Source organism: Sinohyriopsis cumingii, chromosome 4, assembly GCF_028554795.1.
Source record: "Sinohyriopsis cumingii isolate HCF-2022 chromosome 4, ASM2855479v2, whole genome shotgun sequence".
Lineage (NCBI taxonomy): Eukaryota > Metazoa > Mollusca > Bivalvia > Unionida > Unionidae > Sinohyriopsis > Sinohyriopsis cumingii.
In genome coordinates this window covers 9,964,691-10,036,779 of record NC_142964.1, presented here as the reverse complement: position 1 = coordinate 10,036,779, position 72,089 = coordinate 9,964,691, and the positions used below count along the sequence as shown (strand labels likewise).

General features: G+C 34.8%; 1 protein-coding gene across 2 annotated transcripts; it reads left to right on the top strand.

Moving 5' to 3' along the window:
- Window positions 1-25,526: 25,526 nt before the first annotated feature.
- LOC149800606 (NADH dehydrogenase [ubiquinone] iron-sulfur protein 4, mitochondrial-like) lies at window positions 25,527-55,003 on the top strand. Of its 2 annotated transcripts, XM_089954596.1 has the most exons (6): window positions 26,437-26,517; window positions 28,610-28,665; window positions 39,598-39,691; window positions 46,920-47,095; window positions 49,460-49,533; window positions 54,516-55,003. In XM_089954596.1, exons 1-6 carry the CDS (start codon window positions 26,452-26,454, stop codon window positions 54,617-54,619), a joined length of 570 nt encoding a protein of 189 aa, XP_089810722.1. In that variant the 5' UTR covers window positions 26,437-26,451; the 3' UTR covers window positions 54,620-55,003. The 2 variants fall into 2 exon arrangements, with proteins under 2 accessions (XP_089810724.1, XP_089810722.1); XM_089954598.1 differs by lacking the exons at window positions 26,437-26,517; window positions 28,610-28,665 and adding an exon at window positions 25,527-25,654.
- Window positions 55,004-72,089: the final 17,086 nt, after the last annotated feature.

Genomic DNA, 72,089 nt, shown 5'->3' with positions numbered 1-72,089 from the left:
AAATTACAAAACTCGTATCAAAACTGTTGTTTCACTTTGGATTATATTTTGCACAATTTGCTGATAGTAACGAAGATTATAACATAACAATACATGTCCTATTTTAAATATAAAAAACAAGAAACAACAGAGTCATGCAAATGATACAAAAGACAACAAGAACAAATTGCATCATTCACAGATAGTGATGTCTCAAAATACATTTCGTTAGGATTAACAGAAACATACCTTTTTCTCATTTTCAATACCAACTGGTTTTGGCGAGCAGAACCAAGAATTTTGTCTGACCATAAGCAATTGTTTTTCCCAACACAAACAAGTTTCTGATTTTCCGAATGCTGTAAGTAGTCCGGATTTATTTCCTCCAAAGGTAGCAGCATTAGACATCATGCTTGATTATGATGCTTATTATTTCTCCAAACAAATTTAAGCCTTTAATGGACATAGACTATATGATACAATAGTTTTGCTCTCAGTTCACTAATAATGGTCATCTTCCAGATCAAAGCAAATAATATCAGACAAAAGCAGATTATTTATGTAGTTATATACACAGTGATTATCTAATGCTCGCATAACATCATTTTGTTGAGTAATAATGACTTGGTCTTTTTTTCTCCAAATGAATAAAATTCTGTCCTGCAACTATGATTAACTTTCAGTAACTAGACCTACTGATCCTGAATTTTAAGTTCCAAGACTGCTAGTCCTAGATCATACTATCTTACACATGATCTTTCATTAATCGGTCTTTAGTGCAAGCTTGTTGTCTATACACTTCCAAAACTACTGTGATGATTGTCAACGCAAAACTAAAAAGAGACGTTCATCCAAAGTTATCGGCGGTTCTGAACGAAAATGTCTTGCACATGCAACATTGCGGCCAGTTTGAAAAAATTTATCACTACTAACCTTAAGATGACATATTGACACGGAGTTTTCACCACAGGGGCTTGTAACTTTGCTTATACACTGTACCTGTCATACAGTTACTATTATCGATATGGTATATGTATGACAGGTACGGTGTACAAACAACGATACAAGGCCATGTTGTTTTCACTAAAAGATTCCTGATGTTATCTAGTTGTTGTAAACAAAAAGGCACTTATATAAGGGCCAGACTATTTGGGTGGGATGGGGGCCAGGACTTTTTTGAAAAAAAAATAATTCAGGCTTTTGCACTTGGACCTAAATGAAAATGATGACAATCTGACATACAATATTGCTGGTCAGTATGAAAATCTTTTGATCACCGCTTGGGAGAAACTGATGGTTGTATTGATATGATGTCTTTCACTCCAAGGCTTCCTATAATGTCTGGTTGGTTATAAATGAAAAGGACAATAATCAAATATATATATGAGAGATGATTGCAACACTTAGCAGTTGAGTTATCTTGATGGGTCTAAAATCCTTGTGACCAGTAGAGCATCAGCTCCTGTTTAGGACATAAAAGGTAAATGCGATTTGTTCCAATAAATGTTGTTAGAAATCATAGTACCATAGGCTTATTTCTCACAGATTTATAGCAATTCCCAAACTAAGTGTAAGGATGTATTGATACATGTCATTCTCTTGTTGTATGTTTACATGTAAAGCATTTTAATTTCGCATCATTTTTTAGATTATCTGAATACTGTAAATTGTGCATGTTAATTAATAGTTATTTTAGCAAATGGGTATTTTGAGACTATATTCAGTACAATGTTTTACCAAAGAATCTTTGGTAAGTTTTATTCCATGCTGTGTTTGATGTCAGACATGTATTTATAATGTCTTCCTTGTTTGTTTTGGAGGAAATTTGTGTACTGAGGGAAATCTAGTTTTCACAATTCAGTATGTGTAAGTGTATTTGAACATTAATGAGTGTTTAATGCAGACACAATTTTTCTTAATGATACAATAATCTACTTACCATCTCTGACAAAAATAAAATACCCGCATTGTGTATCATGTTCACATGAAATTATATAGGAAATGTTGTACTCATAATGGTTATTAACTTAAAACAACCATATTTGAAAATGTACATTACTGCAATATAAGTATTTAGTAAAGTAGAAACATCGCACATGATAATTCTTTGAATTTGTTGTTATGTGATCACTATTATTTAATACAAGTTGTTGAAATTGTTTGTTATTATGGCATGTCATGAAAGAGAGAGATGTTGTTGTTGTTGTTATAGGGCTTAATGCCATTTTTCAGCATAGGCTATACATGGCAGCCAATAATAAATGGTGGCGGAAGAACTGGGGAAAACCCAGGAAGGAACCACTGACCCACAGGAGGCTACTAGCAATCTTTCTCACATACCCACATTGGCCGAGCCCGAGACTTGAACCCATGCAGACAGGTGAGATGGCAGTGATCCGTAATGGTGAGCGCTTTAGACCACTCGGCCACAGGGGAATAAGACATGTAAATTAAAAGTTGGTTTCAAAACAGAGAAATAATACATCAACAAGTCAGGTAATTTAAAATAATACATAACCATGTGTTTATGTTATATACAAAACACAAATATGTTTGACAATTTATTGTGAACAGCATAAAATCAAACCCGCCTTGCCTATTTCAATTATTAAACAGAAAATTTATTCCATGCAATATGGCCAAGATAGTTTTGCATCAGATATGTAACAAGAATGTAGAAAGCTCAAAGTAAATCAAGTCCATGAAGGGTGAACATTTTTCATATGCCTATGTGTGTATGTTTCATTTATTACAGTAACACTCACAGACATCGCTTAAAGCAAAGTTGATGTGTGCGTTTTACCATTATTCCCAAGATCAAAGGTGTTTTCTACTAATTCAAGGTAGTCAAGCATACAAGTTTTATTTGCAGTTTCAGTGACCACCTGTCCTCCAAATTGGTTACATTTCATTAACTGTATAATCAAAACAAAGCAACACAATTTTTATACTGCACTAATTATACAGAAAAGGGGACTGAAGTGATTAGATACATGTACATGAAATGCATGGTTGCCAACACAAATGCCAAATATGAAACAATCCTTCAATGGAATCAGGGTAAATGATCATATGTAAAACTTTTACATCGAGGTAAACTATTGATGCAGTAACCAATTTTATTATATGCTCATTTTTTTTCCCGTTTACTTTACATTGTCAGACTAAGTTCTAATTTATCTGGGCGGAGTTATGTGCGCAGTAATAATATTGTTGTTGTGTAATGATGAATCTGCACTTGTGTATTTAGTTTGGAATATGGCATACATTCAGTTACTTTGTTTCTTGTAGTGTATTTTATTAATATAATTAAGCATTAGGTAGAATAAAAAATGAGCATAGAATAAAAAGGTTACTGCATTTGTATGGGAAATATGAACTCATTTTGTTGGATGGATATACTGCACTCCCAAAGTCATGCAGTATTTCCATTTGAAAAACTCGTTCATATTTTCCTATACAAATGCAGTAACCTATAAATATATGCTAACATCTGTGTCTCTGAATCAGTCAGGACCAAGAAATATAACAAAACAGTTATCTTCAAATTTATTGTTCATACCATGTCAATATATATTATACAAACACAAATAAATTGTACAACTATATTAAATTATCGTCAAGGAATCTTTTGCCCTGCTAACAAATGAGTACGCAACAGTGACAAGAATATTACATAATAAGTGGTTACAATTTAGTCTTCATCTTTTTCTAAAGCTTCAGCTTCATCTTCTAATTCATCCTCATCAGCTTCTTCTAGTTTTATTTCATCAGATGCCAAATAAAGAATAATTTCATCAAATTGTCTCCTCCCAAATAAGGCTCAATCAGTTGAACAATTGTGTGGAAGTTTAGGGGAATATGTTCAATGTCAATTTTTCTTTGAACATTTCTCTCAGTTATATCCGTTTCTGTCTCAGTATTAACACCCTCAGACAAAAGAACTTACTAATCTACTCTTTTCACAGAATTGTGAAATACTTTAAACACTGACTCATGCTGCTTCTGGTAATATTTAATTGTGCAAGTCATCTCTGTTTTATCATATCAATCTCTTCCTCACACCTATCAATTGTTTCAAGTAAATCAATCAAAACTCTTTTAACTTCATCAGCAACTTCTGGACCTGTTGTGCTAAGTTTTAAAATATCAAAATCTAATCTCTCTGGGTTGGGTGAATTTGGTCTCTCAGCCACTCTCTGGGTTTTGTGACTTTGGTCTCTCCGCCAAGTTGTACTCTGTAAGCATTCACTTCATTGTGGCATTAACTTTCAACAGTTTTCCTACACTGATTGCCACAATTTGTCCATCTAAAAGAAAATAAAATAAGAGCTGAATCACATTTCTTTATGAAAAATCCAACTTGTTTATTATCAATAAGATATAACTGGATAATTAATAAGATATAACTGGATAATTAATAAGATGTAATTGAAAGTCTCTCTGCATCTAGAAGATCCATCCACTGATTTTTCTAAAACAAATATATAAAGACATAAAGAAACTGAAATGATCTTAGTATAAGTAGTGGCAAAGAGATAACAGTGAGTTGTATACTTTTTCCATAGGAATAATGCACTTTTAGAGATGCATCTGAAACAGGTTCAATAGTGTATATAAACTTAATGATGTACAATAGTGTATATAAACTTAATGATGCACAATAGTGTATATAAATTTAATGATGCACAATAGTGTATATAAACTTAATGATGCAGATTTCATTCCCACAATCAGATCAAATCAACAGTGTATATAAATTTAATGATGCGGATTTGATTCCCACAATCAGATCAAATCAATAGTGTATATAAACTTAATGATGCGGATTTCATTCCCACAATCAGATCAAATCAATAGTGTATATAAATTTAATGATGCGGATTTCATTCCCACAATCAGATCAAATCAATAGTGTATGTAAACTTAATGATGCGGATTTCATTCCCACAATCAGATCAAATCAATAGTGTATATAAATTTAATGATGTGGATTTCATTCCCACAATCAGATCAAATCAATAGATCAAATCAATAGTGTATATAAACTTAATGATGCAGACTTCATTCCCACAATCAGATCAAATCAATAGTGTATATAAACTTAATGATGCGGATTTCATTCCCACAATCAGATCAAATCAATAGTGTATATAAACTTAATGATGCGGATTTCATTCCCACAATCAGATCAAATCAATAGTGTATATAAACTTAATGATGCGGATTTCATTCCCACAATCAGATCAAATCAATAGTGTATATAAATTTAATGATGCGGATTTCATTCCCACAATCAGATCAAATCAATAGTGTATATAAATTTAATGATGCGGATTTCATTCCCACAATCAGATCAAATCAATAGTGTATATAAATTTAATGATGCGGATTTCATTCCCACAATCAGATCAAATCAATAGTGTATATAAATTTAATGATGCGGATTTCATTCCCACAATCAGATCAAATCAATAGTGTATATAAATTTAATGATGCAGATTTCACTCCCACAATCAGATCAAATCAATAGTGTATATAAATTTAATGATGCGGATTTCATTCCCACAATCAGATCAAATCAATAGTGTATATAAACTTAATGATGCGGATTTCATTCCCACAATCAGATCAAATCAATAGTGTATATAAATTTAATGATGCAGATTTCATTCCCACAATCAGATCAAATCAATAGTGTATATAAATTTAATGATGCGGATTTCATTCCCACAATCAGATCAAATAGATCATCTAACTTGCAGTATCCTTTGTCCAGGTACTCTACCTTCTGCATGATATCACCTTCAAGTGTTTCTGTGCAGTAAAATACAAAATCCATATAAATAAAAAAACTGAAGCATCTACATAAGTATGCATGATATTAAACAAGATTTAATATTTCTAAAATAAATAAAGATACTGCAAAACTTGTGCATTATTTCTCTGGAGTATCTAAATATATAGATATGAAACATGACGATTCTTTGAAGATATGCCTTAAAATGACTTCAGTTTATGCAATGTTTGAATGTTTTGAAAAGCCAATGAAATTAAAGCCAATATCATCAATTTAATTAAGGGTTTATTGTTAGCAAATTTCAGGATTCAAGAAAATAGTTACCCCGTTAATGACATACATCTTGCATAAGCTTAAATTCAATTTTGCAATCATAACATGAACAATATACATTATGTTTTTTTAAGTATTGACTCTCATAAATGAGGAAATGTGTTATTTGTTTTAAATCCATAAAACAGCAAAGTTATACAGAAGACATTTTCTAATGAAACAAGATGGTCAATACTTTCAGGTGGTTTTTCAACATGCAAGCTATATCATACATGACATGTATATCAACATTCTCATTTTCCGCTATTACCTATTCCAAAATTAAAACAGTATCCAGTTCTGTAAGTAAATGAATATAGTTAAACTGGGATGCTAAAATCTCCGGGTTATTCATTTTCAAAAGTATGAGGTATGGTTTTAAGATGGGCCAAAATTAGGTAACTGAGTTCATATGCATACAGTACTCCTGTGTCATGAATATTAACACAAAATCATTTAGGGTGGGTGGAATACTCTCAAGTGCTCTCCATTTGTCTAGAAGAAAAATGTTCAAAGAGGACATAAAAGTGCAGAAAATTTATTGATATTTAGTTTAATGATCCCTTATTGTGATATAAGATTTAACTTGTCAGCAGAATTACAAATTTGTCCCAACTCCTACATATGTTTCCTTGAAAGACAGTGATTTAAAATATTACATGTAACAAAAAGAATGTTGGGAAAGAGGGTACAAATAAAGGGAAATGAATTTTTTTTAAATTATCCATGTTGATAAATGGACAGTGATTTTCATATAGTATCAGATGAAATTCCTGTTTAATTCTGTACAAAATAATTAATAATTTTCAACTTTAGCATACAGTCAATGATTCCATTATTATTATTGGCAAGAAACAATGGTATGAAAGCAACAATGTATCCATCTCTATGATTTTCATGTGATATTCATCTATGCTTTTCTAACAAACAAAATCTTTATTGACCAGTCAAACTAATATGCAAATTCAGTCATTAAAAGTTGTTACAGTAACTTCAGTGCTCAATTAGCACCTTTCTTATTTTCTGAGTGATTCAAATGCTGTATCAAGTTACTGTCAACCTTACTCTATGAAAATAAAACTCATGACATCCCAGAATGCACATTTTTTATATTCCATATGAGGAAATCCCAAAAAGACACATTTGATGCCAAGCATTAAATTTGCAAGCATTACCTTTCACCATGTTTTAAGGTTGAAGAAAAGGTGCAGGAACTCGTGGCAGCATGCTGATCCAAAGACTGCTTTAACATCAAGTTTTTTGTTCTTGACTTTGGATCTAAGTGCATTTCCTGCTTGAGATTTATTACAGTCCTGCAATACAGTAAGGACTTGAAGTCCTGCAATACAGTAATGACTTGAAGTCATGCAATACAGTAAGGACTTGCATTTATAAGATCAATGAATGCGTGTAAGAATTCATACCAAGGCCTTCCACACATCGTAATCAAATTAAAATGGAAAAAGCACATCAATATGTTCTACTTTGATTGTTAGCAACTTGTAAGCAACTTTGTATCAAAATAAACTGGAGTAATTTCCTCAAGCAAATTATCCAAAATCTCTGTATGACAAATTGTAGATTTTTCTCCATTTTTTCTTCTTCTGTTTATTACAAACTTGAGAAGAAACCGATTTTTGGGGTTTTTTCAAACAAAGCAAATATATTGCTTAAATGATACCTACTACTTCATTTTTGGTTAGGCCACTTGAATAATTTTCAATGAATTTATCCACTTTCTGGTCCAAAAAGAAATTTCCTTCATGCTTGGTCTTGGAAATGGTATATCCTGATGAAAGCTTCCTCATCAGCTGGAAATCGGCATCAAATGACACTATCTTCCTAGGATTCTAAAATATTGCCCAAAATAATATCGATATGTTTTAAAAATTAAACATGTGTACATTTATTATCTTGTGAAAATGAGAAACTCTAGTATTTTTAACATTAGTGATCATGATCTTCAATGTGATGATTTAAAAATACAACACAGTGTTTCAAAAGTGCAAACATATATTTAGTTGCAATGACAACATCCACTGAGTGGAATTAACAGTGACCTTAATCTTGGCTCTCATTGACATTAAGACTGTTTGGTGCCTTTCTTATTCTAAATGTATATACAATTTGGTTGACAGAATATAACTTTCACTATTGCATCGAGAAGAAAACTTGTAAGGAACAGTCCATTTAGAATGCATGACAAAAAACAGCCAATTTCTACCCACTCCCCATATTTAATGGTGTACTTTTTCCTACCCCCATTCCTGTGAGTACACTTTGGCTTATACATGATCACACCTATTTAATATGCAAGTGCAATGCACTGAATGGAATCCTACCCTCTTAGAATAAAACATGATGTACTGCACATATTTATAACTTATTACCTTGATACTTTTCATTTTTAAAATCGGTAGCGGGGTGTCAACAAATTGGAAGGTGTGCCAATACTATAGACCATTTGTTGTTGGCAAAGGCAAATAGATTTTACTCATTGCTATAATATAGTTTATGTCATTAGGCCCATATGTACTAAATGGTCTTACCCCCACCCCAATGCACACATATGCAAAGGACTATATTGAATAAGGGCCATTTTCTACCCCCTCTCCAAATGTCCTTATATGATGTATACTGTACACATGAGGTGGTTAACATTTATCTCTTAATCAGTTTTGTCTTCACGTGTCCGTTGCCATGGTTACAGAGTGTCAAAACACTGTAGAAAAAGGCATGAAAAGTAGTCATCTTTTCCATTTACTTATCATAGATACTGCTTTACTATGAGCTATTCGCTCAGTTTCAAATTTGCAATATGCATTTTTATTAATTTTAGGGGTTATAATGCAATATAAATAAAGTTCAGTTTCTAAAACTGTTCCCAAATCGGTCCTTGTAGACAAAGATAAAATACATCAACTGCACGCTGTTTCTAAAATATTTGACAAAAAAGTACTTGAACCATAAAATACAAAAACTGGTCCTCAATAAAATATTGTTTAATATTATTGAATGATGTTTATTATTACTGAAATATTTAAATGATTGTTTGATATTATTGAATATGGTTGTAAAGGAGGCATTAACTGGGGCCTGTACATTCACTTCTTCGCCAAATGTTTTTTTTTTACCTTCAGTGGAAATGACAAGTGTTCTTTATGTATTTATGTACTTTTATCCTTATATTTTCATGGCTATATAACACACTCACTACTGTATTTCTATCTTTAGAAGAAAAGAAAAAATTGTCTTCCACCCCCCTTGAGGTAGTCTATAGTCAAACGATAATCTATTTATAAACTATATATATTCGTCCATAAAGATATAAAGATATAATATGGGCATTAATAAGAAAGAAAACACTATTGGTTCAGCAATTTTAATGAACTTCTGAAAAATTTGAAATATGTTTTTGAAGTAATGGCGAATACAGGAAAGAAACAGACTACACTGGACAACAAATTTTTACAAAAGTCATGTTACTGAAATAAAATTAGTCAATTCTTATCAATTTTTATGTGCTGAACACGAATATGACAGTCAAATTGCAAAATTGGCTCTAGTTTTTTTGTAATCTGCAAGAAATTAATGTTTACATAACGAAATGCATTCCAATAGTAAAAGGTCAACTGTAATAGCCTACCTATAAAAAATCAAGTCATTGACTACATCTTAGATTTCTTCGCCTGTCTCTTGTACAGCTGTTCGGGAGCATCTCTGAGGAGTGTCCAGCAGTAGTCAGCCAGCATTGTAGTGGACCATTTTCCCTGGTATCTTTGTTCCATTGTTGCGATATCTTGATGAAAACGTTCGCCGTGTTCATCACTAACAATACCACAGTTGCTAGGAAAGAAATCCAAATGGGAATGAAGGAAGTGAATCTTTAGAGACATATTGCAGCCAAGTTTCTTATACTTCATCAACATGTCTTCTACTAGTTCCTTATAGTTTTCTGCCCTAACATTTCCGAGGAAGTTTGTAGAAACTAGGCGAAAAGCATTCCATGCTTGTTTCGCGTCACCTTCCAGCAAGTTGTTGAACCGGTCATCTTTGAAAAGCTCTCGAATCTGAGGACCCACAAAAACTCCCTCTTTAATCTTTGCTTCGCTGAGTCGAGGGAATTTTTCATGCAGGTATCGGAATGCTGGCAAAGTCCGGTCAATGGCTTTCACGAAGTTCTTCATCAAACCTAGTTTGATGTGAAGGGGTGGTAGCAAGATTTTCTGAGCCTCAACCAGAGCTGGGTGTTGGATATTCTTCTCTCCAATGGCTACATTCTGCCTGTGAGTCCATTCCTTCCTCATGTAGTGCATTTCCCTTGCTCGGCTATCCCACTCGCATAAGAAACACATGTATTTTGTATATCCTTGCTGCAGTCCCATTAAAAGGGCAACTACCTTCAAATCACCACAGAGGTGCCAGCTGTACTTGTTATACTCAATGGAATTCAGTAGCTGCCTTAAGTTATCGTATGTCTCTTTCATGTGGACAGCATACGCTACTGGAATAGATGGAAGAATGTTTCCATTGTGCAAAAGCACAGACTTGAGACTCAGTTTCGAAGAGTCCACAAATAGTCTCCATTCTTGTGGGTCATGAGTGATTTTTAAAGCATTCATGAGGCCCTCAATATCGGAACAGAATATCAGATTACTTTCCTTTCTGAAGAAAGGCTCCAATTGCTGGTGGCGCTTTCGATATGCAGTAATTGTGACATCTTCTTCTAGAAGATTCCATTGTTGGAGTCTTGATCCTAGCAATTCTGCCTTGTTCTTTGATAAGTCCAAATCACGAATCAGGTCATTTAGTTCTTCCTGTGTTATTCTGTGTGGGGTTGATGATGCACCACAGTGAAAATCTGGATCACTGCATGCTGATGGACCAGGAGAAGAACAGGTCGACTCACCTTTGTCTTCGTCAGATGAATCAAGAGAATATTCTGCTGGAGGTTCTGGAATAGGAAGTCCCTCACCATGTGGAACTGGTCTCAATGCAGACGGAATGTTTGGGTAGACTATTCTCGACTTCTTTCGCTTCGTTATTCCGCCGGAAAGAGGAGGAACCAAGCAGAAGTAACAGTCATTTAGGTGGTTGCTTGGCTCTCTCCACACCATTGGGACTGCAAACGGCATTGATGACCTTTTGCAATTCAACCACTGTGAAAGCTGTGTTGTACATGTAGCACAGCATATATGCGGAGCCCAAGGCTTGTCTTGGTCACCAACCTTGCATCCGAAGTAAAGATGATATGCCTTCTTCACTTGAGAATTGATACTTTTCTTCTGGTTGGCAAATGTCACTTCCCCACAAATATAGCAAAAATTGTCCGCGGTATTAACACACTTTCGAGGCATTACTGTTCTTTATTGTACGTAAATGGATAAAATAATAAGTTTTATGTAACAGTAGCTTGAACTGTCTCGCACAACGTCTAAAATATTTTAAATGCTGAACCTATCTGATTGGGCTTTATATAGTACACTGCTTACGTCAGCTTCAGCAGCCGCCTGGCATTAGTATAATAGGCCTACATATGTATAGTACACTGCTGACGTCAACTTACTTCAGCAGCCGCATGGCATTAGTATTGCATTGCATCAGAAAATGATGCAATCAACTGTGGATGATGTGAGCATGATGGTATTATGCAATGTTACATCATTATTCCGGATGTTGCTGTAGTCCTACTGGAGAAATTTACACAGTGAAACATAGAAAATGAGGTATATGAATATCTTCAAAACGAGAGCCAATACAAATTTTTCACGGTTATATTCGTGTTCGGCACACCAAAATACTACAGATTAGGGCCTTTTCAAGTCAGTAATGATTTCACTGTTGACATTGGTATTGCACTCTCTAGACCTTTTGTGTCCATTTTTAAACCAGCGTGGGAATGCTGCATCACACTGACTTCATTCAGTTGTCTGTGAAATGAGAGGATGTACATGTAGGCCAACATGCTTGTCCGTATTCCTACACAAAAATCATGCGAATATCTCAACATTAGGCTTTCTGTATAACTGGAGGTTCAGAGAAGTGTTAAAATTAAAATCTATGCAAGCAAGAGATGACAAAGCATATGATACAATATGACCCAGGGGTGATACACTCCTGCCATCTGTACAGTTAAGATGAGTAACTTGTTACTGTAATTGCCATTTTTTGTGTGTATTTGACCTTGGACCCCTCTTAGATTCACTGGGAGGTGACCAGACAGAACTTGCAATGACTGCACAGTCATCAACAAAAAGCATTAAAAATAGACTATTCAGGCAAACATGGACATAAAATGTCAAATTATTAATGAGTATGTCTTAAAAATATACTTTTTTGTATTCATTTGAATGTGATATGTACATAGCCACATTACCCATTAAGCACACTAAGCACATGCTAAGGGCACCAGCCCAACAGGGGCACCAGAAATTTTTTTATAATTGTTTGCTAATGATAAAATTTAGTAAATTATATATGAACATTTTGATCTGCATGAACAAGTATTTTGATTTGGAATGGTGGCAACACTGGTATTTTCCAGCCTTTTTTAGCTTCTGATATTTTTTTTTTTAAATTTCACATTTAGTAGTGTGAGTGGGGTACTGTAATAATTTCAAAGATGAGAGCCCTGGAAGGCCTTAATCTGGCAATTGTTATATATTATCATTCTCTCTTCCTCAATATCACACAAATAAGATGCCATAACAATTGAAACATCATGATATGGATGACAAATCTAATTATACAAAATGATCATTTGTCATATAAACATAAAAGGAGCCAGATGACTACTGATAAAAGTAGTGATCACTGTAGAACAACAACTCATTTGATTCCCTGTTGTCATATTCACATTCTGGAATAGATGATGCATCCTTAAGATGACTAGTTAGTGATGCTTTCTTTGTCAACTCATCATTTACCCATTTTTTGCAGATAAGAAATCATAGGAAACTAGATACATGGGCACAACACCAAACAACCCGAGCACCAACCTTGCTGGTACAATACCATCCTTTAATAGAGTCCATGAAATAGTTCAGCTTGTATTGGATCCACAGTGAATGGATTTTGTTTTTGTAGTGGAAGAATGGATTTTTAAATGTAACAGACCTGGAAAATCCATGCATGCCATAACCTCGTAGTGCCCTTCTCTGTGAGATGTTTATTTGTATAATTTGGAGCCTGTTTCACTTGATAAATGCCGGTAGTGATGTCATACAGGTAATCAACTGATATCCTGGGGAATTCATTCATTTTCCAAGTGGATGCATCCATCTTGAAGTACAGTTTGTGCATATTCATCAAGTTGTTCTCTTGAATCAGGATTTGAACCTTATTTGGTTACAGGAATTGATTTTCAAGCCCAAAAAGGTGGAAATAGTCATCATTGGATAAGGAAGAAAGAACATCAAAGTTATGATATGACTTTGTTTTAATTAGCTCATGCACATTTTGTAAAAGTGATTTAATATCAGTTCTTGAAAAGTTTACTAACTCTTTTGTTGCAGTGATGGATCGAATGGATTCATTAGTGAAGTAGGAGATTTCCAAATGGAATTTGCAACATCTACTATTTAACTTTATAAAAATACTACGCTCTTCAAAAGGCTGGGTTATGGCATATATTGAGACATTAACAAGAGGATTTTGATGACCATGTGATATTTTACATGCAATAGAATGTCTGTGAGATCTTTATCACGATGAAATTTGAAGTTGAATTGATTGTGGGCCTTTTATGGAAGTATTTGAAGTGTTTTAGACCATTCACCAAATTGTCATATCTGACATAAAGTCTCATAAAGTCTCATTTGTTGGGTGCTTATCATATATTTGCAAGTATTAACTTTGGCAGTCATATTTAGTCTATAAAGATACATCGAGCCTGGGAATTCCATATAATCAGTTCTTGTAGGGATGGAGCCAACTGATTTTATGAACAGTACAGTATCTAAAATGAAACAACTTGGCTTATTATGTATTAATTATCATAATTCTTGTTTTATATCATAAATTCTTGTGTCATCCATCATGCCATGTTACATCCCAAAATATTTTTTTCACAATTGTTTTCGTCTCAATATATTGTATGCTTGATATGTGCTATGGTTAGTGCCAACCCACCCATTTTTGTTTCCACTAGAAACAATAGGTAGATGGACATTCTTTTAGTATTAGTATTAATATGGACATTCTTTTAGTATTAGTATTAATACTGTTATTATTAGTAGTAGTAGTAGTAGTAGTTTTAATAGTAGTAGTAGTCATAGTAGTGGTACTTATATTCAAGCAGGATCTCCTCTTAATAAAAGATTTTCATCTGTAAATGTTATAATAGTTTTGATTTTCTGTTGTTATAATCAGTAAGTGTATCAGGTTATGAGGTTATCATTTAATGAAATAAAGAAAATATGCTATTGTAATAAATATGCAGATTCAGATAAATAGATTAAACAAACTTGATTTGTTTATTTTTATTTTTGCTGGTGAGGGGGTAGGAATAATATACCATTATCCTTTTCCATTAACAAACCATATATTAATTCAGTTACTTTAGCTTCCATCCTGTCCTTGGGGTATGTTTCTCACCCTGCAAAAACAGCTTCATTTGTCTGTAATTTTATTGTAATTTTACACTGTTTAAAAAATAAGTTAATATTATTATGACAAAAATGTCAGCACAACCCAACTATGCAATAAAGCAACTGCAAAATAAATAAATAAATAAATATAAATAAAAAGTATATACAGTACCGTATTTATGGTACATTATGGATGCTACAACAGCCTGAGCTGTGTGTAACCTTAAAAACTTCAAAAGTTTCTTTTAAATTATTATGGGGGGGGTCCTCATTCTTCAAATAGAAAACAATCACATCTCATCTGTGAAGATACAAGTATAAATTTGTATTAATATCTTTTTACTACTACATTAATTTCATATCCAAAGGTATCAAACAGGTTTTATACTATTTTGTAGCAGTAATAATAAAAACAAACTTATGCTGTTCGGAATTACACTGTAACAGTGAGTGAATTAAATGTAGCAAATGGTATTGTGATGGAAATGAAGAAAAGAACCTGTTATTTATGTATAAAATAAATAATACATATGAAATTATCCTGTGATTTGCAGTATGCTTTTGCAAAAACTTGGCAACGTAGAAATACAATTTCATTCAACGTTTACTCCACCTAACTTTGTTTCCATATAGTTCCAAATGCCCCTTCAGTGCCTCTTTGAAAAATTGTGTTCCGAAGGCAATTTAGAAAGAATGAAGAAAGAGAGAAATGAATGGATAAGATTGTTTTTGAAATATCTGAAGAGTTATTATTCCGAGATTTTTTAAATGTAATAATGAAGTAAATAATATCTTGTGCTCTAGAAATGCATTTCTAATTGCTCCTGTGTAGCTATGTGCAGGCAGCTACCATGTAACAGAGTAAACAACCACAATGAGACATAGAGAACAAAATTGAAGAATTTTTGGGTTTTAGTGATTAACGCAAATGTGCTTATATAAGTTAATATGAAAACCCAAAAATGTTCATTAAAATTAATCAGTCAGTGTAAATACCTTGTTTGAGCAAGCCTGCACTTAGATCTTATTTCTAGTTTCAAGTTGCTCAAATGTAGCATTTTCTGTTAAATTTCCCATACCAGACCATGTTCAAAGGTCGTGTTTAGGTATGAAGAAATTTGTAGGCATATTTAATGCAGAATAGGGTGATTTATACATCGAATAATAAAATGAGACACAGAGTTGTGATATTTACAAGATTTTTTCCCCCATAAAATAGAAAATGGTCCTTATTCAATATAGTTCTTTCAAACCCACCTATCCCCACTATCAATTAAACAAATGTACTAAATGAACGGCCCCTAAGTGTTCAATAAGGATATGTCTGAGACCAAGAGGTATGCAAGTATAACACCCAGCACTACCAAGCATACTGTATAAACATTCTGAAAACAACAGTATTCTGCTAGAGGGAACAAAAACTTTAGGAGTTTACATGTTCTAAAATTGTATTTGTCTACATTATTCATTAGTAGCATAGAAAGGACATACTTTAATCTCCTGGTACATCATTTCTCACAACATTGAACTCAATATGTTATATTTGACAAACAAAGTTTAATACTATCAAGAAAATTAAGACAAAGAGTTGAAATATATTATGAAAATTTATAATACATTTTCTATATAAAATGGAAGATAATAAATTTACTTGAAAGTATGCTTGACACTGAGTCCCTGTACCAAGATCTTCACAAAGATGTTTAGGGTGGCAAAGTCTGAGTTGTAAATTTCAATAGTGGGTCAGGCACTCTTTCATAAAAAAATGTTTACACATTGTTTACCTGGAAAAGAGAAAAATATAATAAAATTGATATCAGATTTATATTCACTTTTGATTCTATAAATAAAATCTGCCTGCATAAAAGTTTTCTTCTCAACATGCTATATAAGAATCATTTTTCTCATGACAGACTGAGTGACTGAACACAGCTACACAATGTAGACAATTATGTATAACACTTAGCACGACACAACAAAGTATGAAACACTTGGATGCAAAATAGAACAACTGCAATTAAGAAATCACTGCAAACTCATTCTAGAATTAATTATCAGAACATCTTTTATTGTTGTTGTTGTTGTTGTTGTTGTACGGTTTAACGCCATTTTTCAGCACACAATAGGCTATACATGGCGGCCAGTATTAATGGTGGAGGAAGAACCCGGGAAAACCCTGGAAATAACCACCAACCCACGAGAAGCTACTGGCAAGCTTTCTCACATATCCACACTGGCTGAATCCGAGACTCGAACCTACGCAGACAGAGGTGAGATGGCAGTGATCCATAACAGAGAGCGCTCAGACCACTCGGGGCCCCCAAACATCTTTTATATTTCTAAATTAACAATATATACTATAATAAAATGAACATTTCACACAGTTTTGAAACGCAAATGAAGTAAAGCCAATATTATCAAACTCCATTTAACCAAATGTCTCTGTGTCCATACAACATCTGGAAACAAATTTCAACTAGTACTCTTCAGTGATTCATTGCAGTATTAAAACTTCAATGTAATTAGAATTAAACAAATTACTTCAAATCCAGGAATTAAGCATTTCTTATTAAATATAGTGTCTGCAAGAGCTTAAGATTTCTCCATGACATGCTTTTGACTAAAAATACATAAATTTAAGCAAACATTTCAATCTACCTCTTGAAACTTAACATGTAAGCATCAACCTCTGACTCAATCAGGCCTTGCTGATGTTTAGAGTGCTTAGCTTTCAAAGCTTCACAGAATCCTTTAGAGACACCTGGCACTCCAACATAAGTGCTGTCAACCACTCAAGAAGGCCTATGTGGAAAGCAAGTACTGGCTTCTTTGGTGATGACGGCCACAGGTAGCTTCTCAGCATGGCCTCAGCTGGATGTTTACAATTGCAAAATTGCATGACTCGCTTATGTTTTCTGCCTGGAAGAAAATGCATGTAGAATATTCAGAGCCTTTGGTTATAATGATGTGAACATATTTACAGTCATTTGTTGATAAATTCAACTTACAATTAGCAGGGAATACAGACAACTGTATCATTTCATAGAATGCATTGGAAAATGTTCCCATACATTGTTGCTTGGAGATCAAGGATATATTATATGTCTTCCCAATGTTAACATTTTTAACAAAAATCAATCTATTTCTTCCTTAAACCACATGTAAGTCATTAACAATGTTTAGGTCTTTGACACAGAACTGATCTTCATGGGCAGAAACCTATTTCATTTTCAGTCACAGTGAACTTTACCAATGACATGCTGATCCTGAAAATGATAGGCTTCTTCCTTAGCCAATGTGAAAGCCAGCCAAAACATCTGGAAATGGTACATGGCAGAGTTATTGGTATGGAAATGATAGGCTTCCTCCTTAGTCAATGTGAAAGCCAGCCAAAACATCTGGAAATGGTACATGGCAGAGTTATTGGCATGAAAATGATACGCTTCCTCCTTAGCCAATGAGAAAGCCAGCCAAAACATCTGGAAATGGTACATGGCAGAGTTATTGGTGTGGAAATGATATGCTTCCTCCTTAGCCAATGTGAAAGCTAGCCAAAACATCTGGTAATGGTACATGGCAGAGTTATTGGCATGGAAATGATATGCTTCCTCCTTAGCCAATGAGAAAGCCAGCCAAAACATCGGGAAATGGTACATATCAGAGTTATTGGTATGGAAATGATAGGCTTCCTCCTTAGTCAATGTGAAAGCCAGCCAAAACATCTGGTAATGGTACATGGCCGAATTATTGGTGTGGAAATGATATGCTTCCTCCTTAGCCAATGTGAAAGCCAGCCAAAACATCTGGGAATGGTACATGGCAGAATTATTGGTGTGGAAATGATATGCTTCCTCCTTAGCCAAAGTGAAAGCCAGCCAAAACATCTGGAAATGGTACATGGCAGAATTATTGGTGTGGAAATGATAGGCTTCCTTCTTAGCCAATGTGAAAGCCAGCCAAAACATCTGGTAATGGTACATGTCAGGATTTATTGGTATGGAAATGATAGGCTTCCTCCTTAGCCAATGTGAAAGTCAGCCAAAACATCTTGAAATGGTACATGGCAGAATTATTGGTGTGGAAATGATAGGCTTCCTCCTTAGCCAATGTGAAAGCCAGCCAAAACATCTGGTAATGGTACATGGCCGAATTATTGGTGTGGAAATGATATGCTTCCTCCTTAGCCAATGTGAAAGCCAGCCAAAACATCTGGGAATGGTACATGGCAGAATTATTGGTGTGGAAATGATATGCTTCCTCCTTAGCCAAAGTGAAAGCCAGCCAAAACATCTGGAAATGGTACATGGCAGAATTATTGGTGTGGAAATGATAGGCTTCCTTCTTAGCCAATGTGAAAGCCAGCCAAAACATCTGGTAATGGTACATGTCAGGATTTATTGGTATGGAAATGATAGGCTTCCTCCTTAGCCAATGTGAAAGTCAGCCAAAACATCTGGAAATGGTACATGGCAGAATTATTGGTGTGGAAATGATAGGCTTCCTCCTTAGCCAATGTGAAAGCCAGCCAAAACATCTGGTAATGGTACATGTCAGGATTTATTGGTATGGAAATGATAGGCTTCCTCCTTAGCCAATGTGAAAGCCAGCCAAAACATTTGGTAATGGTACATGCCAGAATTATTGGTATGGAAATGATAGGCTTCCTCCTTAGTCAATGTGAAAGCCAGCCAAAACATCTGGAAATGGTACATGGCAGAGTTATTGGCATGGAAATGATATGCTTCCTCCTTAGCCAATGAGAAAGCCAGCCAAAACATCGGGAAATGGTACATATCAGAGTTATTGGTATGGAAATGATAGGCTTCCTCCTTAGTCAATGTGAAAGCCAGCCAAAACATCTGGTAATGGTACATGGCCGAATTATTGGTGTGGAAATGATATGCTTCCTCCTTAGCCAATGTGAAAGCCAGCCAAAACATCTGGGAATGGTACATGGCAGAATTATTGGTGTGGAAATGATATGCTTCCTCCTTAGCCAAAGTGAAAGCCAGCCAAAACATCTGGAAATGGTACATGGCAGAATTATTGGTGTGGAAATGATAGGCTTCCTCCTTAGCCAATGTGAAAGCCAGCCAAAACATCTGGTAATGGTACATGTCAGGATTTATTGGTATGGAAATGATAGGCTTCCTCCTTAGCCAATGTGAAAGTCAGCCAAAACATCTGGAAATGGTACATGGCAGAATTATTGGTGTGGAAATGATAGGCTTCCTCCTTAGCCAATGTGAAAGCCAGCCAAAACATCTGGTAATGGTACATGTCAGGATTTATTGGTATGGAAATGATAGGCTTCCTCCTTAGCCAATGTGAAAGCCAGCCAAAACATTTGGTAATGGTACATGCCAGAATTATTGGTATGGAAATGATAGGCTTCCTCCTTAGTCAATGTGAAAGCCAGCCAAAACATCTGGAAATGGTACATGGCAGAGTTATTGGCATGGAAATGATATGCTTCCTCCTTAGCCAATGAGAAAGCCAGCCAAAACATCGGGAAATGGTACATACCAGAGTTATTGGTGTGGAAATGATATGCTTCCTCCTTAGTCAAAGTGAAAGCCAGCCAAAACATCTGGAAATGGTACATGGCAGAGTTATTGGTGTGGAAATGATATGCTTCCTCCTTAGCCAATGTGAAAGCCAGGCAAAACATCTGGAAATGGTACATGGCAGAGTTATTGGTGTGGAAATGATAGGCTTCCTTCTTAGCCAATGTGAAAGCCAGCCAAAACATCTGGAAATGGTACATGGCAGAGTTATTGGTATGGAAATGATAGGCTTCTTTCTTAGCCAAAGTGAAAGCCAGCCAAAACATCTGGAAATGGTACATGGCAGAGTTATTGGTGTGGAAATGATAGGCTTCCTTCTTAGCCAAAGTGAAAGCCAGCCAAAACATCTGGAAATGGTACATGGCAGAGTTATTGGTGTGGAAATGATAGGCTTCCTTCTTAGCCAGTGTGAAAGCCAGCCAAAACATCTGGAAATGGTACATGGCAGAATTATTGGTATGGAAATGATAGGCTTCCTTCTTAGCCAAAGTGAAAGCCAGCCAAAACATCTGGAAATGGTACATGCCAGAATTATTGGTATGGAAATGATAGGCTTCCTCCTTAGTCAATGTGAAAGCCAGCCAAAACATCTGGTAATGGTATATGGCAGAGTTATTGGTGTGGAAATGATATAGGGAACACATATACAGACATCATTACAGAATAGTTTGTACCTTGGGCACACAGATAAAAAATTTCACACCATCTTTTTTATCGCATTTTCTATCATACGAAATCGGGAGGGATATAAAAACAAAGACAAAGCAACCACATCACCAAGCTGTAATTCACCTATGTGTCTATTTCTAAAATGATCCATGCAGAAGGGTATTGAAACTGAACCTTCTGTATATCTTGCTAAGTGCTGTATATCATTTAATCCACTTAAATTTGATTCCAATTTTTTTTATCACACATCTGAAAAAGTAAAAGTGAAAACAAAAGCAAGTTTAACGACCTGTCAGCACAATAAAGTTGAATAAATTAGCTCTTTACTTGACAAGTGAAACTGCTTATCTTGCCTTTCCACAATCTCTTTTTTATGAAAGATAAAACCTTGGACAAAACATTAGATTTTCAGCCTTAAGTTTCAGTTCCAAAGAAATCTAATACAAGATCTGTCCAAGCAGAACTGGACCTTACTGTATTTTAATATTCAAAGCAAATTTTCTACCAATAAATACATAAAAGTGTACTTTTCTGATTGTTTTCTTTTTCATTAAGTTATCAGCATAACTATTTCAATATTAATACCACCATTGTGCAGATTATACTTTCTCCATCCTTATAACTTTTCTTGACCAAAGATTTGCATAAACTTAATAAGTTTATATACAGTTGCATCTGGATACATTTGTATCTAAATAATTTTATATACAGTTGCATCTGGATACATTTGTATCTAAATAATTTTATATACAGTTGCATCTGGATACATTTGTATCTAAATAAGTTTATATATAGTTGCATCTGGATACATTTGTATCTAAATAAGTTTATATACAGTTGCATCTGGATACATTTGTATCTAAATAAGTTTATATACAGTTGCATCTGGATACATTCCTATTTAAATAAGCATATACAAACTTTACTTAAAAAAGCACAAATGCTTTTTATCAACTAGGCTTTACAGTATTTAAAGATTTCTGATAAACAAAGAATAAACCTTTTAAGCAAGATGCTTTTTGTATATAATCTTTGTCACTTTATCGCTATACCTTAAATGCTTCAAACATGTAAAGATGAGGCAGGCTGTGGAAAATACCTATGCAAGACTGACAATATAGTACTGATGTACAACAATCCATGCAAAGAAAAAATTTGGTCACCAATCTGAGTACATGAGATGCAGGTGTGGCTAGGAGGTATAAAGGTCACTTCCATTCCAGTGTTCAAAAGTTGATCCTGGATTGCAGTCCAGTTTTCCACTCTTTTGGACTTTTGCTTCTGGTATGTGATCAGCTGAGCACATGGATCTAAAAATAAGAGAGATGAAAGGAGAACAGACCATCTAAAAAGACCTTCTGGTCTACAACCAGTAGAGCTAAACACTCCTCAATTATCGTGTAAGTCGATTAGCCCAAGTAATTTTTTGATCTTTGTTCTGATGCTGATATGTTTTAATGCAGTGTCATCAACTCAAAGTTCACCCAATGAAGTCATAAAAATATGTTGTCACTAATCAACATCAAGTCATAGAGACTGAAAAAGTCTTTGAAAATTCTATCATTAATGCTTGTGAAACGAAATAAAATGTACTCATAAAAATCCTTAATAACAACTCGAATAATAAACAGCAAATCAAGTACTGAACATGTTATGAAAACGGGACACACAGTGGATGACAAAATCAGTGACACAGATTAGAATACTGTGCTGCATTTTTTAAGTTTCATGTGGATCTGTCTTTACCTACTTTCTTTTGAGGTGGTACTTTCTTAACATAATTTGTGTATATTTAAAAAAGTGCATATAAGGTAGATTCCATAATTAAGTCTGCAGCCTCTAATTAAAAATCTCCATTAATATCATATGTTTCTCACTGATTATTTGCACTTCTACAAAAACTAGTTATGAACATTGCATTACCATTCTGAAGCACCTAAAAAGTACATTCAATGACAAATATTCTGCATAAATGACATATTCTGCATAAGCACATTGCCAAGAAATACAAAATACAGACAAGTCATTTTAGATAAATCTAATATTTTTTTTACTTACAAGTTTATTCACTTTTATTATAACACCATCATGATTCATACCCAATTTGATTTTTGTAGATTCTTATAGCTTCTGGGACAAAATATTTACAAAAACTTAGTGTAAGTTTTTAAGTATAATACTTAAAATAAATATATATGAACGGTTATTGAAATGCTAAAGTATCTTTGTTCCATTTTCCCAAAAAACTTGTGCTTCCTATGAGCTACTGAAGTCACCCTGGAATATAACTATCTTTTTTTCGGTAGCATCGGATGTAACGTGCGTCAAAATAAGTGATGTAAAACAAAAACTTATGGATAAAGGGTTGCCTGGATGAAAGCATGCAATAAAGAGTACTAGAAAATATATCATTGTCATTTGTTATCCATGCTTTGCAAAAATAAATAAATGTTTTCAAAGGAAATGAGATGTATCGCTATGAAAACATTACATTTCTGACAAGTTAAAGTTCTTAAGTGCGTCAAAAGCGCTGACTCCGATAAAGCATACTTCATCAAGGATGTATTAAGCACATTGATGTACAAAAAAATTACTTTTAATCGTCCTTGGTTACAAGCTAGCCCATTATGTTCATGTATTTAGAATCCTATTTAAAAACGTCAACTTACTGACAGTTTTAATTTCGTTTGCAACGTATTCATTTGATCATATCTATAGCAATAATTCACAACATACCCCACGTGACAGATCTTGCTCAATTTATCTTGATAATGGCTATTCATATAACCTTGCCCAACCAATGGGAAGCTACTGAATTCTTGTAGAACCGTCCAAATCTCATCATTTGCATTTGAAATTGAACCCAAATTCTTCATTAGGACTTATTATTAAGATTATTATTAGTAATTGTCAACACATACGTAATCATTTATTTATAAGTCCTATGTAATTTTAAACTTTTAATATTCCTAAAACAGACCCCAGTCACTTAGACAAAATCTAACTAAAGATAATCAGTAAAATTGACAGCCATAAATAAAAATGACAAAAATTATATAAAATCTTGTACCATTTGTTACAAAAATATAAATATAAATAACATTATATATTTATTACAATTATTTAGATAATTAGTAAGTGGTAACCTTGATTTATATTTATTTATATGCAAGTCTTGTATAGTGTATGAGAAATCCCACCAGTTTGTACCAATTTCAGTAATGTCACATGTAATATACTTAAAAAAAGGATACCAATCTGTGCTCATCTCAGAATTTAACTATTCCTTGTGAAATGCTTTCATTTGTTTGACAAATATCCCATATATGCCTTAAATAAATAGCACCCTAAATAAATAAATCAACACATCAATGGAGACTGAAATTAAACATGAATTGCACTACTTCTTATTTGGAAAACGTTCGATCATATTTTGACATCAACAGCCATGAACTTTTAAAAAATAAGTCAAAATCCAACTCGAGTTATGGCAATATTTTTCAAATATGTTAAATGTTTGAATGAATTATGCTTAAAAGCAATAGTCCAAATTTATCAATTTATTGTGCATATTATATATATATGAGAGAATGAAAAACTTTCTTTAAAGAAATAATCTAATTAGCCAACCAAATCACTTGCAGTGCTTTTGCATCATAGTTTTTAAAGTTCTTATAACTTAAAAAGATATGTGGATTTTCTTAGACCTCCTAAACCAGGCCTACTCAACATCAATACAGCTCAATATAATAATAATAATAATAATAATAATACATGTAATAATAATAATAATAATAATTTGCTTTGACAAAAAATTTAAATCTGAGATTACTGATGTTGCTGGTCTACGTTGAGGTAAAGCCACTGTCTTTAAATCAAAGCTACCAACGAATGCTTTCCCAAATGTAACAAGAAATACATGATCAACTTGCTTGAAAAAGTTATGTTTTAGGTAAGATTTTGGTTCAAGTTGTGAATTTGCTTATATTTCCAAAACCATTTGATGGATTCTCATCATAATTGGCATGAATCATCACGAATGTAACCCAGCTCATTATACATGTTTGTTTGCCCATTTTTCATTTGGATCCTAGCCAAAAAATATTTGCATTCAGTCTTCAGGTTTAAAGAAAGAAATAAGAAGGAAAAAAATATTTGCTCATATTTTCTAAGTTCCGTTCTTTTTAAAATCGACATATACTTTGTATTTATAGTTTAGTATTGAGGTGTACATATAAGATTGGTAGATTGATTCATGACCAAATGCATCATCGTCAGAAATTATTATTATTATTTCTTACTAAATCTTGATTTTTCTTTATACTTATATGTCCAAAATGTCTTAATAATTTCATGTTGTTAATAGTTGAATCAGCTTAAAGAGACGAATATATTACGTTAAACCAATATTTGATTACAAAGAAACACATCGAAGGTTCTAATTCATTCACATTGTGAAACAAAATTGTCCTTGTTAGGATTCTTTTAATTTTGCAACAGATATATTTGTCTGTCCTACAACAAAAACGTCAATTGAGAGCCAGGAGCTATTTGCCTTTCAGCATGATTTTTCACCGTAAAAAAAAAAAAAAATAACAAGAACAAAAACAAAAAAAAAATGGGTTGCTCTGACCAAGTACCGGAGGGATTAACAACGCAACAACAAAAGCAGCAACAATGGCTACCTTATTCAGAATTTGGGGATCAGCGCGACAAGTTTTACCAAAACGTTTCACCAGGTTAACACTTTTTTGCAACAGAATGTGATTTTATGTATTATGCATGGTTCAGAGACAACCTGTCTTTCATGGATAGTTCGTCGTGTGATAACCAAATAATACACAGACTTCAAAATACGGTTATGTCAAACTGGTCAAGGACAGTACTGTAATCCTACAATACGAGACCTCGACCTTGATATTTATGTTTTGGGCGTCGATTACTGCCTAAATGACGGTGCTGAGTATCATGTTTTGATGTCGTCTGACATCGTAACGAAAGTCAAATTTCCAGGAATATCTCACACACATGGCAGCCCTAGTCCTACCTGTAAGACCTGACGCTGATATTTATGTTTTATAGCACCTGAAAAAAATCAAAATGGGCTATGTCTTACATGTAGGACTAATGGCAGCCCATATCACAGGTGCTTGACGCGAGCTTGATGTTAAGAAAAAAATAATAATCTAAAGGAAAAAAAAATCATACAGAGTGACAAAAATACCTTAGATTACCCCCATGACCTGTTCTGACGTAGGACCCTCTCTATCATAATATATAAGAGAGAAGGTACGGAACTTCCAAATACTTCGCTCCACCCATGACCCTCGATTTCCTTCTGCTATTTCCGTCATTAAAGGCACGTGACCATACTATATGGCTTGTTTTACTTCTGAGATATTTTTCTATCCATCAAGCCATTGACTTTTCTGCGTTGTACCAAACTGAAGTTACGGGCTCCGAAACGTGCGATTTTTGCGAAGTTTTCCTTTGTGGACACTTCCGTGCTCATCTGAAAACAGGTGACAAGAGCGATATGGACAATGTTTTCAACTCTATGGTGCATCCCTTCTTGAATTACAGGATAGCAGTAGATGCAAAAGTAAGTGTTTTTACTTACCATTAACTCCATTCAACTTTAAGAATCCTGTTCCATGCAAGTATTATACATTGTCTTCTTCACTGCACAACACAATGTATACATGCATCTCTATTTTCAAAATAGGCAGCACTAACGTCAACGCCAAAATATGATTGGCTCAAAAGGTTATTCTTATTATCATAGGAGTATGGAAGTGTCCACAAAGGAAAACTTCACGAAAATCGCACGTTTCGGAGCCCGTAACTTGATGATTGTTTTTTTTTTCTTAACATCAAGCTCGCATCGAGCACCTGTGGCCCATATTGGCGCTTTTCTACAGTTAAAGTTATACACTGCTGTCCACAGGGGCTCGTATCGTTGCCTAAAACTGTCCTGTCATACATGTACTATATAATAACTACAAGGGATGACACTTATCTCCTTGCTCACGTGGCCTATTTAAAAATAAACGCTGATATTTCAAGGTACGCTTTGCGTAGCTTAATAAATATGGTACCGATATTTAGCTCAGGCATTCGACTGTGTATCCCTATGAAAAGTTTGACTTAATATCATACCTTTAAGGAATGCCAAATCATTTTCCCATAGTACCATTCGACATGGCCCTGATTGCACCCGCTTGATATGCAAGAACAATGCCCTGAATGGAATACTACCTTCTCATTGGCCAACTGAAAATAAGTATAAATAAATAAAGGATGTCATTTTCTTTTAACCAATGAGAGGACAGTATTCCATTCAGCTTTTTATTCTTACATATTAAGCGGGCGCGATCAGGACCATATAAGCGTTTATTCATAAATAGGTCGCGCGAGCAAGGAGAGAAGTGTCCTCCCTTGTAGTTATTATATAGTACATGTATAACAGGTCAATTGTAAGCAACAATATGAATCCCTGTGTGCTGTCCAATGGGTCTTACAGTTTACCTGTCATACATGTACTATATGTACCTATTTAAGAATAAATGCTGATGTTTCAAGCCAAATTTTGCGTAGCATAATAAATTTGGTGCCGATGTTTAGCTCTGGAATGCCAGATCATTTTCACATGCTACTGCTGGACATGGCCATGATCGCACCTGCTTAATATGCAAGTGAAATTCCACTGAATGGAATACTGTTTTCTCATTGGTTAAAAGAAAATGATGTCCTGCTTTTGTTTATAATTTATTTTCATTTGGCAAATGCGAAGGCAGTATTCCATTCAGGGCGTTGTTCTTGCATATTAAGCAGGTGCGATCATGGCCATGTCGAACAATTGTGCGTGGGAAAATGGTTTGGCATTCCTGAAAGGTATGATGGTAAGCCAAACTTTGGATATGCATACAAAGTCGAATGCTTGATCTAAACATTGGTACCAAATTTATTATGCTACACGAAATGTAGCTTGAAATTACAGCGTTTTTTCTTAAATTTGGTCATGTAAGAGAGGAGAAGAGTGCCCTCCCTTGCAGTTATTATAAAGTAGGTGTGGAACAACTTAGCAGCAAAATTAGAAACTTGGATTAAGATACAGCATTGTTCTAAAGTAAACAGTTCTATCATTTAAATAATGTATTTATTTGCATGATTCTAAAAGATAAATATTAAACAGGTTTTTCTGGGTTACAAGTTCAAGAATGTCATGGAGTGGGGCTTGATGTTTACTTTTAGAGATCACATACTCATATTCATTTAGAATAGAAATATGGGATATTTTTGTACATTTTATGAATATCACTTTAATTAAAGGATGGTCGTTCTTGATACAAATTTGATTTTTGAACAAAAACAACACATGATCCAATGTTTACAGAAATGATGTATCATTGTGCAGAATTACCCAACTTGCAGAATAGGCTGACATGGTTGTAATGCATTAGTCAGACTTTAATTAATCTGATGTTGTTTTCCTTATAAAATTATAAATTCTCACAGAAGCAAATGGACCTGTTAACAAGTTTGTTGGCCAACATTTCAATTGGCTGGAAATTGATGGAAACCAGGAATGACGAAATCGGGTTAAGTTGAAATATTCTTTAACGAAATGAATAAAAATATGTTGTGTCTATAGTACCTATTGGAACAGTAAGCAACGTTTCTTTTCATTCAAGAAAGATATCCATTTGCTTGTGTCAGATTTTGATTCCACCAGAATAAAGACAACACAGTAAGTATATTAATACACAAATTTGTGGAAGAGTGTCGATATGGGCTGCCAAGTATGTGAGATATTCCTGAAACCTTGACTATTCATTCCGATGTCAATGGACATTGGAACACACTACACAAGCCGCTATTTGGTCAGTAAGATGAAGCACTAAAACATAAATAATATGTAAAACATCTTACATTGTAGGACTAGTCAAAGATGAACTGAATTGCATGAGGAGAATATTGGAATTGCTGGTTTGTGAACACCTGATCACTGAACATGGCCATTTATACCATAGTTTGTCCTAAAATAATAAAATATTTTTGAAGCAACAGTACTGTGCTGTGTCAGATGATGCTATAGTAAAAGTCACAATGGTCATGTAAGCACATTTACTAGTATAAATGTAAACATTAATTTTTGTTTTAAAATTTAATCATAATATAGTTGTTACAAAATTTATTCAATCATGACTTTTGAGTTATCAGCACAAAATTTGTAGATGAAAATTATCTATCACTATGGATTTTTACAATGGCAGTTGGGCATCAGACTAGGTCAGGAAACTTGATGTTGAATTGAACTATTACTAGTGCAGAGGGTATCAAGGTATAATTGCATGAACAAGAAGTTGCACGCATTTTCATTTAGCTCCTTTATGGATGTTCTTGTAAGAATGTAAGTACATTTTTTGACTTGTACATATGACATTTCTTCAAAATTATAATTTAGCATAATGCAGAATTTAATTAAATTAAATCTGATTTGACAGCCACATTCCTTCTGTCTTTTACTTTTATGAAGGAAGATGTTTTAATGGGAAAAATACGTATTATGTTTGAACTGAAATATTTGACATGACATACCATGCATAAGGCATATATGAAGTTACTTTATTACCTCCATTTTATTGGATTTATGTGCCATATTTGTCCTGCCAGCGTTTTCTCCAAGCTTTGTTTATGAATGACGACATTGTCACATCTGTTATATTTGTAGTACAACTTCTATCCAGTAGCAGGCCCATTCCCTTTTACATCATAGCACGTGCGACAGAAACTGGATTACATCTTAAAATGTCGATGTACATTATCACTGAATTTGCTGTTAAGCATTTCTCAAGGAATTTATACAATAATCTTCAGTGGAATTTTCATGAGCAAGGTGTGAAATAATTTGAATAAATGCCATTTAGATATAATCAGGTTCTCCAGAATGACACCTATAGCTGGAAAAAGTGACTCAGAGTGTGTACATGACATTTGTGAATTGTACTGTAACATCAGACTTTGAATGAGAGTGATCTGTTAATTACCTGGTCACTCTGAAATTAAACGTAGTGCAAGATATAAAGAATTATAAGCAAGTCAATCCACAGGTTGTCTCTGAATTATGCACACTACTTCATCTACCTGGGTTTTGGAAAGGGACCACAGGCACTTGATTCAGGAGGAAACTAATGAGTACACTCACCAATTAGCACAAGCTAACTCTCATAGGTCACTATCTGACACCTTGGTGACATCTGTTTAAATGTTTTGATACTATCTGTGCAAGAAGTCACTAATTATTTACACTATTTTATTATGTGGACTAAAAAGTGTATTCTTTACCAAAAGTCCTTGTACCCGAAATATATTAAATTAGATAAATCTAGTAATGAATCATAAAACATATATTACATTTGTTAGGGTTTTCTGCATCAATTATGTCTTTAAAATATATATATTTTTTAGTGAAATTTTCATATTTTACCTGGAGCAATGTGCATTCTGGAGAGTAAAATGAGTAAACCAGAAAAGGCAAATTTAGTGCTTCTTGTCCCAGATATGAATATAGTAGTTTTTTTTGTTGTTGATTGTTTGAGCATATGCTAATTGATCAAATATGAAGCTTAGAAAACTCATGCAAGAAACATATTTTTATTTAATTTAAATAAGTTCAGGAACAGTTTCAGCAAATGTCACTTGCATTTTTTACAGACAGACAATCACAGAAAAACTGTATTTTGTAACATTTCCTGTGGTGGCTGCACAACTGATGTGCATCCAGGTGTTGCATTTGTCGCAACAAACCATAAATTTCTCACAAATTGGCAACCTGCCTCAAGGACAAATATTGTGTATTTCTTATTCAGGCTATGCATTTGGAATGGAGTCATCTGATTTTTTTCAATACACTTGAGAAGGTGAGGTCTCATGGGATTTTCATATTGTACATGTAGCATAGCAGTCATGTCCCTTGTACATTTGCATAAAGAAGAGACATCCCAGATGTCATATTTCATGAGAATTGAGGAAATTCAAAATAATTTTTCTGGAGACAGATATCATAAAAACCCATGGGAAAATGGCAGAAATTATGATCACACTGTGGTATGGGCTTGCTTGACATTTATATTTAAGTTCAAAATCCCAACCATCCTATCCATTTGAATGCACAGGCACGTGATTCTGGGAGAAGCTAATGATAACACCCTTCCCAATTAATTGGGGAGTGTTAAAGTTATTTTCCCCACTAAGTCTAGAGCCCATGTGTGAGTAGTTTCAATTTTGTATTTTTTTAAAAATTGAAGGGGTGAGGTTATGGAATTTTGAGCAGATTTAAAGTTGTCAAATAGATTCCAGAATATTTCTTGCACTGATTTATGGACCATTTAAACAACTATTAAACTATATTGTATTATTTTGAAGAAAAAAAACTATTGAGAAAGGAGATAAAACAAATTTATCATGGCTCAAAACATACTGAGGACAGCAGGCATCATTTCTGTGAAGCCATCTTTAAAATTATGTACAAAGAAGAAAACTAACACTGAGGTTTATTCAGCAAATCTCAAATGTGGGAGGTTAATGTAGATAAAATATTAAACCCAAATCTGTAGTGTGAGCAAACTGATCATAAACATGATGTAATGGTTGTGTTACACCATGCTGTAATGGATGTGTTACACCATGCTGTAATGGATGTGTTAGGTGATCCTTATGCATTATGTTTTTCTAATTTTGCATTTGGTCTAGAATTTGTGAGTATTTTTTCTTTAAAGGCGTAACTGATACAAGCCCATGTTGTATGCTAACCAATTAATATAGCAATTTGCAACAGCTGTTTGTTTTCAACCTAAGTTCACGCTTTAAAGTAATCAAGCACCACAGCTGATCACCAATGTTCAACAGTCTTATTTTTATTAAATGTGTGCTTAATCTTCTCAGATCCTTTTTAAAAAGTGGGAGTACCTGTTTTCATTCCATCTTGAATCAGTTTGAGCACTAGATTTGTCACTGATGGAAAATGTCAAATGTATTGCATCACTACTTCTTGAGCACTCCCAAAAAAGAGCAGAATTACAAACGACTTCTATGACTAAATCAATTGGTGGCACCTGTCAATTCAAAACAGAATATTTGAATGTTGTTTAAACATAACATCTTATTTATTTCAAAGAATAGTTTATGTCAGATAGCTTTTTTTAACAGATCATTTCCTTCCCTCCAAACGTTTGGAAGAATGGTGAAATCTACATGTATAAAAATTGGCAGCATTAAGGCATTAAACTTCATGTTCACAATATGTATTAATTCTTCATACTGTTGACTTGATGAAAACAGGTTGATTGTCAGAAATTCCATCAATAATCAAACAGTTGGTTTTCAAAATATTATAAATACTATATGGATGAAAGACGTGGAATGTCATCTTTACTGTGGTGTACATTATGAGTGACTAGATAAGCACATAAAAATAGAAGTTAGAATAGGGTCATTGAAATGGTCAGATAGTGATCTACAAGAGTTAGCTACCTTCTGTTAATTGGTGAATGTTCACATTTGTTTCCACCTGAATCAATGAATCAAGTGCCTTTGAAAGGGACACCCTACAAATATACTACTGTAGTGAATTAATTTATTAACAAATTTTAAAAACAAATAGCATGGTAGTTTAAATGGTTGCCCTTAAAGAAAAAAATTATTGATACTGTTAATTTTTCCATTCTTTTGGATAAACTAAATGCATGATGAAATTAAGGACACTGACTTGGTGTGGTTTGGTAAATATCAGATAGAAACTGTTTGCTGTAATTAATATCAACCGTTCTATCTCCGAGATCATCGATACAGGTGTTCCACAAGTATGCAAGCAGGGTCCCCTTTATTTTTGGTTTTCTATATATAAATGACCTACTTATTTTATTTAAGAAGCTGATGGTAGCTTTTTTCTTTGTTGACAAAATGCAATCAGTTCTCCAGTCTGAACTTACTGATATTCGATTTCTTAAGTGACAATAAACCAAGTCTCCTTATTGGCAAAATCAACTGTATGTTCTGATGCTGAACAAAAGAATGAATCAAAACTTGCTGACACACATTGTAAACTCGGTATTGAGACAGTGTCAGTCATCAAGACTGCCTAGGTATAACTTTCAGTGAATAATTATTGGTTTGAAAAATAATAAATCTACTGGGATTCTGAAATTTGATTCTTCTTTCAGCCTAAACCTTATTCGAAAAATCTTGTATAGCACTAATTCTCCCACATGTCAGTTATTGTTCTGATATTTGAAAGTAGTGTGCCAAAGACTTACCAGGGCTTGAAATTGTTGCTCGTAATTTAGTATTTGAAAGTTACAATGCTGATATTGCTAGCTGTAAAAAGTTAACTATCAGTGCTCAAACAATCTGATAGCCTGACACCTGTGACCCCTCTAATTTTAGATCAGGCCTGTCCTGTATTCTAAGTGAGGTGCCTGTTGGGCTTCTTAGAAAACAGTTCCAATTTGCCTGAGGAAACTTTGATTGTGCTAATGAAATGTGTAAATTTTAAAGTTACTGACATACATGCCATAATATGGTGCAATCTAAATCAGATCACCACTGTCTTAATTAAAAATGAGACCTGATTTTAATCAAATTGAAGCCCTGTGTGTCATGCTAAAAATACAATTTTGCACTCCCAGACCCTTTGACACTGTTGTTTCGAGAAAATATAATTTTCCGTAATCTTCAAAAATAGAAAGACCTCCCCAAAACCCCACCACTTTAAGTATACAGTAGCATGCTTAAATGTTAAACATTCATGATTGGAGCTATGTAAAACTATCCTATGGGCAGCTTAAATAGCAGCATTAAAGGCAAAGAGGTGGGTATAAATCACCATTTCACACTTTACTTGTTTGCCTGACAATAGCTAGTGAGATGTGTTTGAAAACTACAGTGGGTGAGCCCATTGAGCTAATTTGCATAGGTAGGATCAAGAAGTGGAACAACCCATTATAGGTAAATCAGAGATGCTAGATGCGTGTACAAGGACAAAAGTTATTGTATATCACTGCCTTGAATGAGAATGTTTAAGCCATATGTATTATATTTTTGACAAGTTTATGAAAAGTGGTAAGAATTCTTTGTAGTCGGGTATTTACTGCACTTATAGAATGCAAAGCAGTATCACTTTCAGTTATCGGAATAGTGTTCAAGAGTAATTCAATTTTGAAGCCAATTTAGGAGGCAAATAGTTATCAACAAAGCCCAACAAACATATATTTCAAAACTCTTGGTTGACAGAGTTTTACTAAGTGAAGCACACCAGCCCCCCCCCCCCCCCCCTTATGTGGGGCTAATAATTCTTTGCATGTACTGCAAACAAAACATCAATCTACATCAACTCAGTTGAGAGCATGATTCACCCAGAAAATCCAGAAAAGAGGCTTGACAACCAGGACCATCCAGTCCCAAGTAAGTGTAGTGATGAACACTCATGACACTTGCACTACCTTCAAACCCCTTTGAACCCTACTGAATTTATATTCGAACTGTAGCTATTGCAACGTTGTGTGACAGTATTAAAAAATGTAAAATTTTCATCATGTGAAAATTGGAGTTTTAGCTTGTGGAATTTCAGTCAGGGCTTGTGAGTTTGTGGAATTTCAGTCAGGGCTTGTGAGTTTCTTTAAGTCATCAGCCCTGGGCCTGTGTCTAACAAAACTTTCTTTGAGCACTGACTATAAATATTTTGCTAGTCATAGTATGGAATTGAGTTTTATTATTTCAGACTACAATATATGCTTGTGGATAGGGAATCACTTGAATTTGGCTAGTTGACAATGTTACAGGTATCAGAAAGTTCATTTTGAGCCCTGATTTATATAGATGGTCTTTTAAAAGATTCAAAATTGCAACATGTGCATATTTATCAACGTCGTTGTCATTCTCACACTGCTAATATAGTCATTGTCATTCTGCTGATATACTCACTTATCTCAGTCCTCTTGGTATTTCTTAACAGGTTATGTACAAAAGATGCTGAATAATTTCAACGTTGGTGCATGGCTTTTCCCCAAACCACTTAATAGACCAATTCATGTTAAAGTTGTTTGTGATATCTCACCATACTAGTTACAAAACTGGATGTATACATAGACTGAGATAACAGTTACTGTAATTGTTTTAAGTGGTTGGGGTCCAAGGCATGGATTGTACTGAAGAGATTGAAAGCCAGACTAGCAGTCAACACTATGTCTAATTTAATATGCATTGATTTACGTAGTATCTGTACCAATGAAGGACTTTGTTTTGCGCCACTCCTCTCCTATACCTGCCCCCTCTCCCATTATACATAATGGTACATATCCTAATTTTGCATTTTGTAGACCCCCAGCCATTGTGATATAGTGGAGTTTCACTTTATATATATGTATGTGTCCATCTATTCATCAATCCATCCATCCATCTGTCTATCTATTCGTGTGGTGTCCTATGCTTCTCATACATATTTGTATTTTAAAAATGGTGTTAAGTAATACTGTATTTTTAAGCTGAAAATTCTCTTTATGATATGTGAGTTGCAGATTTTGTATACATGTTATAAATGCATTTTTTATGTATATTATAAACACATCTTGTGTGTATTTTTAAAACACATTTTGTTTGTTATGTTGTAAACACATTTTGTATTATGTAATTACTTGAAGCTGTGTATGGATGGAGATATACATACAGTGTATTTTGGCCATGTGACTTGAAAAGAGGGGACACTGGGTAGCTGAGTGGTCTGAGATGCTCTGTTTTACGATTCACTCGCATCTCACCTCTGTCCATGTGGGTTCAAGTCAAGGCTCAGACATCATGGGTACATATATGTGAGAGAGCTTGCCAGTAGCTTCCTGTGGATTTGTGGTTTTTCTCGATATTTCCCAGTTTCTGCCTCCACTTAATATGCTGTCTGCTATGTATAGCCTGTAAGGTGCTGAAAAATTGTGCTACAAAACCACAAGCTTGTAAAGAGTGCAACATAAACTATACGCTGTAATTAATTTTACCTGGTGTATGTTAATTTAATCAACTCCCAATTAAACAAGAATTTTTAGTTTCTTAAACTTCACTAGAAAATGGCAGTCAAAATCATTGCTGTACTTCTGGGTTTATTTGAAACAACCTCAGTAACATGTACATAAGAGCACCTGCCTGGGGAGGCTTCAAATGGCTCAGTGGTCTTAGGCACTAGCTTTTACATATCAGTGCCATCTCACCTCTTAGTGTTTGAGTCTTGGCTCAGCCAAATTGGGTATTTGTGAAAGCATGCCAGTAGGTTTCCATGATTTAGTGGTTCTTCCAGGAGTTTTCCCAGGCTCTTCCATTACCAAATACACTGGTCAACAGTGAAATCATTACTGACTTGAAAAGGCCCTAATCTGTAGTATTTTGGTGTGCCGAACACGAATATAACCGTGAAAAATTTGTATTGGCTCTCGTTTTGAAGATATTCATATACCTCATTTTCTATGTTTCACTGTGTAAATTTCTCCAGTAGGACTGCAGCAACATCCGGAATAATGATGTAACATTGCATAATACCATCATGCTCACATCATCCACAGTTGATTGCATCATTTTCTGAAGTAAGTTGACGTCAGCAGTGTACTATACATGTGTAGGCCTATTATACTAATGCCAGGCGGCTGCTGAAGCTGACGTAAGCAGTGTACTATATAAAGCCCAATCAGATAGGTTTAGCATTTAAAATATTTTAGACGTTGTGCGAGACAGTTCAAGCTACTGTTACATAAAACTTATTATTTTATCCATTTACGTACAATAAAGAACAGTAATGCCTCGAAAGTGTGTTAATACCGCGGACTATTTTTGCTATATTTGTGGGGAAGTGACATTTGCCAACCAGAAGAAAAGTATCAATTCTCAAGTGAAGAAGGCATATCATCTTTACTTCGGATGCAAGGTTGGTGACCAAGACAAGCCTTGGGCTCCGCATATATGCTGTGCTACATGTACAACACAGCTTTCACAGTGGTTGAATTGCAAAAGGTCATCAATGCCGTTTGCAGTCCCAATGGTGTGGAGAGAGCCAAGCAACCACCTAAATGACTGTTACTTCTGCTTGGTTCCTCCTCTTTCCGGCGGAATAACGAAGCGAAAGAAGTCGAGAATAGTCTACCCAAACATTCCGTCTGCATTGAGACCAGTTCCACATGGTGAGGGACTTCCTATTCCAGAACCTCCAGCAGAATATTCTCTTGATTCATCTGACGAAGACAAAGGTGAGTCGACCTGTTCTTCTCCTGGTCCATCAGCATGCAGTGATCCAGATTTTCACTGTGGTGCATCATCAACCCCACACAGAATAACACAGGAAGAACTAAATGACCTGATTCGTGATTTGGACTTATCAAAGAACAAGGCAGAATTGCTAGGATCAAGACTCCAACAATGGAATCTTCTAGAAGAAGATGTCACAATTACTGCATATCGAAAGCGCCACCAGCAATTGGAGCCTTTCTTCAGAAAGGAAAGTAATCTGATATTCTGTTCCGATATTGAGGGCCTCATGAATGCTTTAAAAATCACTCATGACCCACAAGAATGGAGACTATTTGTGGACTCTTCGAAACTGAGTCTCAAGGCTGTGCTTTTGCACAATGGAAACATTCTTCCATCTATTCCAGTAGCGTATGCTGTCCACATGAAAGAGACATACGATAACTTAAGGCAGCTACTGAATTCCATTGAGTATAACAAGTACAGCTGGCACCTCTGTGGTGATTTGAAGGTAGTTGCCCTTTTAATGGGACTGCAGCAAGGATATACAAAATACATGTGTTTCTTATGCGAGTGGGATAGCCGAGCAAGGGAAATGCACTACATGAGGAAGGAATGGACTCACAGGCAGAATGTAGCCATTGGAGAGAAGAATATCCAACACCCAGCTCTGGTTGAGGCTCAGAAAATCTTGCTACCACCCCTTCACATCAAACTAGGTTTGATGAAGAACTTCGTGAAAGCCATTGACCGGACTTTGCCAGCATTCCGATACCTGCATGAAAAATTCCCTCGACTCAGCGAAGCAAAGATTAAAGAGGGAGTTTTTGTGGGTCCTCAGATTCGAGAGCTTTTCAAAGATGACCGGTTCAACAACTTGCTGGAAGGTGACGCGAAACAAGCATGGAATGCTTTTCGCCTAGTTTCTACAAACTTCCTCGGAAATGTTAGGACAGAAAACTATAAGGAACTAGTAGAAGACATGTTGATGAAGTATAAGAAACTTGGCTGCAATATGTCTCTAAAGATTCACTTCCTTCATTCCCATTTGGATTTCTTTCCTAGCAACTGTGGTATTGTTAGTGATGAACACGGCGAATGTTTTCATCAAGATATCGCAACAGTGGAACAAAGATACCAGGGAAAATGGTCCACTACAATGCTGGCTGACTACTGCTGGACACTCCTCAGAGATGCTCCCGAACAGCTGTACAAGAGACAGGCGAAGAAATCTAAGATGTAGTCAATGACTTGATTTTTTATAGGTAGGCTATTACAGTTGACCTTTTACTATTGGAATGCATTTCGTTATGTAAACATTAATTTCTTGCAGATTACAAAAAAACTAGAGCCAATTTTGCAATTTGACTGTCATATTCGTGTTCAGCACATAAAAATTGATAAGAATTGACTAATTTTATTTCAGTAACATGACTTTTGTAAAAATTTGTTGTCCAGTGATATACTGGCTGCCATACAATCTATCATGTCCTGAAAAATGGCTTTAAACCCACAAAAAAACAAACCAACCTGCACAGGTGTCTTCACACCACAGGGTTCATCTGTTCAAAGAAAACTTGTCTCTCATGTTATAGATAAGTAACCTTAACTTTATAGCTGCATATTTAGGGAGTTAATTCAGACTGAATGTGAATCTTTTTGGCTGTCAAGTTTTTTTGAGTTTTGAAAAGTAGAACAATTATATTGCTTGTTCCAGTGTTAGTTGATTAACTATTTATATCTACTTGTAATTACATTTATATGATGTAGATACTTTTATCAATTATAATTAATTACATTGTATAGTTTCTATTGTGTTCCTGTAGAGATGAAGAAGTTGCACCTGAACCTTTAGTACTGTCCATAATGGGATGGGGGGAAATGATAATTTTACTGAAGCCAGGAAGATGAGATAAAAAAAAATTCCTAATTAATTCATATAATGGAATGGGTGTATGTGTGTGTTATAAATGAGAGGAAGTGTATGTGTTTCAAACTATTTGACCTGGCCATATTTTGACATGTGTCCATGTATCTCCTGTTGATACTAGTACATTCCTTTGATGAGCACTCTTTTATTGTTCTTTCAGCTATTAAAACACATTCCTGTGAATGTGCAAGAGTGTTTTGTTGGTGCTATTTATGTCAACAATGCTGCATACATGTTTTGCCTGGGGCTACAACACTACTACTTGGCTGGATCTAGGAAGCATCTCAGAAGCCATGAACTACCATCACTTAGTGTTAGTCTAAAGAATATATCAGGGTGAACTTATTTTTGTTTTCCTAACAGAAGAAGGCAAAGTTTACGTTGTTTTAATGACTTGTTTGCCCACTTCATCTGGTATTAGACTCATGAGTATGTATCAAGTTTCTAATTTTTTTAATTTGTTTCTTTTAGAACTGTCTCATCAGCACCATCAAGTAGTCTTACTCATACAGAAAAGAAAGAGCCAAAAGAATCCGAGATTACTTCTATCACAGTTGATGCAAAGGTTTGATCCTTTATTATGAAGATGTCATGTCCTGTGTGTCTTTCGCTAAGTTCTTCTATACACCTAGAGACACATTAGACTTCAACTCGGTCACAAATCGGGTGATTCATAGATTCCAACAGCACAGTTAAATCTATATTCTAAAACCATTAGCATCGTTAGATGCCAAGGGGCATTCATTTTTGCATGCTAGTTTATCTTGTAACCATGGTTGCTTGTAAAGAATGTTGTTTATACTGATACTGACATGATCATCAGATCCCTTTAATCTTTCCTGAAATCCCCTTTAGTGTTATAATTAATGAAACATATTTTTGGCTGTTCCTTAGGGGCCAAAAATATGGCTTGATCACAATGTCAGTAGGCCTCAGTCATAATGTAAAATATGTATATAGTGTAATATTGTGCAGGATTCCCAATTTCAACATCTTGCTTCTGATGGTTTGATTTCCAGTGGGGCAAGTTAGGAATTATCCTTGTTGCTATAAAAAGAATTTGATATCATTTACCCACAAGACTTTGCAAACACCATATTGCTTTCAGACAAACTGAACAAAATAGGAGTATATACAATGTCATCCCTCAGGGATCAAGCTATACTTGAATTTACATTAAGAGCACTGTAGAACCTATACATTCTAATGAAATTTACCTGCTTGGAGTAACTAGATTACAGCACTGTAATTGCAAGTCAGTAGAAATGCTTAATCAACTACCCTTAAACAAGAATTTTTGTTGTTTTATACTTTATGAAAATTCACTCTAAAATGGCAGTTGAAAAAAATCATAAACTTGTTTGAAACAACCCTGTAACATCTACATGAGCAAATGCACACGTCTTCATACCATTTTGTTCGTCTCCATTTCTTTGTTGTCGATAAAACATTACTTTAACTATTCATAGATAACACAGTGAAGCATTAAAGTTGGTACATGTATATGAAGAAACTGAAACCTTTCCAACCGAATTGAAACAGCCAGCATTGGAGTGCGTCTTTTTGTAGAAAGAGGGGCTTTTTAATCCACCAACATTCTTGCTTCATTGCAACAGTCCATTGATAGGATTGCAAATTTATGGTTTTATTATTTGTCTTTTTACATGTAGTAGCATCAAGCATTGGTTAAATAGTATTTACCTCACTGCTTCTCCCCCATTATTTTAACAAAAATTAGTGAAAACATCTTTGACCATACAGCACATTTCGAATTTCACAATATAGCATTGGGACCTTCATAATTGCATATTTATGCTAAATCTTGAATAACATAATATTCAGACTCTGCTTTCTGAGTTGAGTATTTTCCGTAATATATTTGCCCAAATGTTTACAAAAACAGCCAATCTAATAAAGTGTTATTCCCAGGCACAGCAATGTCTGCCGTTATTTCCCCCTGACAGGTTCACTTATGGTTTCAATCTGATTTTATGAAGAAAATAATGCATATACAGCAGTTAAAATCTTCAGGTCACCGATTCTGTTCTTAAACACAAATTGCTATTTACGTACTATTGTTTAGGTTTCAAAACAAAAATTTTGTATGTTTGTATCATCAAATGAAAACTTGAGGATATCAGCCAGTGATAGTTACAATAACCAGAGACATATAACACATCTCTGCTATAACTTGCTAGGGAAGGGGTTAATGGTCAGTCAGCCATCAAGACATATGCCTGTGAATGTGCAAGAGTTTGTTTGTCAGCACATTTGAAATCAACATCTTCCTATCTCATAACCTGCCCTTTCTTTTCCTAAAATGTTTTGCCATTCCCATTCTCAGTCTCCCAAGAAAATCCATATAGTAAGCTATTGAATACTGTCAGTCAAATCCAAAACATTATTTGTGTAACATGATATATTGTTAGGATCTGTGTAAGGCATGAATTAACTAGTTTTTAAACATGCATGGTAGGCCTTTCATAGCAAGTTTCAGAGCAGAGGGTGGGTTACTTAGCATTTCATTTTTTACTGACCTAAAATCCAGGTTTTGAAAGTTAATTTTAAACACTTTACATTTCTAAGAAGACTAGGTTGAAAGTCTCAAGTCATTTGTTGAAACAGGTTATTTATCATAATGCTTCATTTCTTGTTTATGTGCATGGTTTTACTTACAAGTTCGGCTGGCTGTAAGGCTAAGTAGGCTCATGGTATGACTTTGTGTTTGATGTGTTGTCCATCCATTAACCATCATGTGTCATCAGTCAGCAATGGTTTGTTACTACTCTTGAGTTTTTATTTCTGGTCTGTTTTCAGTTAAACCTGGAATATGTATTTAGATCCTCAAAATCTTGGAATTGTTCATTAATGAGCAAGGGCCATGCATTTGATTGAGGTGATCATGTACCTTATTGGCTAATCTTGTAACCACTCTGGAGGCCATATGCCTGACCAGATTTAGATCAAACTTGGATATATGCTTAAATCATTAAGATCTCAAAAATATTTTGTGACAAGTGAGATCTACACTTATTAGGTCATGTGACTGACTGAGCTTGTTGCCGCTCTGAATACCATATTTATAATCTGATTTTGATCTTGGTATATATGCTTATATCAATAAGTTCTCAGATGTGTTCTGTAATGAGTGATATCTACACATTTGAATGCACTACTATTGCATTGAACTGGCTGAATTTGTTACATCTCTGCAATCCCCATTTCTGATCTCATTTTGACCAAAGATGAAGTATGGGCTTATGTCATCAAGATTTTGGAAAGAATTAATAGTTTTCCATATTCATGCACATTAAAGAACTAATCTGATTGCTTGAGCTTGTTTCCACTCTGGAGGCCAGATTCCTCGTTTAGTGTTTATTAGTCCTGAAATATATGCTTATATCATCAGTTTCTCAGATGAGTTCAGTGATGAGCAAGATCCACACATATTAACGAGGTGATCTTGCATCTAATTGGCTGAGCTTGTTGCCACTCAGATTTGTTTGCCAAGTTCTTCATTGAAATTTGCTTAAGTTCGTTGTTGTTTTTAAGTGTCTTTTCAGCTAGTCATATACCTTTATGTTTTGACTGAATATTCTTCTCCCCAATGCTGTTATTGTATAAGTGTTTTTATGTTCATTTTGCTAATTTTGAAGTGTTTCAGTGACGTGCTTACCAGGTGGTGCTCTGTTTGATTGTTTCCCTTTTTAGTAAATCAGTGTTTGGGTAAGTATTACCTACCATTTTTTCATATTTTTTTGTTGTGTAATTTTTCTATTTTAAGCGCTTAATATATCCCAGGGTGTGGATAAGTGCTGGCACATATAGACCTTATGGGACAATCACCCCATCTGCCTATTATGGACTGGTTGTGCATGCATGAATGGATGTTCTGTTATCTGTTGACAGATGAAGCATGGGACTTAGGAGAAAGTCATTATGCCTATAGAGAGAGGAAGACAAACCTTGATTCAGCCTCATCATCATCACAGGAAGACCCCATCAATTCCCAGATGGGGTTTAGTTCACTTGTTAGGGATGTCAACTCTTCCATGTAGTTCAGAGATTGCCCTAAAGTCAAGGATATTCACACCTTCCTGGTAGGGAGTAGCCATGCCCTTTTCAAGGTGTGCGTGTGTGTGATTAGGATTTTTAATGTAGCTTTAACAATTTTTCAGTCATATCACTACAATGTCTGAAGTGTGGCAGTTTATAGTGATGTCTAGCACTGGGGCATCATGCCACACACATTATCCTGACACCAGGATGACCAGGCCTAACACGAACCTCTTAATGCTGAGTGCCTAGCGAGGCAGCTGTTAGTACCATTTTTGTAAGTCTTTGGTATGACTCGGCCGAGGTTCAAACCCACGACCTCATGCTTCAGAGGCGGATGCTCTAACCACTAGGCCACCAGAGCGGTCCCCTTTTAAGGTAGTCATGTTGCTGGTGACTGATAAAACAGTGTTAGCATGGTCGGTAGGTAAAAAATATGTTTCCATAATGCATTGATTTTGAAATTAGGGTAGGTCTGTATTTATTTATTTTTTTAAACATAATATATATTATAATGATTAGTATATATAATGTACCAAGAGCCTCAAGTACTTGGCTAAACTGGCTTAATTAGATGCATAAATCAATTTTGGGAATTTTTCAAACTATTTTTTTAAAATTTATTTACTTTTTTTTATACCCTTGTGGAAAAAAGTGCTAGAGTTGGCAAAAAAAACAGAGGCGGTCAGCCAACCTGAAACAAACATTTATATGAGGGCCTTAAAGGTCATTGAAAAATGAACACCTAATTTCAAAGCCTTGAAAGTTATTAACTTTTCACCAAGGTCATTGAAAATTCTTGAATCAGAGAATTTGGCTTAAAAATAAAATATAATGGAGATGGAGAACTTTGCTTTTGAGTCATTTAATTTAGTGCATGCATTGGAAGCAGAGTTTGATTTTGCCTTTGTCTGCTAGTCATTGTGCCATTATCAGAATCCATGGCAAGTATTCAGACATTGTTCATAGTGTTTCTGCAGATCTGGTTCCCCTAATGAAACTCCACCTGCACTCTCACCAGTTCCAGCAGCTAGCAGCACAAGGACCTGCTATTGGCTCAGATTCCGCTGGGATCCAGTTTATGTCACCACCTGAGGTGTTGGCCATATTGAAATAAGTTCCTGTTTGGAGTCCCAATTCACAGCCTTGAACTTGACTCTTTCTAAACACAGATGTGTCAGATTCAAAATGGGGTTATCTCCTGGAGCCAATTGATGACTCAAGAAGGAGCAAACCCAACATTATAAACAATAGAGCAAAAACTGAGTTCCTAACCCAAGAGGGGGGTGTCAAACTCATAAGGCATCATTGTATTATGGTTGCCTAGGATACGCATTAGTAGTTGTTGTTGTAGGGTTTAATGCCATTTTTTCAGCACACGATAGGCTATACATGGCGGCCAGTATTAATGGTGGAAAACCCCGGAAACAACCACTGACCCACGAGAAGTTACTGGCAGGCTTTCTCACATACCCACATTACCTGAATCCAAGACTTGAACCCACACAGACATAGGTGAGATGGCAGTGATCTTTAACGGAGAGCGCTTTAGACCACTTGACCACTTGGGGCCCCTCGCAATAGTAGTAGCATATTCTCAGGCATCAGTGAGGTACCCGTGCTCCTTCTCTTTGTACAGAAGTCTGAAACCTCCTCTGATGAAAAGTCTCAGAGGAGATCATACTGTTAACCGAATTTACAAGCAAAAGGAATAGCCTGTTGGGCAGCCTGTCCAGACAGGGGTGTGTGGTCCTCACGGAATGGTCTCTGTACCATTTATGGCAGCGACACTATTTCAGATGTGAGGGGGACCATTAGTGTACTTGTTTACAATAAAAGTGAACAACAAGCTGCCTCTTTAGTCTCTCTAGTACCAGATCGACAGGTTCTCCACTAAGTAGGGACTTCCACATTTAGGCTTATCATGATAGTCCCCCTGTGGCCTCACCCAGGAGATTACCAAAGAGAAGGGACCTTCTATTGCATCTCTCCTAGGCAACAACCTGAAGATTCTCTTCATGCATATTTCAATCAATCAGTCTGCCAAGAGCAGTTTTCAAACAAGGTTGCCATCTGCATCACTCAGGCTAGAAAGCAATCTGTTTCCAGTGTTTACAAAGCAAAATGGAGATTCTTCTTTAACTGATGCAGTTGGAAAAGCATTAATCCCTGATATCCCCCTTTATGATGCAGTGGCATACTTTTTCCTCCACCATTCTGAGCAAAGGTGTGTGTTCTGCTTCTAATATTAAGACATCTCGTTCTAAAACAAGTTCTCTAGGGGTTCTACTATTGGGTCAGATCCTCATCTTTCATATGAACCTTTGAGTGAATCTTTTGAGAACCTTCCATTTAAGACAGTCTTCCTTCTTTCCTTAGAATCATGAGGAGGTGGTGTGAGTTTCATGATCTGTCAGTGGAAAAGGGTTTAATTATAAGTATTGGTTCCTCCTCTTTACAATTTTCGGTTTCTGGCTAGGAATCTGCTACTTCACTAGTTCCAGTTCCTATTGGGATTCCTATTCTCAGTTGTATCTGTGCTGGAGATGATCAAAATAGGCTCCTTTGAACAGTTAAGGCTTTATGGTTTTATCTACCTTGCTTTAAAGGGAAAAGGAAACGTGGGCTCGTCTCTTTCTACTTCTCAAGGTTTCATCTGATTTTTCAGTAGCCACATTTTCCAGGTAGATTTCACCTCACTATCAAGAAAGCTTGTCAGTCCTTAGAGCAATCTATTTTTCATGAGACTAAAGTCCATGAGGTTAGGGCCATTGCTGCATCTTGGACTTTGAATCACTCTTGTTAAGATGACTTTATAAGAGTCTCCTTCTAGCAGTCACATGATATGTTGTCATTCTTTTACTTTTGATCTTTTGCACACCAGAGTATTGGTGCTTACTCTTTGGGTCCAGTCATGACAGCAGATATATATAGCCAAGCAATCCACTAGGTTATATTAATAAACACTCCATCTATAAGGGTAATTGGTTTTGTTTTTCTTATGCCAGTGTACCAGCTTTCCTCCTAAATTTAGCAATGCAGGACTTTGATCAAAACTTGGTACATAGCCAAGTGTCAACAAGAGCATGATTGAATATGCTTATGAGTGAAATTCATTCATATTAATGATGTGATCTTGTACCTGATTGGCTTAGCTTGTCAACAATCTTGCAGCTATATTTCTGATCAGATTTTGATCACACTGGCTAAATAGTGTTTAATTATCAGGATGTTAGATGACTTTAAGATCTATGCATATTAATCATGGCTGAGCTTGTTACCATTTGGGAAACTGAATTTCATTTAGATTTGTAAGCTTATATTATCATTGTTATAGACAGGTTCTGTAAAATCAGTGCATATTAATTAGGTACCTTCAGTCTGAATGGCAAAGCTTATTTCTTCCCAAGATTTACAAACTTTTATCTAATTTCATTTAAAATTCTGAAATGTGTTTTATGTCATCAAGATTGAGGATGACTTTGATTATGAACAAGAGATGTACATATTATGTATATCTTATTCTTTAGGAAGAATTTTTGCCAGGAAAATAGGTAAAATCAATAGGACATAAAGTTAGGGAGAAAGTTAACATATTGTATTTTTATTAAATACTGCATAAACCTGATTAGCTTAGTGGTCAACTGTTGTGAATGCAAGATGAGCCACTATGGCCTCTTGTTTTCTTTTTATGTATTGACTGAGTGTATTATATTTCACATTAATCTCTTATTTAGGATGATATAACCATGCTGTCTGGAGTTCCAGAGGAACACATCAAGACAAGAATGGTCAGAATTTGTGTGCCAGCAAGAAATGCGATGCAGAGTGGTTCCTTTAACACCAGAAATTGGAGGATAGAATTTGAAACAAGGGAGCGCTGGGAAAATCCATTAATGGGGTGGACATCCACGTATGTTTGAACTTTGGAAGACTTTGAATTATCATGTTCTTCTTACTTTATATCTCAAACTACTTTGACATTGCTGTTAGGAATTGATGTTTACACTAATCTGTTTTCCTGCTTGGTGCTTTGCAGTCAGAATTTCCATAATATTTTCAATAAAAATAAAGCATTCCTCCGAAGTATGCACATCAACAGTTTTACTGGAATATGTAACTGTGAATTTGAGAATGCCTACTCTTTAAACTCAGATAGTAGGGTTAAAATATGCAGTTCTCAACATCACTTAATATACTTCACTGCATCTTAAATTTAATTTATGTGTTACATTTATGTCTGTCTTCAGGATTTATTTTAGAATTTTACTAATCTGACAGTCCAGTGAAGAGTACCTATGTTATTATTGTGGAACTTGAAACAATAAGGATAGTCCCCAGCAGTTAAGGACACATTTCCAAAGGTTAGGAACTCTTCCAGAAAAGGTCACTGAGAAACCTTCTATCATATTCAGTATTTTAATCATTGTCCAGTAGGCCAGATGCTAGTGAATTTGTCAGAGGACCCATGCATGTGGCAAAATATTGGTTCTTTTGACTAATGACTATTTTAACTAGCATATCATACAATGTATATGCAACAAATCTAAAATGATCCAGAATTAAATATTATTTTTCTTTGCTTTTTGTGATTTTCATTTGTAGTTGTTGGTCATTTTAAATATCTTCAGTTTCAAGATTCAGTACAAAATGAAAGTTGTAACATCATCCATTTATGCAAATCCATTTTTGTGTTTCTCTTTTGCTCATTATTGCCCAATAATGTAAAATTTATTGAAATGGAGTAATGATGCCAAATCAGATAATACAACATGTGTGGTTTCTCCAATATTTGCTAATGATCAATGACAACAACAAATAGTGTATGCTGTTTAAAGTGATTTTTTTGTTTGTTTGTTTGTTTGGGAGTGATTTGGGCAAAATAGTTGCCTTTAATTCCATTGTTTCACCAAAACACTTTTAAAACTTTATTTCACTTTGCTTTGACTTGATTTCATGCCATTCCCCCACCCCACCTGGTTTGGCTTTACCGGTAGTACATTTCTACTGTGATGGTTGTCTTGAAAATCTTGTTGTCACTACTCCCCATGAATGGATAATCATTGTGACATGGAGGACCAAAAGAATTCTAATGGTCTGTACTTTGTCCTAAATGAAAATGGTGCCATGCTGACATCCATTGTATGTAATATGAAAAACATATCACTGAAGAACATCAGAAATGATATCAACACTCACCAGTTGAAAGGATGAAATGGACTTGAATTCTTGGGAAATCTTTTTGTCCAGTAGAGCATCATTTCCTTCAAGGGACTCTTGTTACTGTGACCTATTTTCAGGGTTGTTGTTTATACAATTATAACTGTTGATCTTGTACAACAGTTGTGGTGAAACAAAGTAACGAAATATTAAATTGTTTAAAAATTCCTAAATTATTTCACCACTTTTTTTAAAATCATAATTGAAAGATGTTAAAAAGAAGTTTACGGTGATCATTTTGATCATTATAAATTTTGAACTTTCTACACTAATTTGTCCATTTCTTTCTTAAAATTTTGCTAATTTGACCTTGTTCCAGCTGGAGATAAAAGTCATTTCACCCAGATATTAAAACCCGACATCAACTCTCCTTCCATTCAGCAGATTTGATCCAATTCCCATTACTAGAAATGTTTGGGAACTTTCTCATTGCATACTTTGTTTGATTTGAAACTTGCCTCTTTTTTTTATCCCCTCACCTTTAATGTTTTATTTTGAATTCACTAGTTTTAATCAAGTAACAGTTTTTAAGGATTTGTGGAAAACATCTGCCATTTTCCTCAATCCATGAATTAAATTCCTCAATCCTTGAATCCTTTTCCTCAATCCCCAAATTTAAATACCAATTCAAATGCATTTTTCACAAAACTACAAAAATGAACAGTATTTAACATTACCTACTTACTGCTGCCTGATAAGAATCAGTCTTACAATCATGTGGGTTTTTTTTTAAACTGTTCTTCACCATTCAATACAATATAGATACAATATATAAACTTTACTTGTAAGACCATAAGTTTGGAAGGGCACTTGCCATGCATGGCCACTTTTTAATGGCCAAATCAATAGTCATATTTATTGTCATCTTAAATGAGAGATTACTGGCCTTCATGACTACAATACAGGTTTAATGGTAGTACCATTTGGCTTCCACCATTTTCGTAAGTGTTCATGAGTATAATAGCCTCGATTCAAACTGATGTACAGGTAGGTATGCTCTAAACAATTTAGCATTTAGACAGGTTTCACCGATATTTCCTTTCTTTGTATCTTGCAGTGCAGACCCACTGTCTAATATGACTGTGAATTTCTCATCAAAAGAAGCGGCGATTGAATTTTGTGAAAAGAATGGTTTGTATTTTATTCTTATAATTTGGTTCTTAGTTATTTGTTAGCCTTTACTAATTTTATAAAGTGTGCAATATTCTGAGTAGTGTCCGACATGCAGAAAGGCTCACATTTTGAGATATTCCAGCCTTATTATAACAAACTGAATATTTTATGGTATCAAATTTGTGTATGCTGACTTTGAAAAGTGATATTGCAGTTGCCAACTCTCTCAGACAAGTTTTTCAGTTGGTTTCCAGAGCAACCATATATAGTGTGCTGAAACAAGAAGCTTTGATGCTGTAAAGATTGTAAAGTAACTAATATATTTGTTGAGATATAATTAGCAATCAGGAAATATGTACCTAAATGGTTCTTGACTTTCCTTTAAATGGCAATACACAGGTATTTCATCTTTAAAGGAGGCAGTGTTGGTAACATAGACATCAGGGTGAAGGTCCTGTATGCGAGTTTTTGAATGTTTTGTGCATACAGTAGAGTTTGCTTTATTATATGCTCATTTTTGTCTTGGTTAACTTTACATTGTCAGAATCATGCAATATTATACAATATTGCACACCTTAATATTGCACTCACATAATAATAATAATGAGGACTTTGTATAGCGCCTAATCTTTAGAAGCTCTAAGTGCTTTACAACATTAGACGACACCTATAAGATAAAAAAGATATAATGATATGATTACAAAAATAAACACCATGAAATTAGAAAACATTAAAAAACATGCTTAGAATATTTAAGGTAGGAAACATTATTAGGTCTTTAAGTTTGTTCTTGCAGTCAAAATAAGTGAGTTTTGAGAGCACTCTTGAATGTGATCACTGTGTCTTTGTGTTTAAGTTCAGTGGTATGCAAAAGAACACTGTCCATATGACTTTGCTTTCATAGTGGGAATAATGAGTATATGATTGTCAGAAGAGGAGCGTAAGTATCTTGTTGGTGTGTACACATGGGTGAGGTTGGATAGGTATGTTGAACTAGAGTCTGACAGTGAAACGTAGCACAGAGAACAAATTTTATGTTTGATTCTGGATCGAATGGATAGCCAGTGTAGGGTACAGAGCAGCAGGAGGTGTGCTCTGATCGTGGTACTCTAAGTATGATCTGAGCAGCTGTGTTTTGAACTTTTTGAAGTTTCTGGAGCAAATATTGAGATGAACCAGACAGAATTGAGTTACAATAGTCCAGTCTTGAAAGTACTAATGAATACACAAGTGTTTTAGTGGCATCAGCTGAAAGATATTTGCGAATTGAGCTGATGCATCTCAGCTCAAGACATGCAGCCTTGTATATATGTTCATGACATGTTGGTGCAATGTGAGAGTACTGTCCAGATTAACACCTAGGTTTCATACTGATTGTGTGAATTTAATGTTGGTGTTGCTGATATTTTTTGTTTGAGGTAAAGGATGTGAATGAGAAAGTCTTTGTGTTGTGATCAGAATGGCCTCAGTTTTATCATCATTCATCTGCAGCTTGTTACATGTCATCGATGATTTCACATCAGAAATGCACCTCTCTACACCTTGGATGGTAGCATCAACTTCAGTTGGGTGGCTAGATTTGTATATTTGGGTGTCATCAGCGTACAATTGGTGAGACACTGGATGATGATGTATGACACTTGAGAGTGACTGAGTGTACAGAATGAAGTGAACAGGTCCAAGAACAGACCCCTGTGGAACACCACAACATAGATCAACTGGGCTGGAGTATATTCCATTTGCAGATACAATTTGTGTCCTGTTGACCAAGTAGGACTTGAACCACAGTAAGGCTGTATCATGAATGCCAAATACGTGCTGGAGATGGTGAAGTAATATATCATGGTCTGTTATGTCAAATGCTGCAGACAAATCAAGGAGGGTGAGGACTGTAATCTTTCCGCTATCCAACACAGAGAGAATGTCATTAACTACTTTTAGAAGAGTAGTTTCAGTACTGTGGCAAGGGCGATATGCAGATTGTACATTGCTAAAAAGACTGTTAGAATGTAGATGAGATACAAGCTGGGATAGAAAAACCTTTTCTAAGATTTTTTATATGAATGGGAGATTAGAAACTGGGCAGTAGTTCTTTAAATCGTTATTGCATGACATGTGTGCCCATTAGTGTATTAGGAACTACTTTGTAAACAAATCATGTACATTCATGTAGTAGATGCTTTATGCTTTGGTTGATTAAATTTGTTTCTAATGAATTAAAGCAGATGTTTCATGGACTGCCACATACCAGCTGCTTTGCAATATTCCATGTCAACGTTTTAGATACAATGTTTTGGATTTAGGCTAGCGATATACACCAGACAGGAAATAAAATTTCTGGGTCCCTAAAAATAACATGCATGTGACAAGGCATAAATATATCTTTTTTATCTGGTTATGAGACCAGTACACCACTTTCATTTGAAAGTAATGTCTAGCATGCGACTAAGTTCAAATTTATCTGGGCTGAGTTATGTGTGGATGAATAATGTTGTTGTTGTGTAATGATGAATCTGCACTTGTGTATTTAGTTTGGAATACATCATAAATTCAGTTACTTTATTTCTTGTAGTGTATTTTTAAAAATATAATTAAGCCTTAGGTAGAATAAGAAAATGAGCATATAATAAAAAGGTTACTGTGTTTGTATGGGAAAATATGAACTCATTTTTTCAGATAGAGATGCTGCACTCCCCAGGTCATGCAGTATCTCCATCAGAAAAACTCATTCATAATTTCCCGTACAAATGCAGTAACCTATAAATATTGTACATACAGTGCCAGTTGCTATATTGTACATAGTGTAAGTTGCTATATTGTACATAGTGTAAGTTGTTATATTGTACATACAGTGTAAGTTTTTATATTGTACATATAGTGTAAGTTGTTATTTTGTATGTACAGTGTAAGTTGCTATATTGTAAATTAAGTGTAAGTGGCTATTTTGTACATACAGTGTTTGTTGTTTTATTGTACATGCAGTGTAAGTCGTAATTTTGTACATACAGTGTAAGTTGCTATTTTGTACATACAGTGTAAGTTGCTATTTTGTACATACAGTGTAAGTTGCTATTTTGTGCATAGTGTAAGTTGTTATATTGTACATACAGTGTAAGTTATATTATACATACAGTGTAAGTTGCTATTTTGTACATACAGTGTAAGTTGCTATTTTGTACATAGTGTAAGTTGTTATATTGTACATACAGTGTAATTTATATTATACATACAGTGTAAGTTGCTATTTTGTACATACAGTGTAAGTTGCTATTTTGTACATACAGTGTAAGTTGCTTTTTTGTACATACAGTGTAAGTTATATTATACATACAGTGTAAGTTGCTCTTTTGTACATACAGTGTAAGTTACTATTTTGTACATACAGTGTAAGTTGCTGTATTGTACATACAGTGTAAGTTTCCATTTGGGATAATAATACTCTAGGTATAAATCTGATATCCAGAGATTCTAAGGCAGTGTCCCTCAACATTTTTGAGCCGATGGATACATTTGAAAGTTTATGAGAGAGTAGTGGGCACCCACTACTGCTACTTACAAACTCTAACATGCTTTTCCATACACATAACATTTACATACCTTGCGAGTTTGTAATGTATTGTGTATTCCATACTCATTTTAAGGCTTTCATTATTGAATATAACCTCTTTCCATAAAAAGCATATAATTGTGATTACTAAATTTAGGAGCTTTAAACACAGGCACCCCAAAAAAGCAATGGCAGGCATCATGGTGCCCACAGACACCTCATTGGGGACCACTGTTCTTAGGGTTCCCATTTTGCATGTATAAGCAGAAGAGGGTAGTATCATTGTTGACAGTATTAAAATACTGTGTAACACCTTTTAAAAGTTATATTTCTTCTGTGTGAATCGCTTTCATCAACTAAAACATTGGGATAAGATTTTTATATCTCTAATTTTTGCATCCTGATAGGCAGAATTTCTTGTCTCAAATGCATAATTATGTAGAAAGCTGTTGGTATCATTGTCAACCATCTTAAGAGCTGTGTGAAAGTTCTGAAAGTTGTATGTCTCCTTGCTGTATTCATCTGAAATGGGAATAATATTTCTGTATGTTTAAAGCTTGTACCTTGATATGTTAGATGTTTGTATCTTGTTTATATAAGTAGACAGTTTTGTCACCATAAGCATATTCAGAGACAAGAAGCCTTATATTCCTCTTGCAGTAAATTGGATGCTAAAACAAATATTATCAGACTAAATATAACTATTTAGCTGGCAGTACCCTCAGATTCAACTTTAGATTCAGAATGATCTTTTAAAAAAAGATTCCGACTTCTTAGTGAAATCAAATTCATGCTTTTTACCTACTTCTGAAGTATATGTTGGCTGTTGTACTATTGGCATTAACATCAGCATCCACACAGGTAAAAGCACTTGCATATGTACACACTCACAGAATGTCAATCATTCTTTCTTCCTAGGTCCTAAGTAACAGCTTTGTATCAATTTCAAAGCTCCTACCCCAGGGGAAGGGGCTAAAGGGGTTAAAGTCGGACAAACATGTGCATCAGTTGTAAATTCTTGGTTGTGTTTTTGTGCTTACCTCAGGTCTTTTTGCCTACTTCATAAATAATGTTTACCTGAAATAATGAAACACAGCAAGGGATGAATCTTTATGAGCATCATCACAAAAGTTAGTCACTGACCGATATTTCAGGCTTCACTGACTTTTTGGTAAAGTTGTGTTTTAAGTTTATTTCTCAAGCTCTGTTTTTACTAGATCCATCAAACTGGATGATTGTGTGCACATCAGATAGCACTACACCCATACCACAAAATAAGTTTACCTTGACCCACATTTCACATCTTACTAGCTTAGGTTAAGTTTATGGGGTTTAACTCAAAACCAAATAGTCATAGTTATCAGACTCTTTTAGTGGATCTTATTTTAACCAAATCAGTAAGATTGTGATTTGTTATGATTTTTAGCAATGTGTATTTAATTATGTTTTTCAGGTTGGGAGTACTATGTGGAAGAATACAAGGCACCAGCATTCATAAAGAAATCATATGGAGCAAACTTTAGTTGGAATAAGAAAACAAGAGTATCAACAAAGTGATTAATGAATTGGAACATTCTGATATAAACTGTTTTGTCTTGATGACAAATAAGACTGTTATAATAATATTAGATTATTTATCCATAATGCATTATCCCTGGCATTGTACCAGTTAAAAATTCTAAAAATTGTCAAAAGTAATAGAATCCAGACAGGTAGGAAAAAGAGGACCCTGTTAGAATTTTGGCTAGTGGCAAGAGTCACATTAAAGGGACGCCGCTAATGGTTCATGATTTACTTAATATAATTGACAAATGTCTTATTTGTTTCTTTACAGTAATTGTCAGTTATATATTTTAAAACAATTATCATTTTGGCTTACATATTATTTTGTGTGATTTTGGAACTGTACAGTGATGAAAGAAATAAACCTATTTATAGTTGTGTTTGACTTTTGCTTTGTAAAAATTAGGATATTTAAAGTGATACAATTTGATTCTTGTACATTCTCATTTAAAGGTACAAGTTCTGTCCAACATATCCATTATGTAAGAAGTAACTGAAAGAATTTAAAAGGTGTTGAGTGACCATTATATTGTTAAACATGAAGCGCTTGGAACCAGTGAAATGGATTTTTAAAATAGGAGTTATGTTTAACTGGTCCAAGACTAGAAGGACTTATTTAATAATATGCTGTTGGTCAACCTGCATCTATCATTGTGTCAGATGCATTAGCAAACTTTGTTATTGACACTCCTAACTGAAACTTGTCTTGCATATTCATCCCAATGCCTGGTTGCTCCAGAATAAAAGATGGTGCCCTTTGAAATTGGTCATGGCACTATGGTGGCCATCTTGTGATTATATTTGTGCCTACTCCCAAATCATTTGAAGAATTAGCATGGAATTTGATACACACATTTGTGATTTTGGGGTTGTTTACAATGATGATGATGAAAAAGATCAACACATTCATCAATTGTGCACATTTTTCAAAATACAGAAGTAATAATTTCTTTCGTTTTTTACAACTACTATATTGTAGAGGATATTGTGATGTCTGTTCATCTCCTTCTTGCCAATTTAATTTCTGCACAATAAGTAGAGATGTCCACAGTTTACAGTTATCGGGCTTTCTTGATCACATCCTGGAGAAGGAAGAGTTCTTTTGATTTCTGAATCCAAAGGTCAAGGTATCTGTGACTGAAAGAAATAAAATTGGTTTCTGCACAATAACTCAAATTCTACTGTTACTAGTCTTTGTGGGTGACATACTTATGGTAAGAAATAACCCTATCAATTTGGGGTCAAAAGGTCAGAGGTGACAGTGTTATTGAAAGGAAATAATAGTTTCCAAAAAATAACTTTAGGTCTTCATCACAGACCTGGACCAAATTTATTGGCTGGCTTGCTTTGAGGTAAGGCCGTGGGTTCAGTCCTCGGCCAAGTCATACCAAAGACTTCTAAAAATGGTACTAACAGTTGCCTCGCTTGGCGCTCAGCATTAAGAGGTTAGTGTTAGGACTGGTCGGCCTGGTGTCAGGATAATATGACTGGGAGGGACATCCTGTGGCATGTAGTCCCAGTGCTAGACTCACTATAAACTGTCACAGTGCAGACATCGTAGCGATATGACTGAAAAATTGTTAAAGCTACATTAAAATTCCACATCACATACACACACACACACACACAATGATTTGGGGTAAGGAAGAACTGTATCGATTTTGGGGTCAGAGGTTTGGACCCCTGTGACTAAAAGGTTCAAAATAGCTTCCACATGATAATGTTAATTCTTGATTACAGACCTGGACTAGACTTTATGGATGGCTTGCACCTGAGGTAAGGAAGAAGCCAATTGAATTTGGGTTCCTAAGGTCAAGGTCACCTTAACTGAAAGAAGAAAATGATTGTTGTAGAAAAACTTTAGTTCTGAGCCATGTGCATTGACCAAAGTTTGGTATGTGTGTATGTATAGATTAGACCTAATGATTTTGGTATTATGTATAGATTAGACCTAATGATTTGGGTATGTATAAATGCATAGACCTAATGAGTTTGGTATGTTGTATAGATTAGATCTAATGATTTTGGTATGTATGTATTGATTAGACCTAATGATTTTGGTATGTATGTATGTGGAGACCTAATGAGTTTGGTATGTATGTATAGATTAGACCTAATGATTTTGGTATGTATGTATGTGGAGACCTAATGAGTTTGGTATGTATGTATAGATTAGACCTAATGATTTTGGTATGTATTTTTAGATTAGACATAATGATTTGGGGATCCAGAGGTTAGGTGCATTGTGGCTCAGAGAAAAATTCAATTCTCCAGAGTTGGGGCTGTCTTACTAGTACAACATGCAAAACATTTTGATCAATCTGACCAGAATCCCTTAGTTGGTAAGGCAGCATCCACTTTGGACAATCCTGATACTTGTTCAGTGCCAAGAAGAGTCCTCTGTTGAATTTACATCTTTGTCTGTGTGGTTTCAAGTCTCAGCTCAACCAAAATGGGTGTGGGAGAAAACTTGCAAGTACCTTCTTGTGGGTTAGTTGTTCTTCCCCAGTTTCTTTCTCCATGAAATATAATAGCTGCCATATATATAGCCTATCATGTGTTGTAAAATGGCATTAAACCCCACAAAACCACAAAAATATATTTAGTTAACTGTGGAAACTTTGGTCATTTCGCTCAATTGACACCTGTTGCAGGGATCATTTAATGAGACTATAATCAGTGTGTCAATTACAGGCTCACTCTTCACATAAACAATGACCAATATTCAGTGTTCTCTCATTTACTGATTTTCCAGATAAACAAAATCTGCACTGCAGAATATGAATTGGCTGTGTCAGAGAAACAGATGCATGACTGGTGCAAAAATAAGTTGAGTCTAAGTGATAGCACCAGATATTTTAAGAAAATGTGAGCACTGGAAATCCCTTAGGCAAAATGGGAATTTAGTTTTTTGTGTGATAAAACTAAATGTCACTCTTTATTTTACACACTGTTTGTTATGTTCAATATAGTGAATGACCTAGATGATTCCATTGTGCCTCTCGGTTTGAAATCAGGAAGCAAGACATATGTAACATTTGAAGCAATGGCTTTTTCAAATACCTTTTGGTCAGTATATGGATGTTGTGTGTTGTTAGCTCAACTGGTCATATACCAGAAGAGCTTATTGAAGGGTCTGGTGTCTCTAGTCCATCTGTACATTAGCATGAGTTTGTTATTGCTATTCCTAATTACATGAAGGATAGAAAATCATATCAATATGGAGTTTTCACTAGAAATCTTATGATGTTTGGTTCATCCTAAATGAAAATAGTGACCCTCAGACATCCAATGTGACCATCAGTAGTCATCTTGAAAATTTTGTTATTGCTACTTCTCCTGGATGAATGGACATACCAACATGGGGTTTTCAATGAGAAGACCTCTTACAAATTATAATTTTAACAATCTGACATTCAATATGGCCACCATGGCAGCCATCTTAAAAATCTTGCTATTGCAACTCCTTCTTAAGGGAAAGTCACATCAACGTGCGATTTTCCCTAAAAGACATTGTATGGTGACAACTGGTCCTAAATAAAGTGGTTATCATCTGACATGCAACATGGTTACATGGCAGCCATACTGAAAATATTGTATCCGCTTCTTGTCTCAACAGAAAGTCATACTGACATGTAGTTCTTCCAGAAGACTGCTTTTTATATAATTCCTTCGAAATTAAAATGGCTCCGGTCTGTCCTTCATGGTGGCCATTTTGAAAAATCTTTTAATTGCTCATTCTCTTGGATGTTCATATTGATGCCTTTTTCGCCAAGGGATTTCTTATGATGCTTAGTTAGTCCTAAATGAAAATGGTGCTGATCTGACAGTCATTACGGCCATCACGGCAACTACATGTATATTGAAAATCTTGTTATCGCTACTCTTAAATAGATGGTTATATTGACTCGAGTTTTCGCCAATAGACTTCTAATGATATCTGATTGGTCTTAAATGAAAATGTTGCCAGTTTTACACCCAATATGGCTTCATTGTTGCGTATTTGTTAATCTTATGATATAAATACACCAAGTCTGCCCAAAAGTAGATGTTCAGTTCGCTGAAATTTGTTGCGACGCGGTTAACATGTAATTCGTAGGATTTATCACTAGAATATTATTGTTTCTTTGAGAAATATCTTTCTGTGTTGGTACGTTAGTGGTAATTTCTCACTGGCGGGGTAAGGTGGGTCTTAGCAGAATCAAGTTATTTTCGTTTGGGTGGATTAGATCAGGTGGATTCTTTTACGATGTGGGATATTTGCAAATGCTACGTAGGAGATGTAGCAACATGCATTTCCACCTCTTATACTTGTATATATAGCTGGACAATTTTAGTCAGTCTTATTTTTCATGTTCTTCTAGTAACATGAGTCAGAAGTATTTATTTTATATTTAGATATTATCTGAGAGGAAACATTTGTTTAAATATTCATTGGAACTACAAAGTACACATTGGACTTGAATGTTATTCTGGGACTATTGTGAATTATTAACAATAGTTATAGACAATGAAATTTTTGATACAAAAGGACTATTGGTAGAGCGGTGCATCCGAAGATATGAAATTCATTCGATTCTTTTGGACTTGAATAGAACTTTCCTTTATGATTATTTAGGATTCAATTCGAAATACTGTAAATTCCTATTACATTTTGATTTTATAACATTGATAATTCAATTATTTGTTAAGTTTTAAAAAACTTGTTGGTTTTGCTTCTTTCTGTTACTTATTTTATGTTGATAGTGTCGTAACGTCTGTTAAACTGCATTTGAATATTTTATTTATATTTTCGACACCTAAAATTATCACGCTGTCACAGAATGTGTGACTGTCTTTTGCTATTGGGGGAGAAAATTACTGTTGCTTTGGGTTTAACTCCATTTCTCAGCGTAAAACAGTACAATTGGCGGATGAAGAATCCGGTAAGAACCACCGACCCACGAGAAGCTACTTTTTCACATACCCATAATAGCCGATCCTGAAACTCGAACCCGCGCGGACAGAAGTAAGATGTCAGTAATGGGTAAAGGCGAGCACTTAGACCACTCGGCCACCCGGGGCCCCGAATTACTTGTAGAAATCAGCAGCTGAAGTTATAAATTACTATTGCAACCATAAAATCTTCTTTATCTTTTAATTTAACCAAAGAGGAAAATTAATATGAATGTAAAAACAGACAAACCAGTAAAGAAACATTGCTTCGGAATGCACTTAAATATTTTGAAAGAGGCACTGTCTCATAAATCTGCTCTCAAGTTTAAAACTAATAGTTTTTAACGTCTCTTCAAACAGTTTATGTATTCTTTATGACTTTTAAGTGGTCCGATGCTTGCCAAGCATGCAGATTATATCGTCCATTGATGCCAATAGTTGGTCGGATCTTTATTGCTATGTATAATTTCCCTGAACCTTGTTTACCACTTTCTTCCATGAAATAAAATTAAGACGTCCTCGTCTCTTTCATAAATTTCTACCATTTTATCAGTGCATTTTTTACATTGAGTCAAGGGTACAATAAAATCAATGTATTAAGTTTCACTGGGGGATGTCACTTCCTGGTTACAAGATGTTTGAACCAGTGCATTAGTTGAACTAGGTTACTGTGCAAAATTTTCAGTGATGCAGTTTCTATCAAGATGGGGGGATGCATGATTTTAAAACTGTTTCACTCTTAAAAGAATGCAAGAAGTAGATTTTGGTATCACTTATCCACTTTAAACAATTAACAAAACGCATACTTTAATTGTTCTATTAACCCCTTTGACTGTCTTAGAACGTACTTCTACAACATTTCTCCTGGCATCAGAATTCCTCTTGAGAAACGTTCTGATACTTGATCTGGCTTATTTTCGGTTCTTTCTGCCCGAACATTCTAACAATAATTAATACCTGTGTCTACTAGTCTCATGTTCTTGATTATTGGATATAAAACGCAGACAAAAATTTACCAACTCTGTGGAACTTAAATTAATGAAGAAAATTAAAATTGGTTTAATTGATACAAGTTACAATTTAAGAGTTCTGATATAAGGTTCTTAACAAACACCGCAATACAAAAAAGTTTATGATAATATGCAATTGTTGAAGATATATCCATAAAAGGTACTTAACAAATGCCAGCATTACAAACACGTACAAGATGTATACCTTTCAGTTAACATTGTGTTAATTTATGAGACCAAATAATATAATTTACGAGTTACATGTACATTGCTAAATAAACGTGTTCATATGGATCGTTGACAGCACAACACATTGCGTCAACACTAAAAATAGAGCTCTGTCGTATGCAAAAATGTTGACACCCTATGCATCGATTACTTGGCTATATCGGTGTGTGTGTGTGTGTGTGTGCGTGTGTGTGTGTGTTTAAAGTTGTAAAAATTACTATACATAATGTGTATTGACTCATTGATTATACTTGTCTACGGGACAAAAATACAAATAAGTGTGCTGAATATTTAATGCATTTTAAGTAGGTTCTTGCATGCTTATGCATTGTCAGTCACACTACTTTAAAAACAATATTTAACGGAAATTGCAACTTTAATTTGTACACTGCAGTTAAGTGCGAGGGTTTGTTTTTTAAATTACATGACATCTAAATGAGCAAGAATTTTGAACAACAATTTTCCTCAAATTATGAATTATTTATCAAAATTAATAAAGAAGCTTAGAATGACTAGTCTTTTTCAAAGCAATCGGCAGTGATTTAAAGAGTGTATATAAGAAACGACTTTTGACACTTAACGCAAAATGAACCTTGTATATACCCACACTATGCCTATGTGTATTTATTCATTTGCTGCGTCCCTGTTATTATAGTCTAGTTCACCTATTCTTTATCCAGTTTTTTTGTGTGTCTCTCTTACTGACTTTACACAGGTAGATAAATAAAGCAGTTGAACTAGCATGCGACAGATTGAACCTTACTATGCATGTAAACAATAGCTAAAGAAAAAATAATAATAATTTACCTTATTCGCATTGGCTTTTCGGACGGACAAATGAGCTAGTGCCATGCTAATGAGTTCATACAATACAATTTGTCAACCGTAAATCTTGACAATACATATATGTGCCAAGTTTTCTTTTTAAAAATGAAAGTATTTCAAGGTTACAGTGTGATACTAGTTAATACTATAGTTTGTGCAATTTCTTTGATATGTGTGTTTAGACAAAATACACTTGTATACAACGATTAGCCACCTGGAATCAGGTCACAATAGTTCCGGTTCAATACCCACGAATGTAGTCCCAGTCTACTTTTTGAGCATTTTTTCCTGTCTCCTTTTGGTGGTTATACAAGAGTTAGATTTAGGCATTCTTGGAAACTTCAGTACTGAGAAACAAATGTAGAGAATATATAGTAAAATTAATTGTGTTCTATGGCTACCTGGATGTGTAGCACACACAAGCGGTGTTTTTTGTCAATTAGTACAGGAGACCGACTGCTTGGCAAATACTTAAATGGATCAAAATAAGTCTTCTCAAATCATTATAAAAGGTCGATTGTTAAGATACATGTCGCTGACTTCAAGATGAGTATTTGATGACAGAAGACGGGCGAATGGACAAAACACTCACCAGTAAAAGCAGAGTGAAATCATTAATGTTGGAATATTACAATGAGGGACTCGATTTTACTTGTCTTTTTTCATCTGGAATTGATACTTAAATATGCACAAACATTAGAATTTTAAATTTAGATCAAGATCACGAAAAATGATATTATTAAAATATGATTAAACTTAAGTTCATATAATTTTGTTCTCTCTCTCTCTCTCTCTCTCTGTCTCTCTCCATTTCCACAACCCTTGTATACCTATCCATTTATATTGGTATACACGTATATGACTGTTTTTGCTTCCTAATTACATCTGCCTCCTAATTCTTTCTTTCTTTCATCATCTGACCGCTCCGGTGGCCTAGTGGTTAGAGCATCTGCCTCAGATGCGGGAGGTCGTGGGTTCGAACCCCAGCCGAGTCATACCAAAGACATGAAAATGGTACTAACAGCTACCTCGCTAGGCTCTCAGCATTAAGAGATTATTGTTAGGATTGGTGTCAGGATAATGTGACTAAGTGGGACATCATGCTATATGTCTGCGTCATGATGCCTAAGTGCTAGACATCACTATAAACTTCCACACTGCAGACATCGTAGCGAATGACTGAAATTTTTTAAAGCTACGTTAAAAATTCGAATCACACACACACACACACACACACAGAGTCTTTCATCATCTACATATCTGTCTACACGCACTTTATACGTGTGCACTGTATGGACATTTTGCTTTAAGATGCAAACAAAGATAAAAGGAAAACAAAATTCTATATTTGTCAAATAAATATAATGTGATTTCCTGACAACATTCTATATTTTATTTTACCATATATGTTTACCTTAGCTGTGACATTTTGTTGTCATATTTTCGGACAAGCTTAAATCCCTCAAAGGCAAGTTCACTTTTCCACTACGTTTGCCTTGGGTGAGGGTTCGATTCCCCTGATCAGTTCTTGAACAAGGCATTTATGTCCACTCGATATAGCTTTCAGCGCTCTTGCTGTAGCTAAAAATAAGGAGAAGGAAAAAAGAATTCACATGCCAGTCAAAAGGGGTCAGTAACTATCATAAACATTGCAGTAACAGTTACTTTTCAATAATTTCATGTTTAGGTGATAACCATAATATTTACTAGGGCTTGTGACGGGTGGAAGGGGATTCCCACCGTACCCAATAAAAAGACTAACGCGAAACAACCGGAACGTTTCCAAGAATGTTTTCTTTTACAGTTATAAAGTTTATAAGGATGCTCTGGAAACGTTTCAAATAAAGTAGCTTCCGGGGGTTTCGCACTCTAAGCCCCCACTAGATGTTCCATCCTACAGACCCCTTGCTACTTCTTCACGACACCCATCTCCTCTCCGCCAACGAGATTCATGGATCCATCCCAGTCCTAAGACTGATTATTAATTTGAAATTCAGTTATCTTTTGATTTTTGCATATACAAGAGGAAAAGTGAGAGGAAAAATTGGATTTTTGAATATATTATATTGTCCTAAAACAGTCTGGGTGTAATTTCATAAACGATAGAACTATCAAGTTTCGCAGCTTTCCATCACATAGGCGTGTCAAACAGAGCACTTAAAAGCGATTAATTGACGGATAAGAAGAAGACATAGGGTGGAATACCTGGTCGTATTTTATTAAAACAAAAATATAATCCAGCGTAAATGGCATTAAATATTGCATCAGATGCAACTTAGTTTTTTAATCCTAAAAACGTATTTTGTTATCTTAATAATAAAGAAATGGGTTTAAATAGCATAAACATAAATGAAAAATGTAACAAGGTGTGAACTAAAGGACAGGGTCGCACTCATTGCCCTGTCCATGTACTCATTAGAGAATCGGCTCAATTAGTAATCATTAATGCGTTGCCGTTTTGTTCTGCTTTTCTTAGTATCTTAGTAATACTTGATGCATATTGTTATGAAAAATTGGCAAAATTATTTCCTGAAATAGAAATATGTTAACCGTTACGATCTTTAATTTGTAAATAATCGTAGCGAACACACATTTTAACTCGACATCTGATAAGTCCTACAGTTTGGTCGATAGTTTTAGAAAACTTGGCAGAGATTTTTGTGATGACCGAATTCCCTACTGTATTGAACTGGAAACTTGAGGTTATTAGCAAGATTTACATATGGGCTGTCTACCTTTATTCCAATGCTGATTAAGTTCTTAATGAAAACATTTGCAGGTACATCCCAAGGTCATGAATGCATCACCGTCCTATCCACACTTTCCATTTCCATCCAGATATCTATCTATCTATCTACATACCTACCTACCTACCCATGCATCCATACATCTATCTATCTATCTATCTGTCTGTCTACATACCTATCTACCTATCCATCCATCCATCCATCCGTCCATCCATCTATCTATCTATCTATCTATCTATCTATCTATCTACATACCTACCTACCTACCCATCCATCCAAATATATTATTCACTAGTACAGTTTTATCTAGTTTAAGAAAAGATAATTACAATTTTCAATTGATTTCCATGGCCGTTATAGCTATAATACTGAACCATTACAATGTTTATGTAGTAAATACAACACGGTGAGGGGTCCCGAGTGGCCGTACTTTATAAAAACAAAAATATAATCCAGCGTAAATAACATTTAATGTTGCATCAGATGCAACTTAGTTTTTTAATCCTAAAAACGTATTTTGTTATCTTAATAATAAAGAAATGGGTTTAAGTAGCATAAACATAAATGAAAAATGTAACAAGGTGTGAACTAAAGGACAGGGTCGCACTCATTGCCCTGTCCATGCACTCATTCGAGAATCGGCACAATTAGTAATCATTAATGCGTTGCCGTTTTGTTCTGCTTTTCTTAGTATCTTAGTAATACTTGATGCATATTGTTATGAAAAATTGTCAAAATTATTTCCTGAGATAGAAATATGTTAACCGTTACGATCATTAATTTGTAAATAATCATAGCGAACACACATTTTAACTCGACATCTGATAAGTCCTACAGTTTGGTCGTTTTAGAAAACTTGGCAGAGATTTTTGTGATGACCGAATTCCCTACTGTATTGAACTGGAAACCTCTTGAGGTTTTTGGCAAGATTTACGTTTGGGCTGTCTTCCTTTATTCCATTGCTGATTAAGTTCTTAATGAAAACATTTGCAGGTACATCCCAAGGTCATGAATGCATCACGGTCCTATCCACACTTTCCCCTTTTCCCACCAGATATCTATCTATCTATCTATCTACATACCTACCTACCCATCCATCCATTCAGCCATCCACCCATCTTTCTATCTGTCTACATACCTACCTACCCATCCATCCATCTATCTATCTATCTATCTATCTGTCTGTCTGTCTGTCTACATATCTACCTATCCATCCATCCATCCATCTATCTATCCATCTGCCTGAATGTCTGTCTGTCTACATACCTACCTATCCATCCATCCATCCATCTATCTATCTATCTATCTATCTATCTATTTATCTATCTATCTATCTATCTATCTATCTATCTATCTATCCATTCATCTCGTTACATCTGATTTCATTATAATTGGAATTTACAAACGCAGCTTGCATCCATTATGATTCATCACAAGTCAGATGCGTCCATACTGTTTTGATGATACTGCATTTATTTGTCCTTTTTCACGATCGAATTACCTCACTGTATATAACAACAACGAGGCCAGAGTTTATCGATGACGTCAGTAGCATAGAAGAAAGTTGCCAAAACATGTGATTTAACTGCATGCTTTCAGCAGGTTATTCTTGTACACGCAATGTTGGCATAATGCTGCACATTCCTATCTGAACGTCTTTCATATTGCATTAAGTATTGATCGCGTATACTAACATTCATAGGTATGTGGACTTTGCTGCAAGGACTTAAATGTCTGTTTTATTTTATGGATACAATATAATTCAGCTACTGCCAATCACAGTAATTACATTTTGAAAGTTATCAGGGTTATTTAAGTGTATAATCTGAATGATAGAGAGATCTATTTTGAGAGTATTATGTTTGTTGGTCATATATATGTATGTATTTATGTGAGTATTGGGTTTATCAAAGTGTTATATATATATATATATATATATATATATATATATATATATATATATATATATATATATATATATATATATATATATATATATATATATATATATATATATATATATATATATATATACATACATACATACATATATATGTGTGTGTGTGTGTGTGTGTGTGTGTGCAGAGCTTTCTTTACAGAAACCAAGATTCCTAATTACAACGTTATTGCAAACAATTAACTTTGAGATAGTGTTGACGACTTGAAAGACACATATCGATGTCAACAGTCTTAATAGATTTTACGTATCAGGAATGCAGCATCGTCTCTCTCTCTCTCTCTCTCTCTCTCTCTCTCTCTCTCTATATATATATATATATATATATATATATAGACAAATGGCTTTATATTCTACATGTAGGCATACTATGTTATTTTCTTATTTATTCTTTTCTTTGTTTCTATTTTTCTATCCCACCATAAGGCTGAGCGTCCGCCTGTTACTAATTTCGTTTCCGCATAATACTCGACTAGTTCAAGATCTAGTTACCAAAAAGGTCAAATGTGAAATAAGAGTTATCGCATAATAACTAAAATGTTCCACTATCTGCAGATGTCAAACGTGCATGGATAAAGTGAAAGTAGGAAACGAAAGAAGCATGTACATTTCTGGGTCAAAAGACCAAAAACCAAGGTCATTATGTATAAATGATAAAACAATGGTTTCCCCACAATAAATTGAGTTTTCGATCATCTATCACATACCTCGACCAAACAATGTAGCTTGCTGGCACTTGTGGCAGTGAAGAAGCCTATTGATAGTGGGGTCTTAAAGGTCAAAAGTCAAGGTCAATGAGACGGGACGAAGTCAAACATTTATGTACAAAAAGTTATTTAACGACTGACTATAAACCTTCACTGGGTTGAATAAAAAAACAAGCCTTTTGATTTTGGATTCAAAATTTCAGACATCGATGTCACCGTGACTGAAAGAAGACAAATGGGTTTGCATAATAACTTTAGTTGTAGACCATGTCCCTTGACCAATATTTGCTAAGGGCTGGTACTCAGGGTATGGAACATGCCTATTATATTCTAAATGCATAATTTCAAAGGTCAGATTTATTGTGGTTAAAAAAATTGGTTTTGCAGAACAACTTTTGTTCTATTGTACGTTCCTTGACCACAACTTTTTGTGGATCCTTTGATCATTGGGTAAAATAGAAATCTATAGGTTCTGAGTTGCAAAGTAGCAAGTGTAATAAAAGTAATGGTTTATGCACAATAAACTGAGTTTATGACTGTCTACTTTAACTAATGGTCAAGGTTATTTAACCCATTGGTTAATAATCTTCAGAGGACAATGCTAGTGTCTACAAAGAGGACTTTTAAAAACGCGGCGGGCGTAGGCTATGCTGTTTACAGTACCCAGTTATTTATTTATTTGTAAAGACCATATTATTAGGCGTGAATTTTTGAGCACATTAGAAATGCCTTGGTGCAATAATGTGTTTAGTTGTAGCTTAACATATCTTATTAGAAGTTTAAAAAAAAGAGCTATTGACATACGAAGATAGTTGTACTAGAAGCTAACAACTACTATTCATTATCTTGAAGCTCAGAGAGAGAGAGAGAGAGAGAGAGGGATATATATATATATATATATATATATATATATATATATATATATATATATATATATATAGAGAGAGAGAGAGAGAGAGAGAGAGAGATAAAGAGAGAGGGATATATAAATATGTATATATATATATATAGAGAGAGAGAGAGAGAGAGAGAGAGAGATAAAGAGAGATGGATATATATATATATATATATATATATATATACACAGAGAGAGAGAGAGAGAGAGATAAAGAGAGAGGGATATATATATATATATATATATATATATATATATATATATATATATATATATATATATATATAGAGAGAGAGAGAGAGAGAGAGAGAGAGAGAGAGAGAGAGAGAGAGAGAGAGAGAGAGAGAGAGAGAAGGGAGAATAATGTTCTCATAACATGAAAAACTTCAAATATTTAAATTGTTGATAATATTGATAGGAAACTACAGTGTCAACCACTGGCTGTACATATTCTATTTAGTATCGTGCATGTATATCCTAATTAGTATTTTGCATTGAGAAATACAGAAGAGATAAGTTAGTTAATTTACATTCATAATAAGCCTATTATTTCCATACTTGTGAGTAGTTTGGACTGTACAGAAACGAAAGGGTATCATACAACACTAATGCTATAAAAGAACGATAACAGTTTATCATATGTGGCACAGATTCAAACATGAGAATACACGTCGGTAAATATAAATAATGTCCTTCACCGATATATGTATATGTCCCAACAATATATAAATCTTAATAGGTTAAAAAGTCGAGCGGATTGCTTTGTATATGTTCCGTCTCCAATCTGCCCTTGCATTGTCCAGGTGTGGATCCAGAAATATTGTTTTTTATTTTTTAGGTGTGAGTGGTTCGGAAGATTGATAGGGAGTGTAAGCAAACAGGAGAGGGATCTGTGGTACGGAACCTAGTATGGAGCACAGGGGATGAAGCCTCCGGAAAATCTGGATTTCAAGTGTTTTCAGCGGATAATTTTAACCATCCATCTGTAAAGAAAAGCTACTCTAAAAAACGCTCTTGTTGTTTTTCGCTTGTTCCTTAGCTCCTGTCTTGGATCTGCCCGTTTTCAAATCTTAAAAAGTATATGCCCATAACACAACAATTTTAAGTTACTTGTTTATTTGAACAAGAAAATAAAACCATGTATAAAGTTTTATTTTACAGGGCAATAATATATTATTAATACTGAATTTATCGGAAAATGATGTATATGATTTATTGCAAGGATCCTTGGCACCCGCCAGCGCAGAACTAAAGAGACAAAGCGTACTTCAGTCTTCATAACTATATTATTCACTAGTACAGTTTCATCTTGTTGAAGAAAAGATAATTACAATTTTCAATTGATTTCCATGGCCGTTATAGCTATAATACTGCACCATTACAATGTTTATGTAGTAAATACAACACGGTGGCACACATGGGCGCCCAGATAATTATTTCCCGGGTGGGTGGGAAACATGTTGCCAGCTATTAAGTTTTACGGCTGTCGGCCAAAGCATATTTAGAGGTGAAATCCGAGGGGAGGGGCAGCTGCTCCTATGTTAGGTGCAGTAATCTTCAAATTGTATAGTTTATGCAAAATGATATGAATTTGGTTATTGTAATTTAGATACTGTGTAATGGTTATTAGCAATAACGTGTCATTAGCAAACGTACAAGAAGTAAAGTTAACAATAATATGTTAGAATAGTCATTTTAAAACCAACACAATAAGACAACTGTATGTATTCGGATTCATCTGCAAATAACATCGACCCATATCTGCAGACGGATAATGCGCAGACAGATCTGGGTCTAAGCAGTTCACTAGGACTATGTAGTATAACAGATAACAGGCTTTGATCTGCCGGTGAATTATACGACGGCAGATCTTGGCCTACGTTGTTTGCAATTGGACCCGACTTGTAGTCATGCATGGACGGTATTGCTATACTGTACTGGAAGAAAAAGAAAATAAATGATACCAATCGATTAGTTTGCACTGTCCATACTCCTGCATCAACAACAACGGAAAGCACGTGCATAATGACGAGTTGTGACCGCTTTTCACAAGGCTTCGTTTTTATTTTGGTTGTGCACGGCCACGTTTTATTGAAAACTGATGATATTTATCTAGAAAGTTTTCTCTGGAAGAAAACTTTCAGAGAAAATATAGGTTGATATTAAATTAAATACATATTTGATTTTAAATTATACTATTATCGTTTATTTTATTTTTTTAAGTATAAAATCACTCTTTCAAGAAATCTCATCTGATGCAGATGGGTAAAATGTAGACAATAAGGGACACAAAAAAATGGTTAAATCAAACTAATCAGATATATTGCTTATTAAAACTGCGCATAAATCGCAATTATTGTTTTGTAAGTTCTTACTCATACGACTTGAATTGTGGTTTATCCGTCTTTGCTTGTGTATAATGCACACATAACTGAGAGCAATGTAGACGCTGGACCTGCCACCACATAATGCGCCGGCATATCAGGGTTTAGTCTGTCTTTAGCTTCAAGCGACAACGCAGGTCTGCCCAAATCTGCAAGTGCAATCTACAACGGCAGCCATGGGTATATGCTGTCCGTTGTAGCACGCGCGTTATAAATGAATAAAGATAGTAGTATTTCACTTAGAAAATGTAATGTACTGAATGATTCGTATCACATGTCAGTCTTTATCTTCAATATACCATATATAACCCTGAAAAATAGGATTCTGACAAGGTTTGTAGCACCACTGTCAAATGCACATTGGATTAATAAAAACAATCATTTAAATTGCATATCAACATTTTGAAAATGGTTTCATTTAAAGTAGATTAAAACTTTTCTCACAATTACATTGTATGTACATATGGGCGATTATACATAATTATATTTTACACTAAACCTTTTCTCTCAAATAAAGGTACCGACATTCCTTGATGCATGCAAGTTACATGCATGTTAGAGCAGTATGTGTGAGCTTTGTCAATGTGCCAGTATGTAAGCCTGATGAAATATAACGTCCTCTCTTCTACGTACCCCATGCACCACCTCTTATTTATCCACTTGCATTCATAATTTTGTATGTATGTACATGCCTAACTGAATGCATGCACGTTTATACCAGCATAGAGGCATGCACGTTTATGCAGCACACATAAACACAAAATAATTTTTTAATATTTAATATTTTATATTTTATATTATAGTTTCATTCAAACTTAATTTTTTTCAGAATTTCATTTTTTAAATACTTTATTAATTCCTGTTGAGCTTTAAAATCTAACATCATTCCAATGTAAATCAGTATATAGTTTATAATTTGTCAAAAAATTAAGATTATTAAGAACACTCCAAAATAAAAAATCAAAGCAATGTAGTAAAAAGAACTAATAATAATAAATGCACAGACAGTCTTGCAATTGCAATCTTAACGCTCCTTCAAGATTAAACTCTCTTCATCAGTCCTGGTCACAACCGGCGCAGAGCAGTATCACTTCTTTCCCAGTTTGAATAGGTGCCTTACTGCGTTGTAATGATGCAATTGTCAAACACAGGGTGGCAAAATGCACATCAGATCTTGATACGCTTGTGACAGTCAAACTTTGCGAGTAATGACTTGAATTAGATAATACTACTTACAACTGCATCTTATTTTTCAGTCTTTGTTTGCGCATATAAATTGTTTGACGAGAGCCGCTGTGGACCAGTGATTAGAGTGTTTGTCTCGCGAGAAGACGGGTACAAGTTCAAATCCTACTCAGACCAGGCCTGGTCCCTCGCAGTGTGGCACTTCGATTGCCCCAGCACAACATAGCTTTGTATTTGCTGACGTGCCGATAAACACCAGTAAATCAATAAAAACGCTTATCAGTTGGTCTGACACAACGCGTAATCAATCAAATGGAGTTTAAGTTTGTATATATTGATCAGTTGCCTTTTCATATATTATTGAATTGTATTACCATCTTGTGACATATCATAAACGTATACAGTTTTTGACAATATCTAGCACACTTTGGATAAATAGTGTTAAGCCGCATAGCTAGAAAGTCCTTACTGCCGTATTACTGCCGTATTTACTGATAGCTTGCAGTGTAAAAGAAAGAAATGTTCTTACATAAAGAAATTTTCCTTATTCACCAAGAGAAAAACAGATAACGTTCATTTGATTGTCTTAGT

Bases quoted from the DNA above. Each gene is read 5' to 3' on its own strand.
- LOC149800606 (XM_089954596.1), top strand. From the start codon at position 26,452: ATGGACAATGTTTTCAACTCTATGGTGCATCCCTTCTTGAATTACAGG. The intron at 26,518-28,609 runs GTAAGTGTTTTT...TTTTCATTCAAG, and splicing joins GGATAGCAGTAGATGCAAAA to AAAGATATCCATTTGCTTGT. The intron at 47,096-49,459 runs GTATGTTTGAAC...TGTATCTTGCAG, and splicing joins TTAATGGGGTGGACATCCAC to TGCAGACCCACTGTCTAATA.